This window comes from Magnolia sinica, chromosome 5 (assembly GCF_029962835.1).
Source record: "Magnolia sinica isolate HGM2019 chromosome 5, MsV1, whole genome shotgun sequence".
In the NCBI taxonomy this organism is placed as follows: domain Eukaryota; kingdom Viridiplantae; phylum Streptophyta; class Magnoliopsida; order Magnoliales; family Magnoliaceae; genus Magnolia; species Magnolia sinica.
This window is the reverse complement of record NC_080577.1, coordinates 47,898,647-47,970,735: the sequence shown is the minus strand read 5'-3', so window position 1 is coordinate 47,970,735 and position 72,089 is coordinate 47,898,647. Positions and strand designations below refer to the sequence as shown.

General features: G+C 42.8%; 1 protein-coding gene across 2 annotated transcripts; it reads left to right on the top strand.

Moving 5' to 3' along the window:
* The first annotated feature begins 33,921 nt into the window (after nucleotides 1–33,921).
* LOC131246031 (uncharacterized) lies at nucleotides 33,922–50,110 on the top strand. Of its 2 annotated transcripts, XM_058245893.1 has the most exons (6): nucleotides 33,922–34,111; nucleotides 37,715–37,786; nucleotides 37,903–38,069; nucleotides 38,174–38,285; nucleotides 47,804–48,037; nucleotides 49,815–50,110. In XM_058245893.1, exons 1-5 carry the CDS (start codon nucleotides 34,073–34,075, stop codon nucleotides 48,014–48,016), a joined length of 603 nt encoding a protein of 200 aa, XP_058101876.1. In that variant the 5' UTR covers nucleotides 33,922–34,072; the 3' UTR covers nucleotides 48,017–48,037; nucleotides 49,815–50,110. The 2 variants fall into 2 exon arrangements, with proteins under 2 accessions (XP_058101876.1, XP_058101874.1); XM_058245891.1 differs by lacking the exon at nucleotides 49,815–50,110 and having other exon boundaries at nucleotides 33,928–34,111; nucleotides 47,804–48,173.
* Nucleotides 50,111–72,089: the final 21,979 nt, after the last annotated feature.

The window sequence follows — 72,089 nt, the reverse complement described above, 5'->3', positions numbered from 1 at the left end:
ATTGATTCTAGTTGACTTGTTTGTCGCACCTCTATATCATTACGACGTCATTTTGGGCATGGATTGGCTTACGAAGATGCGAGCAGAGATTGATTATGAGGCTAGACTGGTGACAGCCCATGGACCTGAGGGCGAGACATTTACTTTCCCTGTTCAGGTTAGTTACCCTTCCCGATTTAGTTGTTATACTTCTCTGTTGGAGAGTATTGCTAGTTCGGCGCTTGAAAACAGGCCAGTGGTTCAGGATTTTGAGGATGTATTCGAGACGATTCCTGAATTACCCCCTCGGCGCAAGATTGATTTTACCATCGATCTCATTCCTGGTGCGACACCTATTTCATTACCCACCTATCGCATGTCTCCGAGTGAAATGGAGGGATTGAGGAAGCAGATTGATGGCTTATTAAATTTGGGCTTTATTCGACCTAGTGTGTCCCTTTGGGGAGCACCTGTTCTGTTTGCCAAGAAGAAGGATGGTTCCTTGCGATTATGTATAGATTATCGCAGGTTGAATCAGGTGACAGTGAAGAACAAGTATCCCTTGCCCAGGATCGATAATTTATTTGATTAGTTGAAGGGGGCACGACACTTTTTGAAGATAGATTTGCAGTCAGGGTATCATCAGTTGCGCATCAAGGATGAGGACGTGCAAAAGACCGCATTCAGAACTAGCTTCGGCCATTACAAGTTCCTTGTGATGTCGTTCGGTCTTACGAACGCACCAGCCGTATTTATGGATCTGATGAACAGGGTGTTCCAGCTGTTTTTGTTTCGATTCGTCATTGTCTTTATCGATGACATTTTGATATACTCTACGAGTCGGAGGGAGCATGAGGAGCACCTAAGAGCCGTCTTGGATGCTCTCAGGAAGAATCAGCTTTTTGAGCAGTACAAGAAATGTGACTTCTGGAAAGAGGAAGTCAAGTTCCTAGGACATGTGGTGTCCAAGGAAGGGATAGTAGTCGACCTCGCTAAGGTAGCTGCAGTTCAGGACTGGAAGCAGCCTAGTTCGGTTACTGAGGTGAGAAGCTTTCTGGGCCTAGTAGGCTATTATCGACGCTTCATATGAGATTTCTCAAAGATAGCCAGACCGTTATCTCAGTTGACATGGAAGGACTTGAAGTTTGCCTGGAATGAGAAGGCCGAAATAGCTTTTCAGGAGCTGAAGGACAAGTTGACATCCGCCCCTGTGCTAGTATTGACAGAGCAAGGGGTTAAGTATACGATATATACTGACGCCTCTCGCATTGGTCTGGGTTGTGTCCTTATGTAGAAGGACAGGGTGATTGCATATGCCTCGAGACAATTGAGGAAACACGAAGAGAATTACCCTACACACGACCTGGAGTTGGCAGCTGTCATTTTCGCACTAAAGCTCTGGAGACATTACCTCTACGGAGAGAAGTTCAAGCTCTTTTGCGACCACAAGAGCCTTAAGTATATATTCACTCAGAGTGACTTGAATATGAGACAACGTCGATGGATGGAAACCTTGAAGGACTTTAAGTTCGAGGTCTCCTACCATCCGGGCAAGGTACACCTTGTGGCAGACGCATTGAGTAGCAAGAAGACTATAGAGTTTGCGGCTCCGCTAAAGATAGCAGAATGGGACATGATGGAGTTTGTGCGAGACTTTGAGCATAAACTCACGGTGGAAGAGCCGTATAAGGTTATCGCACACATTCGAGTACAGCCCCTCATTGATCATAGGATCATTGCAGCTCAGGTAGATGATGAGCTACTGGCGAAGATAAGAGAGCGGGTTCGTACAGATGAGGACTCCGAGTGGAGTGTTGGTTCAGATGGGAGCCTACGATATCGTGACCGCCTATGTGTCCCAGACGTTCCTGACTTAAGACGGGAGGTTTTAGAGTCAGCCCATAATTTGAAGCTTGTGATGCATCCAAGTAGCACAAAGATGTATCAAGACATGAGGAGCACAAAGATGTATCAAGACATGAGGAGCACAAAGATGTATCAAGACATGAGGAGATCCTACTGGTGGGACAACATGAAGGTTCACATTGCTGAGTTCGTATCCCATTGTCTCACGTGCCAGTAGGTCAAGGCAGAGCATCGCCGACCTCCTGGACTGCTTCAGCCCATGCCCATAGATGAATAGAAGTGAGATTTTATCTCTATGGATTTTATTTCAGGGCTACTGAAAATGAGGAAGAGACATGACTCCATTTGGGTGATCATCGACCGATTGACAAAATCGACTCATTTCTTACCGATCAGAGTTACGAACTCTGTAGACGAGTTGGCTAGGTTGTACATCAAAAAGATTGTACGTCTGCACGGAGTTCTCTTGGAGATCGTGTCTAACAGAGACACGCGAGTCACATCTATCTTCTGGACTCGTATCCAGGAAGCGATGGGCGTGAAATTGAAGTTCAGCACCGCGTTTCATCCGCAAACAGACGAGCAGACGGAACGTGTGAATCAGATTTTGGAGGACATGCTGCGAGCTTGTGTTTTGAATTTCAAGGACAGTTGGGATGGCTGTCTCCCTTATGCAGAGTTCACATATAACAACAGCTTCTAGGTGGCTCCCTACGAGGCATTGTATGGTCGCCCGTGTAGAGCACCGCATTGCTGGGCAGAGGTTGGCGAGCGTAGTTTGATTGGCCCAGAGTTGGTTCAGGCAACTTCAGAGAAAATCGACATTATTAGACGTCAACTTCTGACAGCCCAGAGCAAGCAGAAGAGTTACGCTGATATAAGGCGGCGACCGCTTGGGTTCAAGGTTGGAGACCATGTATTTCTTAAGGTTTCCCCCATGAAGGGAGTCATGCGGTTTGGTAAGAAGGGGAAGCTCATGCCGAGATTTATTGGTCCATTTCAAATACTTGATCGAGTGGGGGCAGTAGCCTATCGCCTTGCTTTGCCCACACCACTCGCGAGCGTGCATAACTTATTTCATATATCCATGTTGAAGAAGTACGTTCCTGATCCTTCACATATTATCAGTTGGGAGCAGGTGCAGTTGAGCGAGGATGCCACCTATGTACTACAACCGGCATGTATCCTGGATAGGAAGGAGCAGGTACTGTGTAGCAAGGTCATCCCACTTGTGAAAGTACTGTGGACACAACACAATGAAGAAAAAGCTACTTGGGAGACTGAAGTTGAGGTTAGAAAGAACTACCCTCAGATCCTCGAGGAGTATGAAAATGTACAAATTTCGAGGACAAAATTTTTTCTTTAAGGGGGGTAGATTGTAACATCCCGAAAAATTCCTTACAAAGAACCGAGCACCACCTCAACTAGAATTCTCTTAGGACTCAATCCTTTAGAAATTAAACATGAATTAACTAGCGCTAGTAAGACCCAAAACCTCAACTAGAATTCTCTTAGGACTCGATTACTTGTAAAAATTAGCACCAACCACGTTAAATACGATCTGTAAGACCCAAAACCTGTAGAATCGTTAGCGCTACGTTACCCTGAAATCTAGGATTCAACGCTAAACCCAGTTGCTCTCGGGAGTACTTAGAAACTTTATATCGGACCTAGACCGTACGTCAAAAGTCCGACAGCGATAAACTTAGACAATTATGACCACCTTGTTGGGCTTGACAATCACCTCGAAAATCAAGTCCAGATGATGTCCTTAGACGATTTGTATGAGTCTGGAGTGAAGAGTGTGAGAAAGGTGAATTTATTTAGAAATTAAATATGAATTTAAGTAATTTGAGTCATGTCGCTTGCGCGTCGATTATAAGCATTCTGACCATTAGATTCTGACCCAAATTCACCCTCAGATCAAGGAAGATGGCCCACACATGTCGAAGTGCTTGTGGCCCTGATCGCATTTCGGTGACCGTTGAATTGAAATTGGTCCGCCATGAGCGATCTGGAAATCCGATCGGACTGAAAACTTAACTTGCTTATGATCCAATATTAGTGAGCTTAAGTCCGACCGCATTCAGAAAAAAGGACCTCTAGAAATGCTCCATTGAATCGAAATAGACCCGATTTGGTTATAACCTAAGTATACCTTGGCCCTGGGGCTAATTCCATCAATTTTAGGCCTATATAAAGACCTTAAACCCTCACTCTCAAATTCCATACGAATTTTTCAAACCCTAGCTAAGAGAGAGAGAGAGAGAGGAAAAGAGAGAAAAAGTGAGAGAGAAGTTGGTGAATCATCTTGGAATTCTTTTCAGTTACCCTGTGTACCTAATCCATCGCATCTGAATCGTTATTCCGGCGATTTTAATCTCATTTTTGGGTAAGTCAATTAAACCCTAACCTGTTTTGGAACTTAGAATAGTTTAAGTGTTGATGTAGCTAATCTAATTCATGCCTTAGGTTACCTATTCGCCGTTGACGAAGACTTATCATCTAAATCAAATCCGTTGCGCAATTTCTGGTTTAAGGTGCGGACTATATTCGTATAGGCTATGGTTTTCAAAGCTTTCAGTGTCAGTTAATGATTTATTACTGACGTGGGTGCCATTTCACATGCCAAATGCGATATCTGTTTCGTTTTACGTATATAGATAATTTATGTTGTAAGTAGTGTGATTCATGTGTTTGTTGAAATGTTTGTATGCATTTGGAATTTGGCATTGTGATTGCCATGATTAATTGTCATAGGAATATGATTGTTATTTATGCGACAACTCCTTATCAAAAGGATTTTCCCTACTATGTAATATGGCTGACATATGTGATGTATGTTGCCAAGTGTAGTCTAAGTGCTTGTGAAAATGCCTAAATAAGTTCGTATTTAGTAAGGTGTGAATTATGAGGGAGTTGAGATATAAAATCCCAACTACTTCCTTATATGTACTATTTCTTCCATGAATTTCTTAGTCTAACTATCCATGTTAACTATGTGTTTGATTTCCTTCATGCAAGTTGTAATTTTACCGCCTTACTTATGAATGGATCCTCGTTATCTTGCATTTTATAATATGTTTGCTATTATGGTTGAATGTGTATAGGGCCACATTATGGTCCAGGCAATCGGTAACAAGCTTTGAGTTCGTGGCTGAGGTCACTTTCGTCACGTAGGACGTGTTTGACGAACCCGAGTCGTATTAGGGTTGTCGGTAGTGGTTTGGCCACACGGAGTGTTTGCGCACTTCATGTTGTTCAACTTAACGTGTGCTAGTGCTAGTCGAGCTCGTCAAGTAACCCGATTATCCCGGTGGATGTTCACCATGTATGGATGCTACTGTTTGAATTTAGGGTACCAAACTTACTAGTGCAATCCCGTTAACCATGGTACCTCGATCCGCTAAGACTCATGAGCTGGGCATAGTGGTATGGGACACCGTGGTCAAGCTATCGGCCTACGCTGGGGTGACGAGCCTCCCCGTAGTGACCAGTGAGCTGTCGGCCTACATTGATTGGTGACGAGCTCTTTGTAGTGACCTCGAGCATACCTTGATACTGCATTGAGGCGACGAGCCTTATTGTAGCAATTAAGGTATGATTAGGCATGCATTGATTGGTGACGAGCCCTTTGCAGCAACCTAGAACCATGATATCATATGAGATTGTCTAGGACTGACGACCCTAGAATGGATCACTGTTTGGGAATTGATATAAGGAAGGTACCTTAGTTTCCCAATCTTGCTGTATGAAAAGGACTAATAACAACTTGGTAATCAAGTTTATGCACCGCATTGCATGTGCCTTGGCGTTGTGAAGCACTGTGGGAGGTTGTCATGCGTACCGTAAGATGAAGATGCTGAGGGAGTGTAGGCGAGGGCATGCATCATTTCTACATACATCCTTACATTAACAAGAGTAATTAGGATATGTTTGATTGTATTACTTTATCATTACTGCTTGATTGAATTGATAACATGTTAACTTTTACTGTATAATTCTACTGAGTTGATCACTCACTCCCACATTCTAGGACGGTGTTTAAACACCAACCAGACTCTGTCTTAGATGCAGATGATGATACGACCCACGAGGCAGAGCAGGAGTATGAGGATGACGAGGAGGCGTTTCCCTCTATGCAGTTCTCAGGCGGGTTCATGTGAGCCGTGTCCTGAGCTAAGGGGATTCAGGGTTATTGTTGTAGTGGTTTATTTCATTTTGATACATGTATTTTGAAGCAAACACTTGTAATTATGACCTGGCAGAGCATACATATCTCAGGGACTTATATATATATTTCTTCAGTCTTCCGCTTGCATATTTCACCTGTCCCTGGATTATGTTTGCAGTTTGGCTTAATCTACTTCATATTTTATGCACTAATACAGACAACATACATTCATCATTACATATGTTGCATAAGTGATGCTCAACCCTTGAATTTCAGGGCGTTACAATCTCAAAACAGAAAAAGAAGATATCCAAAGCTATCATAGCATCTATTGTAATTTGTGTCACAATAAATCATAGAAAACTAAAAATATTCCCTTAATATCAAACTAGAAATTAATGAAGTTCAATAAGAATATGAATCAAAGAAAAATAAACATCTAAACACGCTACAAGCTTCACCTCTTAGCCCTAGCTAAGAGGTTTAGCCAACAATAGATATGATTAAAACTATATCTCTTAAACAAATCATGAAAAATAAACTAAGGAAGAAGAAAAACTCTTTGGCGGCTGCTTCACCCTTGTGTATGCTCCTTAAGACCTTTCCAAATCCTAGAACATGCTTTGGAGCATCCTAGAGAGTCCTATTTACAGTTATGAAACTCTAACTTTAGCACCTAATTGGAAAAATCTAGAAACCACCTAGAATTTACGTACTCTACGCAGTTTTCCAAAATAGGCTCGAAGTTTAAACCACCTCAAATTTACGCACTCTGCGTGATTTTTCAAAATAGGCTTAGAGTTTCAGAATGTGCTTTTTTAGGATAATTTCAGGAATATGTTTGTTTTAAGGATAATTTTAGGATTCCTTTTCTTCGCTTCAAATCTTTAATTCTCTTCAATCCTCACTTGGTTATCTTGAATATTTGGCATGTGAATTCTTCATTAATAACTTCCAAATCTCTAAATCTTCATTTAGTAATCTTTTGAACATAAATCTTCTTTTTGGCATCAATTTCGCCTTAAGCTCTCGACATCACCTCGCACATGAAAACATGCATAATTAAATCAATTAAGCACTATATATTTATAAAACCAATGTATAAATAGGAGAAAATATGTAATATTTCACACTCAACATCCCGTCAAAATATGATGCCTCTAAACCCCATTCTTATCATTGAAGCATTTGATTGTTGGGGCATCGATTTCATGGGAGCATTCCCCCAATCCTTTGGGAATATTTACATTTTATTAGCAGTAGACTATGTCACTAAATGGGTCGAAGCGATCCCATGCCAGAATAATGATCATAATACGATCATTTGTTAAGAAGTTTGATTCAGAGGACATGTCCATGCTTGTTACTGATCCTATGTACTGGGATTGACCTCCTAGTCTGATGGAGGTGTAGTTATGTTTATTGCTTTCATATAATTTAAGATTAGGATAATTTAATTTTAATTTGTTTAGTCTTCGTGCTAACCCATTTACATGTTAAGAACTTTGGAAAAGCTTCAATTTTCCTTCTTCAGGTATTATTTTCCCATCACTTCCCATTTCTTTTTGTTGTCTGATGTGCATTGCATACTCATATCTTTTATATTGAGGACAATGTAGGTTTATAATTATGGGGTGTGGATTAGGTAAACTAATCAGTTTTTTCTTAGTTTTGAGTAAAAATTGTGAAAATTTTTAAATTTTCAAGTTAAAAACATGTTTGGGAAATGATAATTTGTGAAATTAAGAATGCTTTAAGTATGATGATAAGATGAAGATTGAACTTTGAATTGTTGGAGTTTGATCAACCGAGTAGACCATCGTCTAAATTCTTATATTTAATTGATTAAGAGGAAGTTTGAATATCATGTTAATCTAAGTCACAAGCCGCATTCAAATTACTTTCTGTGAATTATATTAGAATTTCTCATTATTAGTATGTGTATCATTGATAGATATTGAGAATTAAGTCTAGAGAATTTTATCCACCTTAAAAAGATAAAAAGAACCAATTAAAAAATAAAGAGATCGACAAAAAAGTCATGTATGATGAAAAGACTAGAAAGGAATGAAAAGTATGAAAAGAATGAATAAATAAAAGGGACCATCGATATAAAATCAAAAACTGGAAAAAGAAGGAAAAAGGTGATAAGTACAGAATTAGTACTTGATTATTCAATAAAACTTGACGTGATGAGCATAGCTGATATTATGAAATAGTAGTATGTTATGGAAAGTAAATAGAATTCACTAAGTACATTAGAAAATTTTGATATATGAACTTATACTCTTAAATGATTGATAAAGAAACTTTTTGATTGAATGCTCATGTAATTCGTCTCTAGGTTTTCAAAATTGCACTCTCGCTTCTTTAGACTGTACTCATTCATACTTGATTACATAAAATATTGTTTTCTAAAAGTGATTTGAACATTAAATATTGAAGATCACTTTATGCATGTTTTGCTCAAGGTTAGTAAAATGTTGGTTGGGGGGTGTCTTGAGTGTGAAAGATTGCATATTCCCCCTATTTATACCTTGGTTTTATAAACATGATAATGTCTGATCAATTTAATTATGCATGTTTTTATGTGCGAGTTGATTTCGAGAGCCTAAGGTGAAATTGATGCCAAAAGGAAGATTTATGATCAAAAGATTACTAAATGAATATTTGGATATTTGAAAGTCATTAATGAATAATTCACATGCTAAAGATTCAAGAAAATCAAGTGAGGAATGAAGAGAATCAAAGATTTGAAGTGAAGAAAAGGAATCCTAAAATTGTCCCTAAAAATAAATATATTCCTGAAATTGTGTTGAAAAAGCATATTCTCAAACTCTGAGTCTGTTTTGGAAAACTTTGCAAAGTTTGTAAATTTGAGGCGGTTTAAACTCCGAGTCTATTTTGGAAAATTACGCAGAGTGCGTAAATTTGAGGCGGTTTCTAGATTTTTGCAACTCAGTACGAAAGTTGGAGTTCCACAACTATAAATAGGACTCCCTAGGATGTTCTAAAGCATCTTCGAGGGTTTAAAAAGGTTTCAAGGAGCATACACAAGGGTAGAACAACCGCCAAAGAGTTTTGCTTCTTCCCTAGTTTAGTTTTCATATTTTGTTTAGGAGATTTGGTTTCAATTATGTCTATTGTTGGCTAAACCTAGCTATGACTAAGAGGTGAAGCTCGTAGCGTGTTTGGATGTTTATTTTTCTTTTATTCTTTTAATTATTGTACTTGATTGATTTCTAGTTTGATATTGAGGGAATATTTTTAGTTTTCTATGATTTATTATGACTCAAATTACAATAGATGTTGTAATAGCTTTGGATATCTTCTTTTTCTGTTTTGAAATAGTGAGATTAGTAAATCCTGTTCTTCACCATCGTCTCCTGGACATGAAGGGGTGATGGAATCCCTTCCATTCATCACAATTCTCTTCCATTGAGAATTAGGTCAATGAAAGTTCAGATTTGATTTAATTGCTTTATCTTCCAATTAGATAGGATAAGACTCCAATTCCAATTGTGTTCTTTGAATCAAGTAAGGTAGCATCTTGATAACTGCAAGTAGATCCTTGACAACCTAGTTCCCACCTTTAAATTCACAAGTTTTAATCAACTTTATTTACAATTATTCTTGTCATGCCCCAAACTCGGAAACCGAGCTCACAAAATTCCCGATCGCCGAATCCAGCGCCGACAACCTCCGTAGTACTGCGTTCTCAACTCCCGGCACCCATATACCAGGTTCCGGTCCTGGGATCCTACAAGGAGGATTTTTAACATGAATTTATTTCGTAACAAGCATAACCATAAGCATAACCTATGAACAATAACCAAGACACCATCACAAAATCCGTTATGATAAAAAAGCTTTAAGGTACAATGTGCATAAAGGGAAATGTAATATCGATAATCAAAAGCTCCAGAAGCTCTGCAACACGCTCCAATCTCAATACTACTATGGCATCTTAGTGTCACCTGCACGCATCAATCATGCATAAGCTTATAGAAAGCTTAAAGGGTGGTGAGAGTGTATGCGCAATATAAGCGTGCTTAGAAGGCAATATCAGAGTAATGCGGAATCATGCTGATAAGTCCATGAATACTAACAGTCGTACCAAGGCTATGCGATGTAAGGCATGAATGTTGTCAGCCATACCAAGGTTATGCAATACGAGATGCAACTCAAGCATACCAATCCTCAACTAAATCCACATATCAATGCAGCTCATCACTAGAGCATCAAATATCAGTACAGTTTTCACTCTGGATAATCACCGGGGTTTAGTATACTCCAAATGATATTACCCCTTTCCCAGGCGCGCAATCCAAGTGAGCGCAAGAAACCTCATTATCTACCTAGCCAATAGTCTGTCAATACCTATCCAGCACGTCGACAGCGAACTCATTTATAAGTTAGTCATACTCAGCCTAGCAATACCCCCTACCCTCGGGTGAGTAAGGCCACACCCCTTTCCAACCGACCACGACACAGTGGGAGACACGACCTCCTGGTATTTGGCTCTCGTGCGCTTATATATCCACTTAGTCTCGACGTTGGAGTCATCCTCTGATACCATCGGGTTTAAGGATTTTCACCCAGGGATATCTATAACACTCCGATGCTAGTAACAGTATTTTCGGTGTCCATTCCTTTCATCCACAATATGCCTGTAGAGGCTATGGCCCTGATGTCGCTAGGGCATACAGAAATCATATCACACAAATGGGAGATGCATAAATCATACTATCCAGTCATTCAACAATCCTGCGCGTACCACACGCTCATGTGGGGCAACTCTTCCTATCAAGGAGTCCCGTAATAATACACCCAATGGCAGTGCTATGATTAATCACTCCTCATATCAAGCATACAGATGATGCACATGAGCATAGATCGTGAAGCTATACTAAGCATGTTAAATGATTATGATGTACTCTCCTTGTATCAAGGATGGGCCTAGACGACCTACTCATATCAAGAATGAGCTTAACGATCATAGGGGCCCAACAATTTGGGTTAGCCCACTAAGGGGAGGTGAGAATGGGATAACAATGGGCCCTAGAGAGAATTATAATATGGATATTTAACCATCATTGCTCTTACAATGTGGACATCAAACCATCATTGCTTCCTAGGCATGGCCCATCCTAAACATTATTACATACATCGTGGTGGAATCACACATCACATCGGTCCTCATATACATCGCTTTGGGCCTCACATAAGGGTCTCACCTACATCACATTAGGCCTCACTTATGGGCCTCATATGCATCACATTGGGCCTCATACAAGGGCCTCACATACATCGCATTGGGCCACATTCCATGGGCCTCAAATATATCACAATGGGCCATGTCCATGGGCCTCTCATACATCACACGGGCCTTACTCGTGGGCGTCATATACATCAAATGAGCTTTCAACAATGGGCCGCATAGACGTCAAGTGGGCCGTATTTTATTGGCCACGCACATACATCATATTGGGCCCTATTCAAAGGCCTAATATACATCACTTTGGGCCTCAAACAAGGGCCCATGAGCTAGGCACAATGGATGGCTAGTGTATGTAACACATATAAAAGTGGGCCCCGAACAATCATAATGGGCCGCAAAAAATCACAATGGGCCCCACATAAAGGCCTTACACATCGAAATGGGCCATAAATACATCAAGGTGGGCCTCATCACATGGGCCGCACTAATGGGCCTCGAATCTACACCATTCATCTATTTTAGAGATCTTTTTAAAGCATTACCAAAAAATGAATCACATCGGAAGATCATCTGGACCATACCACAAATAACCGTGGAGATAATGATTTCCACCCTTAAAATCACTAGTGCCCACCATAACGTTTATTTTCCATAAAATCTATTCATACGGTCACAAAGACCTGATTTAAGTGGAAAAACAAATTTCATACTAATCTAAAACTCTGCACTCCCAAAAGGATTTCAATGGTAGGCGTTCAATCCTCCACTGTTTTCTACAGTGTGGTCCACTTGATAGATGGTGTGGATCAATGCATACATCATAGGGTGATCCACGAAGCACCGTCCAGATGGACGATGTGTATATACGGCTCACCATTGTGGGCCCCGCCCATCCAGAACGGATGGACAGACGGCTTTGATATAACACATACATCATGGTCAAGGGTCCCACGGACCTGCTGACGTCAATACACAGCTATGTAGCTAGTGAGGTGGCCATGCCCACCATCCAGATGGACGGTCTGGTCTACACCAGAGGTGGGTCCCACCAGATGGATAGACAATGTGGATTTACCCCACTTACAGTAACTACATAGCTATTGTGTGGTATGCCAGCCAATCTGCTTTCACGGCCAAGGTGGGTCCCACATGATCGGACCGTCAGAACTTGTTAACGTCAATACATCAGCTATATATTAGCTAGTGTGAGATACACCAGCCAATTTGATTTCAGAGAGGTGGGTCCCACGTGGGGCCCATCATATAATATATATATATATATATATATATATATATATATTATATTATATTATCATATATACGTATTTTATTATTATTTTTAATATCTGCTATCCAGCGTCCAGGCCTTGGACGCCCTGGATGTAATACATCAAGCTACGACCCACATGGCACCATCCAGATGGACGGTGCTAACATACAACACATGTATTTAAGGTGGGTCCACATGTGTGGCCCACCAACGACTTTAAATAAAGCTGATATTGTGTTTTTCCTTCATCAAGGCCTATCCAAACGCACAGGCAGTAGGGTGGGCCCCACAAGTGGGCTGTAGTGTGGTCCACTAAATGGACAGCATGGTTACAATATATAAATCATCGGGTGGGCCATCAACAATGAAAGATATATATACATATATATATAGAGAGAGAGAGATCGGTGTAGTGGAGGGACCCCACCACTATGGGCCCCTCTTTGATCACAACACATACATCAAAGTGGGTCCCATCATAAGTGGGTCCCCAAATGAAAATCAACAGTGAATCACCCACCGATATCACACCTTCTTTAGCTCCTTGGACTCCTTGGCTCCCAAGCTAGCTTTATAAGGGTTGATGATGAAGTTTTGATAGTTGGATGGAAAGATTTGGTGGTAGGATGATGGGTCCTCTCTTGGTTTCTTTTCTCTCCTTAGGATTTTTCTCTCATGGTTGCTTGGGAAATGGAGGGAGATAAGATGGAATGGGTGAGAGATGGGAGAGAGGAATGGATGTTGTAAGGAGAGATGACATGAAGGGTATGGGCTTGGTTGAATTTTGGATGAGAGAGGGATGGGTGAAGAGAGAGAGAGAGAGAGTTGACTTTGGGTAAGGCTTGTGTAAGAGAGGGATGGGTTGTGTACTTAACTTATGATTGATTGATTGATGTGATGGGCTGTAGAGATTCTCTTGGGATTCGTAATGTGAGGCGTTTCTTCAGAATATATGTGGGCCCACAACTCCTAACCTGGGTATCGCATTGGTGCGTGAGACACGGCATTGGAACCGCGGCGACGGCGCTGTCGCTTTAAGCCGAGTCGACATAGTAAACAGGACGCGACTTAGGGTTACCCGCAAATGCTGATTATAGGTCGTGGGTTGCTGGAATTCGACCGAGAGGACCGCGGAAGCCTACGAAACGATACATCTAGGATACGGGCCTTACAATTCTCATTTATTCTAGATTTAGATTTAGATCTTTTTCTAGTTCCAGTTATTTCAGAATATGTACAAGTTTAATCCCTGTAGATTCGACCTCGGTCTTACCGAGTTATTACTACATCGTGACCCTACACTTGTGGTTGTGAACAAACTATCAACCATTGGGTGATGAATGGCAGTCAAAACGTCTATAGAGGGTAGAGTTCCCTTACATCACCAATGTGAAGTAGAGAGAGTCTTAAAAGAACGTGTCGACAACACACACACATACAACGAGGAACCTGGTCATAACACTTATACAATTTAAGGTAATGGAAAAGGTGTTAAAGCAAGAAATATAATAGAAAAATGAGTTTTTCCTTGCAATACTACATAGGGTAATCAATTAATAAGGTGACAAGCGGTGAGAATACCATAACTCTAGTATCTTTTAGGAACATACATATGGATGAGGAAGGATTTGGCCACCTCCAACAGATGTTGATTTTTTTTTCTCTCAACCACACCATTTTATTATGAGGTGTAGGCATATGATGTCTGGTGTATAATATCATATGAAGCTAAGTATGTTTGAAAGGAGGTAGACATATATTCCAATGCATTATCATATTAAAAGATTGATATATTGGTGTTAAAATGATTTTGAATTTCATGATGAAATATTTAAAAAATATCAAGGGAATATTTAGATGTTTATTTTGCTTTAATTCTTTTTCTTATTGAACTTCATTGATTTCTAATTTGATATTAAGGGAATATTTTTAGTTTTCTATGATTTATTGTGACTCAAATTACAATAGATGTTGTGATAGCTTTGGATATCTTATTTTCCTGTTTTGAGATTGTGAGATTGCTAAATCCTATTGTTCACCATCATCTCTTAGGCATGGTTGGGTGATGGAATCCCTTCCAATCATCACAATTCTCCTCCATTGAGAATTAGGTCAATGAAAAGTTCATATTCGATTAAATTTGTTTTGTCTTCCAATTGGATAGGATAGGACTCCAATTCCAATTGTGTTCCTTGAATCAAGTAAGGTAGCATCTTGATAGCTATAAGTGGATCCTTGGCACCCTAGTTCCCTCCTTTAAATTCATAAGTTTTAATCAACATTATTCACCATTACTCTCAATTATTCAGATTTCAATTTAGATCTTTTTCTAGTTCTAGTTCTAGTTATTTTTAGAATACGTACAAGTTTAGTCCTTGTGGATTCGACCTCGGTCTTACCGAGTTATTACTACATCGCGACCCTACACTTGGGGTTGTGAACACGTATCGTGGTGCGATTTTGCATTTTTTCTTAAAACACACCATACCTTTCATAGGGGAGACTTTTAGGAACACATTGTCCCCTTCGAAGAATTCAAGGTTATGTCATCGTATGTCTGTGTAGCTTTTCTATCTACTTTGTGCGGCTTGAAGATGCTTCCTTATTAAGTCGATTTTCTCGGAAGTAACTTAGATGATTTTGGGTCCTAAGGTACCTTTTTCTCCTACTTCTGCCCAACAGTGCGGGGTTCAACATGGGCATCCATATAAGGCCTCGAATAGGGCCATTCCGATACTTGCTTGAAAGTTATTATTATAGGCAAATTCGACAAGATGGAGGTAATCATCCCAACTACCCTTGAAGTCCAGGATGTAGGTTCTCAGCATGTCTTTAAATACTTGATTCGCTCTTTCCATTTATCTGTCCGTCTGGGGGTGGAAAGCAGTGCTATGATTCAAGGATGTCCCTAGTGCGGTTTGTAGTTTGGTCCAAAGATTTGAGGTGAAGCGAGAGTCTCTGTCTGATATGATTGTGGTTGGAATTCCATGAAGTCGTACCATGTGCTTTATGTAAATCTCTGCTAATTCATTCATCGAAGCGATGATCCTCATTGAAATGAAGTGGGCGGATTTAGTTAGTTGGTCCACTACTACCCATATTAAATCATGATTTCTTCTTATCTTAGGGAGTCCTACTATGAAGTCCATGGATATAGAGTCCTATTTCCACTGGGGTATTTAGAGGGGTTGTAATAGCCCTGCCAGTCTCTGATGTTCTACTTTTACTTGTTGGCAGGTGAGGCATTTAGCCACATAGGCAATTATTTCTCATTTCATGTTGTTTCACCAATAATGACGTTTTATGTCCTAATATATCTTAGTACTCCTAAGATGGATGGTTAATTTGGACCGGTGAGCTCCATTCAGCACGACTTGTTTTAACTTAAGTTTGTTTGGTACGCATATCCTACTGTGACATCTGATTCCACTATCTGAACCCACGTGTCATCGAGGATCTTTGTTCTCTTAGGCTTTCAAATAACGTTCATGTAGTTCTTCTTCCTATTCTTGTGCTTTGATGATCAGGCATAGTGGTGATGGTTCCACGGATAGGTTTCCAAGGAGTATATTGTCTTCACCTAGGTTTAGCTGGATATTAAAGTCCTTTATGAAGTCCATCATTTCTCATTCTTCTAGTGCGATTGCGCCTGCTGAGGTGTGAGATTTCTTAAAACTGAGTGCATTAACCACTACGTTCGCCTTTCCTGGGTGATATTGTATTTCAAATTTGTAGTCCTTGAGGTTTCCATCCATCGGCATTGTTGCATGTTCAAGTCTTTCTGGTCAAATAAGTACTTGAGGCTTTTGTGATCTGTGTTAAGGTTGAATTGTTCACCATATAGGTAATGTCTCCACATTTTGAGAGCAAACATTACAGCCGCCAATTCTAAATCGTGCATCGGATAATTCTATTCGTGGACTTTTAACTGTCGCGATGCATATGCTATTACTTTATTATTCTGCACGAGTACACAACCCAATCCTTCATGTGAGGCGTCCGTGTATACTGTAAATTCCACTCCTTCGAGTAGCATGAGCACAGGCAAAGAGGTTATTCTATCTTTAAGTTCCTAAAAAGCTTTTTTAGCCTTTTCATTCCATTGGAAACATGTATTCTTCTTTATTATGTTGGTTGGCGGCCGCGCTATCTTAAAGAACTCTTTGATAAAGCATCGATAGTATCCTATTAATCTTAGAAAGCTTCTGACTTCGATAACAGTATCGGGCCTGGCCCATTGAAGCACGGCTTCGACCTTAGCTAGGTCGACTGCTATTCCTTAGCGGTTTACTACATGCCTTAGAAACTTTACTTCTTCCTTCCAGAATTCACATTTTAAGAGTTTGGAAAACAGTTGATTCTTCTTCAGTAGGTCCAAGACCATCTGTAAGACCCTAACCCAAGTGTACACGGCGTTCTTTAGGGTCATGTGGTCCTACCAGTCGAATTTTAGTGACCCGTGACCTACAGTTAGCATTTGTGGTCATCCCCAAGTTCGGTCATGTCAACCCGACTCGGATCGACTCGAAACCTATGTCATCTTGTCCGTATCAGCGCCATGATTCCAACGCCGCGTCCTGTGCATGAATCGGACGTGTACGTAATGAGTTATGGGTAATGTTCGATTTAGGCCTTTGATGTGTGATGGTGGATCCCACTTCACATGTTTTCCTAGGTGCTTATGTAAGGATGATATCACCTTATAGTAGGTTTGCTAAAAAGCCTACTAGCCTATCACCCTAAGACTTACTAAAGCCTAGCACTTTGTTATTGTCACCATAGGCCATCATGATTTCTCTAACCAAGGAGAGAGAGGCAATGATTGCCTCCCTACAACTCCCTCCCTCTCTCTCTTTCTTCTCGTTCTCTCTACCTCTCCCTCTCATCTCCCTTTGCTAGGACATCTCACCTCCCCTAAAAATTCCAACCCTCTCACCTCCCAACACCTCCTAATCCACCCATCATCAACCAATCTCAACAATTGAACCATGATCCTTGAAGCTTCTTGATGCCAGTAGTGTAGCTTTGGAGTTGTTTTGATAGGTGAGTGTGTTGCATTGTTTAAATTTTAGATTTCTTCTTCTTCCTCTTGATTCTTCATTCTCCTTCCATTGATGGAGCTTGTGAGACTCATCAAGTGATGATGGTGGCCCCAAGACTCCATGAATATAGCTTGAAGCCTATCCTACATTGCATGCATGTGCATGCAAGGGACCATTCTCCATGGATCCCTTCATGCTCCTTTCTTCCCTAGATCAGGGATCTTTGGGTCATCTAGACCCTTGATCCTTGGTAGAGATTAGATCTCCACCATATATCTCAATAGATAGCCTTGATCATGTAAATTATAAATCTTATGGTAATGAAATATCTATGTATGTGTGTGATGAAGGGAAGGGCCTCATTGAGGCGGAGACCCTTCTCTTGTGGCCATTTTCTTCTCCTTTTCTTGTTAGAAGTTTTTGATCATGAGTGTGCGGCCCACCTTGTAGACCGACAACATCCAAACAGTCCATAGAGGAAGGACATTTTCACAGTCCATCCCTTGGACATGTGGCCCCTAAAATCGCCAAAATGGGGTGTATGTGAGGATGATTTGGATGATGGGATGGTTTAGATGTTTGTGGGGCCCACTTGGGTGGACCACACCATGATTTTCTGGGGTTAAATCCCTATTTAAATAACGTTTGCAATTTATTTTTATCAGACATATGTTGCTGTCCAGACTGTCTGGACAGATTTTGGGCCATCTTGGGGCTTGATTTTTGGTCATTTGGTGGGGATGTTGATACCATCTAATGTGATTCTTGAAGGTGTATGTCCCACCTATAAGCCTACAAAATTTTAGCCCCAACTGACCCCATTTAAACCTCCAAAAGAGTGAGCCAGCATGGGTGTTTAACCAGATTTCTACTGTAATTTCCAGCAATACAGGCTATTGTAACCCATAATTTAAAAATATTTTCTCTGATGGTGGGTCACCTTTCTGGGTTCCACCTTGTTCTAAACTTGATAAGGGACCTTGGCCCCCAATTCAGAATTCTTGGAGACCCTGGTCCCACTCTATCAGGGAGCCCAAATTGAATTTTTCTACATTACTGTATTTTTGTGTTTGTGGAGATAATTGGGCGCAACCCATTTGGGCTTTTGTGTATATCTGTGGGGCCCACCTTGTGATGATCTAGAGGCCACAAGGGGCCATTTTTTATGGGGCCAACCAACTAGACCAGCCATCCATGATGGACGTTCAACCGGTGGAAGTCCACCATGGGCTGGCCGTCCTTGGCCAGGCCCACCATGATGTATGTCTTTCATCCACGCCGTCCCTCCATATTTGTGGGGCCCATGTGGGTTGGGTCCACCCTAGGTGGACGTCCCATGTGGGGCCCACTTGGGACATGGGAGCCCACCTTGTTGCATGAGTATAGGGCCCAGACCATCCACACCTTAGACTGCCCAGGCCTGGGACACCCTTGCCCTTTTGGGGCTGCTGCTGGGCCTGCAGTCCAGCAGCAGGCCCACCTTTCTGAGTGCCAAATCCCTATCTCCAAATTGGTGGGGCCCCTATGATGTATTGATAGACACTATGGGAGTAACTCCCAAGTATTTTGACATGTTCCTGGGCCTCAGTAAGCCTAGAAGATTTGGTGGACTAAAAGTCTAGCCATGACCATTTAAATACACAATGTATGGCTGAATTTTTATTGGAATTGGGGGCCCACCACATTGATAAATTGAGTACTTGTTCCTCACCTATACCTAAGTATAATTATTTAGGCTTAATTAATGCATGTTTTGGGCCACCTCTGATAACCATCTGTGGGACCTAATGCATACCAGATTTTAGAGCTTCCTAGTGGGCCCAGGTCGGGCTGGAATGTCTCACCTTGGCCAGCCAAATGATGGGCTCACCTTCCACCATTTACTGGACTTATGGGCTGAGGAAAAGGTGGATTTGGGCCCTTGAATGCCCACTTAAATTACTAGTTATTGGGCTGATGTAATGGGGCCCATTCCACCCAACAAAAAAACTTGTTTTGGGCCATGTATTTGTATACATGGGCTACCCACTAAGTCCATCTAAATGCTTGGACTCTATGGCCCTTAGGACTTGGGCTTTGGGCCTTGGTTCCTCTTCTTGGGCCATGATTGTTAGAGGTAGTATTGGGCCTACTTCCTTATGCCTTTTATAGGACGTATGTGCATATGGTTTGGATATGGGCCTTAGGCCTTATGTTTATGTGGTTTGCAGATTAGATGCCTTGGAGCAATGGTGGTTGAAAGTCCCCATTTGGACCCCTCTAGGTCCATTAGTTGCTTAGTGTGGTTGAATGCCCACCTTAGTCCTTTGCTAGACCCGTTTCCATATTATCTAGGCCCTAGCTTTGTATGCTTAGTCTCGTGAGCTACCCCAAGTGAATGGGCCCCCACTAGAGGATTGTATTCCTTATGAGAAATTGGTTAAGTACTTAAACCCTTCATGGTTAGGTAGAGATTACATCTTCTCATTCACCTCATTGACACCCTTATTCATCTTTGTGGCCCACTCTCATACGCATCATATGCATGCTTGGTTGAGGTATAATTGGCTATGGTTGTGCCATTGTGTAGGACATGTTGGTATCTCCCCGAGGGATGGAGTTTACCCTCTTAAGCACGGTAGATGCTTGGGATTGATGTGTGGTTAATTGTGTGATTCATGCACCTGGCATTGCATAGTATGTGGATATTCGCCCTTGCTTCATCAGGGTCGTAGCCTCCACAGAGATATTGTGGATGGTCGTGTGTAGACACTGGAAATGATTCTTGAGCGTTTGGGGTGCATAGGATATCCCTAGGTGAAAGCCCCTAAACTTTCATGGTACCGAGGGGAAGCCTCAACGCCGAGATCGAGTGGAAAACATGAGCGCACAAGTGCCTTTATATCTTGAGGCCGCGTCTCCGACTGCAATGTGGCCGGTTGGGATAGGGTGTGGCCTTACCTGCCTGAGAGAGAGGGCAATAACTAGGCTGAGTTTAACCAGCTCATGAATGGGTCTGCTACCGTTGAGCCTCGTTGGTTCTTGGCTGTCCACAGGCGGGTAGTGAGGTGTCCTATGCTTGTTTGATTGTGCAAGTCTTGCAGAGCGGCAGTCATCCTGCAGTGTACTTGACCCCGATGGATTCCTTATGATGGAACTGTACTTAATATGTGGATTGGATATGAGGACTGACATTACTTTGCATTGCATTTGCATCGACTATATAAGCCTTATATTCATCGCCTTGGTATGGCGCCCGGTACTCATGTATTGCATTGCATAGCCTTGGTACGGCTTACTGCATTCATAGCTTAGCCTCGGTACAGCTGGAGGCAATGGTATTGTTCATTGGCTCCTTCTGCATTCTCCTTATTCTTCTGAACACCATTGTCACACACTTACACTATCCTCTAAGCCTTTTATAAGCTTATGCACGATTGATGCGTGCAGGAGATCCTAGGTCAGTGCAGTAGTGGAGGAGCTGTGTATTGGATTGGCACGAGCTGAGGACCTGTTGCAGACCTTTCCTTCCCTTTTTTTCTATATTATGTATTTCCTTTTGAGCCTTGTACCTGTAAAGTTTAAATTCTTAGTAGATTTTGCAGTGTGTTCTTTGTTTATTTTTTGAGATTTACTTGTTATGATCTTGGGTATGCTTAATTGGATTGGAATTGTGATATGGAAATCCTCCTTGTAGGATCCCAGGATCGGAACCTGAGCCAAGAACCGAGAATGAGGTAGTATGGAGGTTGTTGCGGCCGGAACTGGCTATCGGGTTCCTTGCGGGTCCGGTCACCGAGTCTAGGGCGTGACACCATCCGTAGGCGGACTTCATGTTCTTCCTTACTTCGTGAGTAGATTAAGATGTCATCGATGAAAACTATAATGAATTGGTCTGGGTACAGTTTAAAAATGTGTTTCATGAGATCCATAAGGACAGCTGGCGCATTTATGAGACCAAAGGGCATTACCAAAAATTTGTAATGTTTGTACCTTGTCCTGAATGCAGTCTTGTATATATCCTCATCTTTGATTCTTAACTGGTGATACCCCGATCTCAGATCAATTTTTGAAAAGAATTGAGCTCCCTTAAGTTGGTCGAATAGGTCATCGATGCAGGGAAGAGGATACTTGTTCTTTATTGTTGCTTGATTCAGGTGGCGGTAGTCGATACACAACTGTAGGGATCCATCCTTCTTTTTTACGAACAACACTGCTGCACCCCAAGGAGACACGCTTGGCCGGATAAATCCTTGACCTAATAGTTCTTTTATCTATTTCTTTAGTTCTTTCCACTTAACTAGTGTCATTTGGAAAGCGGGTAGTGCTATCGGGGAGGTTCCTGGTATTAAGTCAATACCAAAGTCCACCTCCCTCCTGAGAGGCAATCCTAGTATTTCTTGAAACACTTTAGGGAATCCCCTTGACTACTAAAATTTGCTCCATAGAGATCTCTTCTAAGCCCATTACCCATACCAAGGGCTCCCTTTTCTTTCTACCTTGTATTGTAAGGGGGGGGGGGGGGGTAATGTGAGAGTGATTCTTCTAGCTCTACTTTCTATAATCACCTTGGTTTCATCAAGCCAATCCATTCCAAGGATGACGTCAAATCCATTCATATTCATTTTCACTAAGTTGGCCAAAAACCTTATGTTTGCTATAGTGATGGGGTAGTTTTCACAATATTTGTTCAGTTCTATTATCTTACCCAAGGGTGAAGCCATCGTGATGGGTCCTTTCATGCATTTTAACTCTAGGCCCAAACGTTATACTATGGAAGTTGAGATGAATGATAAAGTAGTCCCGCAATCAAATAAGAGGATAACTGGTACATCTCTGATAAAGGTCATACCTTCTATTAGGCTAGAGGCACCGTCTGAGTCTTTTGGTGACATCATGGCGTACAGGCAGTCTTGTGTTTTCTGAGATGTAATCGAGGCGGATTGTTGCACTTGGGGTGGAATGGGGCGGCCCACATCTCTCATTTTCTTGAAGCAGTTTTTCATGTCGTGGCCCATCTACTTGCAATAGTTACAGTTTGGGAGGTTGTCCCCTTGTTTCCTTTTATCCGGGATGGTGTTCTGTTGTAGGATGGTTCTGGGCCTTTTGTTCGGTATTTGTGGTGAGCTAGAGTTCATCCTGAGTCTCTTCCCTACCTCGTGGTGTTGTTGTCAAGCTCGTGATCTTCGATCATCATCGTTTTCGGCACGGGTGACCTTATCCACTATGAAGGCGTATGTGGGTAGATCTAGACAACATATCTTAGAGTAGATTAAGGGCCTTAGGCCATCCTTAAACCATTTGATTCTAAAATCTTCGTCCTCAATTAGTTTTGACGCGTATCGTGACAACTCAGTGAACTTGACCTCGTACTGCGCGACCGTCATTTCGCCTTAGTCAAGTTTCAAGAATTCAGACATCTTTTCATCTCTGTGTGACTTCAACGGCGCTAGAATACCCTAAAATAAGGATAGAAATGAGATACAACAACACCAAGTCTAGTCTAAGCTCTAACACAGGTTAGGGTTAGGTTAACTTACCCCAAAGGAACTCGGAATCGTCAGAAGAACGATTCAAAGTGAAGGTTCGAAGATGAAGAAGAACAAGGAAGAATCAAGATGATTCACCAACTTATCTCTCTCACTCTCTCTCTCTTTTCCACTCTCTTTCCAAGCTAGGGTTAGAGAAAATTCGTATGGAAATGAGAGCTAGGGTTTAAGGACTATAAATAGGCCTTAAAATGATGGAAATAACCCCAGGGTCAAGGTATACTTAGGTTATAACCAAAGTAAGCCTTTCTCGATCCAACGAAGCACTTCTGGTGGGCCTATAACCACGAAAGGTCGGACTTAAGCTCCTTGACCATGGATCTAGGTCAAGCAGAGTTTTCATACCGACCGGCTCTTCAGATCAGCCGTGGCGGACCACACTCAATTCAACGGTCACGGAAACTCGATCAGGTCCACAAGCACTAGGATATGCCTGGGCCAACCATCCTGATCAGAGGGTGAAATTGGGTCAGAATCCAACGGTCAGAATGCTTAAAATCGTCGCGCAAGCGACACGACTCAGATTTCAAAAAAAGCCTAATAAATTCCAACCGTTCTCACACTCTTCACTCCGAGCTCAAGCAAATCGACCCAGAACATCAGATCGACTTGATTTTCGAGGTGAAGATCAAGCCCAACTCGGTGACCGTAACAGCCTAAGATCATCGCCATCGGACTTTCGACGCGCGGTCCAGGTCCGATCCAGATCTTCCAAAAATTCTCCAGAACAACTGGATTTAGCGATGGATCCCAGATTTCAGAGTAACGTAGCGCTCACTACTCTACACATTTTGAGCCATGCAGATACAATTTAAAGTGATTGATGCGGATTTCACAAGCAATCGAGTAAAGCGCTAATTACCCCAAAACAACTACTTAAGGAAAGATTAGCACAAAAATTCCAAGGTCGTTACAACTGTGCAGGTCTTACAAAGCGGCAGTCATCCTGCAGTGTACTTGACCCCGGTGGATTCCTTATGATGGAACTGTACTTGATATGTGGATTGGATATGAGGACTGACATTACTTCGCATTGCATTTGCATCGGCTGTATAAGCCTTGTATTGCATCGCCTTGGTATGGCGCCCAGTACTCATGTATTACATTGCATAGCCTTGGTACGGCTTACTGTATTCATAACTTAGCCTCGGTACAGCTGGAGGTATTGGTATTGTTTATTGGCTCATTTTGCATTCTCCTTATTCTTCTGAATATCATTGTCACACACTTACACTATCCTCTAAGCTTTCTATAAGCTTATGCATGATTGATGTGTGTAGGAGATCCTGGGTCAGTGCAGTAGCGGAGGAACTGTGTATTGGATTGGCGTGAGCTAAGGACCTGTTGCAGACCTTTCCTTTCCTTTTTTCTATATTATATATTTCCTTTTGAGCCTTGTACCTGTAAAGTTTAAATTCTTATTGGATTTTGTAGTGTGTTCCTTGTTTATTTTATGAGATTTACTTGTTATGATCTTAGGTTTGCTTAATTGGATTGGAATTGTGATATTGAAATCTTCCTTGTAGGATCCCAGGATCAGAACCTGAGCCAGGAACCGAGAATGAGGTACTACGGAGGTTGTTGCGGCCGGAACCGGCTATCGGGTTCCTTGTGGGTCCGGTCACCGAGTCTGGGGCGTGACACCATCCGTAGACGGACTTCATGTTCTTCCTTACTTCGTGAGTAGATTAACATGTCATCGATGAAAACTATAATGAATTGGTCTAGGTACAGTTTAAAAATGTGGTTCATGAGATCCATAAAGACAGCTGGCGCATTTATGAGACCAAAGGGCATTACCAAAAATTCGTAATGTTTGTACCTTGTCCTGAATACGGTCTTGTATATATCCTCATCTTTTATTCTTAACTGGTGGTACCCCGATCTCAGATCAATTTTTGAAAAGAATTGAGCTCCCTTAAGTTGGTCGAATAGGTCATCGATGCAGGGAAGAGGATACTTGTTCTTTATCGTTGCTTGATTCAGGCGATGGCAGTCGATACACAACTGTAGGGATCCATCCTTCTTTTTGACGAACAACACTGGTGCACCCCAAGGAGACACGCTTAGCCGGATAAATCCTTGACCCAGTAGTTATTCTATCTATTTCTTGAGTTCTGCCAACTCAACTAGTGCCATTTGGAAAGCAGGTAGTGCTATCAGGGAGGTTCCTAGTATTACGTTAATACCAAAGTCCACCTCCCTCTTGGGAGGCAATCCTGGTATCTCTTGAAACACTTCAGGGAATCCCTTGACTACTGTAATTTGATCCACATAGATCTCTTTTAAGCCCATTACTCTACCAAGGGCCCCCTTTTCTTTTTACCTTGTATTGTAATTTGGGGGGGTAATGTGAGAGTGATTCTTCTGGCTCTACTTTCTATAATTACCCTAGTTTCATCAACCCAATCTATTCCAAGGATGATGTCGAATCCCTTCATGTTCATTTTTAAAAACTTTATGTTTTCCATAGTGATGGGGCAGTTTTTACAATATTTGGTTAGTTTTATTATCTTACCCAAGGGTAAAGCCACTGTGATGGGTCCTTTCATGCATTTTAACTCTAGGTCCAAACGTTCTACTATGGAAGTTAAGATGAATGATAAAGTAGCCCCACAATCAAATAAGAGGATAACTAGTACATCTCTGATAAAGGTCATACCTTCTATTAGGCTAGAGGCAGTGTCTGAGTCTTTTGGTGACATCATGGCGTACAGGCGGTCTTGTGTTTTTTGAGATGTAATCGAGGCGGATTGTTACACCTGGGGCGGAATGGGGCGGCCCTCATCTCTCATTTTCTTGAAGCAGTTTTTCATATCATGGCCCATCTTCTTGCAATAGTTGCAGTTTGAGAGGTTGTCCCCCTATTTCCTTTGATCTGGGATGGTGTTCTGTTGTAGGACGGTTCTGGGCCTTTTGTTCTCTATTTTTGGTGAGCTAGAGTTCATCCTGAGTCTCTTCCCTACCTCGTGGTGTTGTAGTCAAGCTCGTGATCTTCGATCATCATCGTTTTCGGCACGGGTGGCCTTATCCACTATGACTGCGTATGTGGGTATGTCTAGACAACATATCTTAGAGTAGATTAAGGGCCTTAGGCCATCCTTAAACCATTTGATTCTGAAATCTTCATCCTCAATTAGTTTCGACGCGTATCGTGACAACTCAGTGAACTTGGCCTCGCACTGCACGACCGTCATTTCGCCTTAGTCAAGTTTTAAGAATTCAGACATCTTTTCATCTCTGTGTGACTTTGGAAAGTATTTCTCAAAAAACTTCTCCTAAAATTCTTCCCAGGCCTAGGTATGATTCTCAGGTACAGTTCTTTCTGTTGCTTCCTACAATTAACGGCCTCTCCTTCGAATTTGAATGTGGCTAAGGAAACCTTGAGGTGTTATGGGCATGTCATGGTCTTTAATGTCTTCTTAGTTTGCTTCACCCAATGTTCGACTGCCACCGGGTCGAGGGTGCCTAAGAACTCGGGGGGTCGTAGCTTTAGAAATTTTTCCAACATGAAGGACTCATCATGGTACTCCGCATGAGGTGGAGCTAGAGGGGTGACACGAGTAGGCGGTGTTAGAGGCACCGTGGTTCTTGGAAGAGTACTGTAAACCTGTTGTTGTAGATTATCCACGGTCTATTAGGTCCTCTGCATGAATGTCTCTATCCGTCCGAGTATGGAATAGAACGGTGTCCATGCTTAGGTATCAGGGGGTGCCTGTCCTGAGGGTGGCCCTGGGAGTGCGACCTCTCGGTGGGTTGCTGACAGAGATGGCGTTGATTCTCCTATAATTGCTTCCTGAGGTGCACCATTCTTAGTTGTGCGTTCCGGGGGTACGGAGTTTGCTCGAGTAACCTTCCTCTTGGGAGCCATACCCCCTGCAGACAGGGTTGTCTAGTTAGAGTGTGCCTATTCCCTTGGGAAAATCCCTAGTATGATGAGTATAGGTTCTTCAGGCAGTTATGCACTCCCAGAATTTTAATTTCTAATCCATATGTCCAATCTATTTGAAATTTGGATCCTAAGTCCCTGACTTATTCTTGACACTCTAGGAAAATTTACGAGGTAAGATTCCACTGTTTGGTGTTTGTTTTATCCTTATGAGGTGTATAAAAGTTTGTTGTCCAGCAACAATTTCTACTAAATTTTGTTACTGTCAGATTTTTTTAATGTAATTTTCTATTAACCTAATCGAGACAAAATTTTAGAGGGAGGTTGATGGAGACCCAAGTGATCTATTGGAAAATTTTTAAAATTTTCTGATGTGTCTTCTTTCTACAACTAGTAGAGATTTCACAATATGTCAGAATTTCATTGAAATAGTCAGAAATTTTGGGAAAATTAGAAAATTCTCTATTCCTATATGGGAAACTTGTTCTTCTTGGTTGTGACCCTATTTAAGGATGACTTTTAGTTCAAAATAAGTTTATTTAAAATTTTGGGGATTTATTATGGGGGTACCTAGGTTCATAGTTTCTAAATTTTACGTCTAACTTAATATTTCTAATGGGTGACCTGAATATGGGTTTCTAATTCCTCAGCTCCCTAGTTCCTTTGGGAATTCAATTGAGTGTATGTATCTAATTCATTATATGTCCTAATCAAGTAAAGCTTGTGGTGGTCCACTCCCTCAGGCCCGATTAATCTCATTCTCATGCTCTGATACCAACTGTTATGTCCCGAATTTTCATGACCAGAGTTTATACTCATGCTCGAGGAAATTGGGTGTTAATAATGTAAGAACTTGGATGCCTCAAGGTCTCGCCTTGATTTTCCTTTCGTCTAGGTCACATCCAGTTTCATTTATAAAGGTAATCATCCATAAGAATAAAACTAACTGCATCTATCATTCCATAATAAGTGAATTAATAATATTTGTCAAATGCTCTCTTAATGGGAGCTTATTACAATATTCTAAGTTGCATAGTAGAAGTATAAATAAAATAAATCATAAACTATTTTCCTATTCTATTCAGCAAAATCTTCTATCGGGAACTGATCTTCTAGATCCTCAACCTGTACGTCACTTGCTTCATCTGTAAGGTTGGAGAGGGTCAACGCCCTACTCATAGTGATGGTCATCCTTTAAGATTAACAATAATTCAAGAAGTTTATAAAAGCAATGTAAATGTTCTGATACGTCACTCACTCCACTACTATAAGAGGTATCAGTATGCACAACTAATATATATATATATATATATGTGTGTGTGTGTGTGTATATGAATGCATGCCTAGCAAAGTGCGTGTGGTTCATCATATGTACTGATTATCACAATGTGGAATATAATTCATAGCAAACCCGACTCGACCCGCATCCCATAACTATGGATATTCGCCGGCATGTCCAACGATACCGTGGATTTACTTGAATACCTCGAGGTGGCACAACATATGAGTCGGATGAATTACGTGACATGATTTGTTCATGGAGCGACTATTTGCAACATCCAATCTCGGAAGTGATGTAACACGCATTGCGAATTACTTACATCGATTTGTGCACCATTACCAAAAACCCATTGAATTACGCAACGACCAAGAGGGTCTCTACCTAGAGCGCATTACATCTATCATATAATAATTGAATCACTAGTTGTGATACCTTCAACACATCACTTGCATCAAAAGAATGTAAACTGAATTGTGGGGGTTTTGGAATATGAAAACATATGCTCAAGCCATAAAGGTAAGTAGCACAAGGCTAACAAAATAAAGAAGAGAGTAGCAATGGGTAACTCAACAAAGAGGAGAGTAGAAATGGTCAACTCAACAAAGAGGGGAGTAGCAATAGCTAACTCAATAAAGGGGAGAGTGGCAATGGCCAACTCAATGATAAGGAGAGGGGCAATGGCCAACTCAATAAAGAGAAGAGTAGTAAGGGCTAACTCAACAAATTGGTAAAGGCAAGGGCAAGGCTTGTATCCATCGCCCTACATAAATAAAGATACGCATAATTAAGCTCAGGCCTTATCTATCATTCCCAAAGAATAAATAATCATTGGTGGTAAATAGAACAATTGCAAAAGGAGAATCATATTCACATGATAATAGGGCATATAAAAGGCGGAATAAAATATATCAACTTAAATCAAGGTAAGCTTTTAAAGTAATCCTTCACCTCGGGTGGTGGTGTAGTCTCTTATTAAGTTAAATGATCAGAGGCGTAAGATCAAGTTCTACTATAATCCACCTGGTTTGAATTAATTTAGATGTCAGATTAGAGTTAAGGAAAACTCGACCTAAACCATCCCTAAGCTGATAAGTTTCCAACTTATCGTGTTTAGGCCCTTCTTATTATTGACTTGATTTGGTTTTAATGTAAACGGAATTCCATTGTTGAGGGATAGATTAAATTTAGAAAGGGATGAGAAGGATAGAAAAAAAAGAAAGTTACAAGTCTAACCATGCCTCAGCGATAGCTCGGTGTGCAAATATCCTCAGCCTTCACGTCTTCTTCTTCTCTCTCCCGCCCGTGCCTCTCTTTCCTTTTCTTTCTTGCTGCCTCTCTTCCTTCCCTTCCAGCTGGAATCCTTCTCTCTCTGTTTTCTTTCTTTCTTTCTCTCTTTCTTGTTTCCCTTTCTCTCTTCTTGATGTGCCTCCTCCAAGCGCCGGACAAAGGTCATTTTTATAGTGATATGAGTCTTCTAGACTCTTCCTGCGGAAGCCCCTTTTCATAGACGAGCATATTCTTTTACGCAGTCCTTGTTTTTCTGTGCAACGAGAATCAGAACAGTGTGGTGGCCCACAGTTCTCCTCCAATCTCTTCTGTCAACGTGGAAGGAGTCGAAATCCATATCTCTATGGTTTGGACGGTATGGATTGGCGAAAGGTTTGAGATGGTGATTGGCAGAAGGAGGATTTCTTACGCGGTTTGTGGGCCTATCCTGGTTTGGATGTTGGGCATTGTGTTTGATGATGAACCCATGAGTTCAAGTATTGGAGGCAGTGAAGGTGTTACAGGTTCATTGGCCCCAAATGTGCTTCAGGTAACCTTTTGACTCATGTTTTTAAAGTTGGGTTAATCACTTAAATTTAGGTCACATCGGTATATTTACCAAATCAGGTGTCTCACGGAGCATGCCAAAAACTATTACCTCTCGAATTCAGAATTCGGTCACGTGTGATATGGGCGGGCATGCCAGAATCGACTGTGCGGCTCGATTCTAATCAAACAACCTTGACCCCAAGCGCCAAGATAGCAAAATACATCAGAAATGACCATATATGACCAAGATCTGATAAGACCAGTTGCCTATTCAACCACTCGTAAGATGTTGTTTAAGATGATCAAGCGATTATCGGAGGCTAGGGTTTGTCCTCTGAGAATGAGTTGCACCTTGCCTTCCATATGAAAAGACTTTCATATTCAAACGTAAACAAAAAGGAAACACTTATAGTCGACTACAGGGAGTAACTACAAAGCAACTTTTTGAAAGAAGAATTGCTTGTATTTCGATGGAAATCGTCCAACGTATGAACGTAGACTTGAATTACAACTAATGATTATAACTATTGGATTACTGTTACTCTTAATGTGAGATTAGGCTACTGGTTATGCTAAGGAACACAAAAGACAGATTATGTTAAGGAACATAAAGGATAATTGATAGATTTGATTTGTTTGATTGGGTTAGTATGAAACACTTTGCTTCGTTGAACTCATTTGTTATTTATAGATATTATTAACATAACCATCTAGATGCTTCTTTCCATGTCCGATCAGTAACAACAACTACTTCAGCACTACTTCAACCTTTCGAACTCTTCTTGGACAACTGTCTTAGCAATTGCCTCAACACCGCTTTTCTCTTGACTACGTTCCATCTTTCGTTCCTTGGCCACATTGACGTATATTATCCAACCAGTGCTAGCTGTTACCTCCAGAAAACATGCATTATATATCCTTGCAGATCTTAAGCATGCTATATACTTCTCGTACAATGATGCATGTCCTTTCCTAATAGGTTCTCCTAGGAACAGTAAAAAATAGGGCACAATAATACTTAGTTTTCCCTTTATCACATTGTCAACAAGTTGGATGGCATATAACATCACATTGAGCACGGAAAGGTTTCAAACTGCTCATCTTTTTCACTTTACAAATCTCTCCATCGATCTTGTTCCCTACGACTTCCTAGCAACCCAAGATGGGTTAGGGTCCATTGGGTTGGGTCCTGGCCATGGGTTGATCCTATCTCATGCGTGACCTGCCCAAGTTGAGATGGGGTTGCATACTAACAAAGTGTTGTGTGCACCCCACCATGATGTACAATTTTGATCCATTTTGTTAGCTCATTTTATGGCTTGAGCCCAAAAATAAGGTAGATCCAGATCTCAGGTGAAACACGCCACGAAAACAGTGGTGCCTAAACCCAACCATTAAAAACTTAATAAGACCCAACGCAATGTTTATTTGCTATCTAATTTAATTTGTTACCCAATGCCATGTTTATTTGCTATCTAATTTGTTGATTAGGTCATAAAACCTGAACAATGGAAACAAATATCAGCTTGATCCAAAACTTCAGTGCGCTATAAGTTTTTAATGATGAGAGTGGCCCCAATAATTTTTTAATGGTGGGCGTTTAACCATGATTGTTTTTAGTGGTGTGGTACATCTGTGATTTGGATGTCTATTTTTAGATTTGAATCTGCCTCATTTTTTTTAGTTTGCTTCCAAAAGTGAGCTGGCAAAATGGATGAATGGCCTGGATAAAACACATACTTACAATTGGAGCTCACAGAGTTTTTCCAGCATTGAGGGACGTTGGACTGCTTACTGAGTAACTCGGTAACTCAGTAGCCAGCGTACTAAGTAAACACATTGTAGAGCCCACCGTGACGTATTTGTTGTATCCACTGAGTCCATTATTTTTTCAGCTCATGTTAAGAAATGAGCCTAAAATCGAAGCATATACTAAGCTCAAGTGGATCACACCACAAGAAACATTTGGAATTGAATGCTTGTCGTTGGAAACCTTTTGGTGTAATTTTTCCATTTTTCTTTTTAATGTGTTTTTTATTATATATATATATATATATATATATATATATATATATATATATATATATATATATATATATATATATATATATATATATATATTTTTCTCTTCATCCATGTCTGTGTGACTTTTAGGGCTATACACGAATCGGGCTAGCCCGGTTAACTCGCACGACTAGGCCCGAAAAAGCTCGACTCGGCTTGACCCGGAACTAAGTTTGGGTTGGGACGACTATTTTCTTCGGCCTGTAACTGAGTTTGGGCCGAGTTCGGATAGGTCCCAGTTTGGCCCGAAACCTGACTCGACCTAGCCCGACTCGGTCAAGTGGTGTGTGTGTGTGTGTGTGTGTGTGTGTGTGTGTATTTCAAAACCTGAAACCCGACTGGACCTGGCCCGACTTAGTCAAGTGGTGTGTGTGTGTGTGTGTGTGTGTGTGTGTGTGTGTGTGTGTATAGAGGGAAAAGGTACTATGCGCTCGACCTCACGAGTCCGTCCCATGAGGTCGAGCTGTGTGGGTCCCACCGTGATGCGTTTCGAACATCTAACCCATTAGTCAGATGCACCATTCCATCGTGGGCCTAGGTCTCAAAAATCAAGTCAATCCATGACTTGTGTGGGCCACACCACATACAGAAGTGGGGAGGGGCTGTGCACCATTAAAACATTCATAATCAGTTTTTAGGGCCCACCGAGATGTGGTTTGCAAATCCAGCCTATCCATTATGTGTGTCACACTTGCATGAGGGTTCAGACCAAGTTTCAGCAGCATTCAAAACTCAGGTATGCTTTTATATGTTTTAACGGTGTTTCACATGATTTTAGATGGTATGGCCCACCTGAGTTCCATATACGGCTGATTTTTGGGATATCCCATAATTTAGAGAGTACCCATTAAATGCACGGTGTTGATGGTCGACACAAATCACGGTGGGGCGCACAAAGCTCAACCTCACGGGAGCTAATCATGAGGTCGAGCGCATAGTACCTTTTCCCATATATATATTTATATATATATATATATATATATATATATATATATATATATATATATATATATAGATATATTCAAACAATAATAAATTAAGAAATATAAAATAACACATTTGGGATAGTTCACTGTCCATCTTTGAAGTGACAGTGACTCATCCACCTTACAGACGTATAATTTGAACGGCATAGGTTCATTCAAATACAAAAAGGAATTATAATGTCCTGACTAGTTAGATTTTATGTGGAGTCTATAGTTCAACTATGTAAACCGTTGAGCGAGGACCTTGTAATGGGATACGGATTACCTGCCAAAGTCTTTCCCATGAACTTGTTATAAGGTCTGAAATTGGCCCGAACTCACCCATTTGCTAATCGGGCCGAGTTCAGGCTGGACATGTTAGCCCGATGACCGGGCTGGGCCAGGTTCAGGCTGGGTTTAGTGGGTGACTGGGCCAGGCCGGGTTGAGCCTAGTTCGACTCGGATAGTTTTGTGGACACCCTAACGTTCTGAAAAGATTGGAAGAAATAAAAATCATTGTGGCCCAAGGAAGGTTTCAACGGTTGACTGTTTCTCCTCGTGTGGTTTACTTAGAGCTTTCAATGCACTACGAATGTGATCATAATTTAAAATGAACTGAAAAAAATGGATGGACGGCGTGGATAAGACACATACATCAAGGTGGGCCCCGCATAGTTTGCTCAATCCGCAGTCCGCGTCCCGAATCGATGATCAAGCTGTCCGTTTGCAGGGTTTTTCTGGCGTTTGAGATTGCAGAACCGATGGACAGTGTGGATAAATTATTACAAGAGGCCCACTGTCACGGCCTCACCTAATTGGGCCCGATTCAAAAGCAAGAAAAAAGAAGCTTGTAACCCTAGCAAACAGAGAGAGGCGCACAGCAATTGCAGAGAGAGAGAGAGAGAGCTGATTGCAGGTAGGTTGTTGGTGCATTTCTTCCCCTTCCCGGCCCCCAACGGAAGAACCCCAACGGAAGAATGTCGACTGCCGCTCCTGCTTTTAGCGGGAACTTGAAGGTCTGCTTCTCTCTCCCTCTCTAAATTTTCTCCTTTTGCTTCGTCCCTTTTATTTTGAATTTACTTCTATTTATATTTGAAAATAAATCACATTTTTGTTGGAAATCTCCATTTTCACCCTTCATTTCACTTTCAAAGAGTGATGATCAAGTGTGGATCAACCACACTGGATTGGACCCCACAACCGGCCGATCAAGTGTGGATCCCACTGCTGGTTTCACCTTTTGATCAGGATTGGACGGTGATGATTGGACGGCCAGCTCACAGCTTTAGCGGCCTTCTTTATTGTGCTTGATTTTGCTCGGTTATTATTATTATTATTATTTTCTTTTGAAAGGTTGATTTTGGTCGGTTATGCCCGAGTAATCCTGACAATGTCAAGATGGAACCTACTTCACCCAACAAGAGTGTAATTCTACTGTGCTTGTGAGATAGCTTACCAGATGTTTGTACATTTTACTGAATCATTGAAGTGGGTCCTTTTAGCATTTCGAATTACAAATTATGTCACACGTTGTATGATTTTTTCTTTTTTCTTTTTTCTTTTCGGATTTACTTAAAATATCGAAAAATCTGAAAATGATAATAAATTAGGAAAATTTTAAAACTCAACCATCATCCATTTCCCATCAATATGCACCAAGAAAAGTAATAAATGTCATGATATGGGCAATTGAGAACTTGTATACGTTGCACATATTGTGATAGTATTAAAGGATTCTTGTCTTTCCTTTATGTTTTGTCTTCCAAGAAATTTACCTTAAAGAATATATGAGAGTCCTTCAATAATTTTATGTTTCTTGAGTGTAGAATCAACGTTGGAAAAATTGGCATTCGATTCTGTTGACCAAAGAAAATTTTATTGCTTTGTTTTAGGTTTTTGAATATTGGAATCTCCAACTCTCTCTTCTCTGTCAAAGGAAAAAAGGGATTTTTAATAGGGGAGGGCCTTTTATATGTTTTAAAAGCAAAAGCATAAAGAACAAGAATAAAAAAAAATGTATAAACAAAATGAAAAGATCGATTTTTATGTAGTTTTGGGCTCTGTTTGCACAATCGATAAATTATTGCACAAATCATATGACTTGATGCAATAATCGTACCATTCATACGATTCTGTTGCAATAAATTGGGATTTGCATTTGAACCTACAAGGTGTTAATGCAAACTCCGAAAGTGGAAGCAAATAGATAAAAGAAAAGAAGAAAGAGATTATGGGGAAGGACCTAACAATCCTCTAGTTGAATGCTAGAGACCACAAATGCAAGACTATGAGTAAGCTTAATAGTCTTCTAGTCTTAAACTAGAGATCACTTCCCCCTTCAACAACTACCATAGGGAAAATAAGAAATTTTTATAAAAGAGAATATCATTCAAGTATCTTATTCCATAGGCCTAAGCTTTTTTATAACGAATTCTTACAATCTACAATAAAATATGTGGAATCTAAAAATAGAATTCCTAGCTAGCAAGGATCTGAAAAGTAAGAAACTACCTAAATAAGAAAGCACTTAAATAAGAAAGTACTTAAATAAAAAATTGTAAGATTACTTCGTGCCTAATATAAAGATATCAAAGGAAATTTCCTAATATAAAGATTTAAAAGAAAAGAAAAGTAAAGATATTTCCTAATGTAGAGATTTGAAAGAAAAAGAAAGTAGGGATTCCCTGAAAAGGGAAAGTGGGCCCTTTCTTGTGCATACGTGCCGAGCGTGCATGCGTGGGATGTGGGGCGATTGCATCAATCGTACTCTATGGTTAGCAATTTCATATTGCAAATATTTTGACAACACTACCTTTTAGATTCTTTAAAGAGGAATGCTAAGCAAGCTGCAATGCATGTGATGATTGGTTGATCGTCCTCCCAGGACCGTTATTGAGTTGCCATATCCCTAAATTGCCCCTACACATTATTATGACTATGGGCCATATCAAGTGTTTTGATCTCCTAGTGGGGAGTAAGCCTCCAAAACTTTGATATTTTTTCTTATTGCAATAACCAAGCTATATGGAATCTATAATAAGCAAAAATTCCTATTAACCCTAAACCTCACTCTTACCATACAAAACCTTCTCAAGTAGCTATGTTCCTAACCCAACTCGACCACATTAATTACCACATGTGAATAGTTGGATTGAGACAACTAAATTCATTCCTTCGAAAAAAAAAGTGTTCGAAAATCTCTCAGATGGTGGATTTCACAAGTTACAAAATCCTTCTAACTAGCAAATCGCACTTCAAGACTCCCGCTCCTGCTTCCTGGCTATTTATACATGCGAACATTCTGAAATATATGGTTCTTCACCCCCACACCCTAATTTATTGCTACTTTAATTCACACTTTATGCATCGATTACACATGGATGCTCGATCAACTGTCAACATGATTAGATGTAGGCATCCATGTTTATAAAAAGGGCTAGACTATGGGATGTGTTCCTCATCTGTATTAAAATGGGGGGGGGGGGGGGAAGTTGTTCTTCTTCTTTCCTTTTCCTTGGTCTAGGGTGTGGGCTCTCCTTTATAATTTTGGGCTGCATACCCTTGGTGGGTAATAAATTCTAGGTTGCACGCAGAGATCCCCTCATCTACTATCAAGAATAAACAAACTGCCTCAGCTCGAAAAAAAAAAGAGGTGATTATGATATTATTTCTGTGTAATTTTCGGGCTTATATGCATACTGTATTTAGCAATGTAATGAAAAGGGTAGGTAACTCTCAGGAATGTTCCAAATGGGAGTTTGCCTGACCTACAAAACATTAGGACTATCCTTTATCGTCATCATCATTGTCATCGTCGTTGTCATCATTGTCATCATCATCATCATGCACTTCAGTAAGAGAAAACTTATTGAGAGCCTTGAGTTTTGCTTGTTTTTCATTCTATGTCCATTATATGTAACTCGAGTAGCCACAGACAATTTTTCCTAAGTAATTAGTCATAAGAGAGTTGAGAACTCGGACATTTAAAAGGACATTTGAAGGGATATGGAACATATTCAAGGGATTTAGTTTTTCGGCAAAGGCCCGTGCTTATCAACCTATGGCTCAGATTTGCCTACTCCCCATCATGACTGGTGACTATTTTTGCCATTTTGATTTTTTCATGCAAGTAGCCCTCAAGATCTCTCCCTCCTTGCATCTTGCCCTTATCCACCACTATGTGTGTAAGCTGCAACCTCTCTCCTCCCTCTATTTCTTTCTCTGTGTCTAGCTGCACTCTCTTTCTCTCTCTGCATGCAAGTCGCACCCACTTTCTCTCTCTACGTGCTGCCCACATCCTTCCCTACAGATCTCTCTCTCTCTCTCTCTCTCTCTCTCTCTCTCTCAAAACCATCCTCTCTCCATGTGTGTTGCATGTGCCATTGCCCACTAGTTTTAATAACTGAATATTTTGTGGTTTATTCATGATTTTTCTTATACAATCATGCAATTTTGTAATTTCTCTTCTTCTTTTGAAAAGAGTGAGTTTTGCTGCTATGCTTTTACATATCTCAAGTTCAAAGATATCATGGATTTGTCTGATCCGATCTGATTGAATTTATTGACTCGATTTTCATTGAAGAACGCCCTCCTTATCTTTCTATGCGTGTTTTATGTAGAAAGCGCTTGCTGGCCTTCGACGAATCAATTTGGAGGGTCTAAGATGGCGTGTATTTGATGCAAAAGGCCAGGTTAAGATGCATTCTCTTTGCTGAGCTTGTACCTTTTCTTTCTTGAAATTTACAATTAAATCATTTGCGGAAAACAATAAGTTGACCTCGCTTACACTGGCACTGTTTTTTAATAGATCCTGGGAAGATTGGCATCTCAAATATCTACTGTAATTCAAGGCAAGGATAAACCAACATACACCCCATACCGTGAAGATGGTGATATGTGCATTGTGCTCAATGCGAAAGATGTCTGTGTCACAGGGAGAAAGCTAACTAATAAGTTTTATCGTTGGCATACTGGGCAAGTGACGACACTCATTTTCTGCTTTTTGCTGATTGAAACTGTTCAGTCGTTATGCTTCTTAGTATTTCTTTGACTTGATGTTGAATTATATTAGCTTATAGGTATATTGGCCACCTTAAGGAGAGGAGTTTAAAGGATCAGTTAGCAAAAGATCCAACAGAAGTCATCCGCAAAGCTGTTCTACGCATGCTTCCGCGAAACAAACTGCGTGATGTAAGCTGTATTTCTGTTTCTTTGTTTGTACCTAATTCTAGAATTGGCATACTGTGTGGCACCCAGTAGGCTGTCTTTGGTTCTTCATACTTTGTTTTCAATAGGGCTGTAAATAGGCCGGGCCGTGCCTTGGCATAATCAAAGTTTTGAATAGGGCCACCCTAATTATCCATATGTTTTGAACTTGCGTATGTTCATACAGTATTCAATCCTGCTAGTTTAACTTTAAACTATATAGGGATCCTTTTTTTTTTTTTTCAGTTGGCCACTTTGGCCTTTGCAATTTCTCATCCTTAGCTCATGCAATCTCTCCACTATTTTAATTTTTCTTGTTGGCTGACTCAACATTTTAATTTATTTAATGAGCGTGGTATTTTGATAATAGTTTGTGTTTATGTTAGCTTCACATTTATTGTGGTAGAGGCCTCTAGGGTTCTCATTTCTTGTACGGAGTAATTATCAAATTACCTTGGTGTATGAAGCTTTCTCCCAAGATGTTGGATGAGTCATACTAGCATTGAACGAATGCCCATTTGTGCTTGTTAATGTCAGAAGTTTTTCGACTAGAAAGAATAGAAATTTGAGCTTTTTAAATTTTCTTTCTTGGGATCATTTGGTCTCTTGCCAAGTTGCCATTCCTATACTCATACATTGATTTGAAGCCTGGTTTATTGGCTTGCAGGTTTTTATTTTTATGTGGTTTGAGCCTTATGTATCTTTAAGTGCTCAATCTACCAATTTTGTATTGGGCTTATTTAGATTTATACATATTCTCTTCACCAAGTTCTATCATCAAATTGCATATCTTGTCTATATTTTTATATTATGTAAAACATATCTAAAGTGCATTAAAGATCCTCTATGTGTGAATGGCGAGACGCATATGATTGGAGGTGTGTGAGAAAATCTTTCTAAAATTGGTGAGCTTGGCTAGACGATGGAGGAAGCTTGAGACAGGGGAATCAAGTAGACAAGGGGAGGAAGCTGGAGCTTGGAAGAGAGGAGGCAAGGATGTACATATAGTGTGCGGCTGGGGAAGAGGAGCTGAGAGAGGTAGGGGAAATGGCTTGAGGGTACAACGATCGAGAATTGGGTTTGGGAGGGAGAGAACAAAGAGGGGAAAGGGGTCGCAGAAGAAGTTCGGGGAAGGAATGGGGGCTTTCAAAGATGGGTGAGGGAGCGGGAGGGGAATGGGATAACAACTGGCTCAGGTGCTGGAGCAGGTGCCTTCGAGGGGGTGGTTGGGGCAAAGGCTTTCTTGGTGCCAATATGTCCTTGATAGAGGGTTAGATCGAACCTCTAAAGGAGGACACATATCACACCTTCTTGCTGGACTTTTTATATTCGATGGGGAGAGGCTCAATTCTCTCATGTGTGAGTCTCCTCGGGTCAACCATGTGAATCCACTTGCTATTTCGACGCGTGTGGAGAAGCACTTAACCTTTCACATGTGAGGAATTCACTCCTCTTGAGTCCTTTCCAGAGACCCTGATTCATTGGTGCTGGTCGTGTTCAAGGAAAATGCTGGAGTTGAAGTTGGAGCAGTGACAAACCAGGTTGCCTCCACTCCAATGCTATGTTTGGCAAGGGCGGGTATCAGGTGGTTTCTCCCTTCAGAGGTGGCGGTGGATCTGCTATGCATGTTGGAGGAGGATGTTTATGGTTGTATGCCGATGGAGGCTGTAAGGTCAGGGAACTAAATGGTGGTGGTGCAACAAGACGGGGATAATGAGGAAGCAACAATAATGTTGTTTCAGTAGATGTCATTTGAAGAAGCAGCTCTAGTGGAAGTGTTTGATGTCTCCCCTATTTAAATATTTGACAGTGAAGGGGTAGCAGAGAAAGTTATGTCTGGTTCAACAATTGGAAATTTCAAGGTGCTCTTGGAAGGTTAGGAAGGTGAACATATTTCAATGGCTAGGGGCATGAAGTGGGTCAGAGATGCTTCAACGTGACCATATTTTCGTTTGAAAATAATGACAGAAGGATCACTCATAGCATGTGAGAGTTTTCAAAGTGGGTGGATTGCGATGAAATGGTGGACTTTGTTAATGGGGGATGTAAGATTTACATGGTCCAATTGCCAAGAAAGGGCTATAATGACTAGAATTAATAGGTTCTTGGTTTCAGTAGAGTAGGTTGATAAGTTTCCATTTGCACGTCAATGGGGCTTTCAAAGCCAACTTCAGACCATTGTCCAATTTTGTTGGAGATGGATGAGGAGGAGAATTGGGGCCCTAGACCTTTCTAGTTTGATTTTATGTGGTTAGAGGTGGAGGGTTTCTTGGATTTGGTTAGGAAGTGGTGGAGCTCCTTGGCGCTTGAAGGTAATGCGAGGTTTAGACTGTCAGAAGGTAACACTGCTAAAAGAAAATTTTGAGGTATGGAAGGAGGTTTGGGAGAGCTGAGATAATATTCTCAATTGAACTCCGGCTATAGACATTAAAGAAGAGGTAATCTCTGAAGAGGAAATACGGAGCGCATAAACCTAACCAAAGAGCATGCCAACTGCCTTAAGGAGGAGGAGATCAAATGGAGGTGGAAGTCTAGAGCAGTTTGGCTTTAGGAGAGTGATAAAAATACAAAATTCCTCGATAGCGTTGTGAGTGCTCAAGCCAAGAACAATGAGATTGATAGTGTTATGGTGGAGGGTAGAGGAGGAGCAAGTTTGTGAGGTTGTTGTCCATTATTATAAGGACTAGCTTATTGGGGAAGTTTGAAAGAGGCTGCGGTTAAACAATCTAAAATTCGCTCAGGTTTCGGATGCATATGTTGTGCTTTTGGAGAGGTTGTTTTCTGAAGATGAAGTGCAGTCAGCAGTGGATTCTTTCAGTAGGGATGAGGCCCCAGGCCCAAATGGGTTCCTAATCACCTTCTTCCAAATTTTTTAGGATGTCAATGTCGTCAAATCAGATGTGATGGGATTTATGTTGGAAATCGATTAGAGGGATTGTCTATTATCAAATTTAGATGCCTACTTGATTGTTAAAATTCTAAAGGTGGATGGCGCAAACTGCTTAAAAGATTTCAAGCCTATGAGCTTGATTGGAGGTCTGTACAAGATCCTAGCTAAGACACTTGCATCTAGATTCAAGCTGGTTCTAGTAAGGGTCATATCCAATGTTTAAGGGGTGTTTATGGCGGGTAGACAAATCATAGATAGTGCCCTTATTGCACATAATGCAAGACGCTCGGTACAAATACGAAAGAAAATGTATTATCACCAAATTGGATATAGAGAAGGCCTATGATCACGTGGATTGGGCATTTTTGGAATACATGCTAAGGAGGCTAGGGCATGGGTAAAGGTGGAGAAAATGAATGCAGTAGTGTGTTCGATTGGCGACTTTTTTAGTGTTAGTCGATGAATCTCCTGAAGGGTTCTTTAAGGCGACGAGGGGTTTGCGACAGGGTGATTGTTCTCCTTGTTTTTGTTTGTGGTTGTGGTGGAGGCCCTTAGTAGAATATTGGATAATGGTTAAGCGGATAACTTGATTCACGGCTTTGGGGTGGCGGATTTGGGGTTCCAAATGTCTCTTCTTTAGTTTGCAGACAACATGATCCTATTTTAGGAAGCAGATTAGTTATGGTGGACAATTTGAGGAAAGTAGTTAGGTGGTTTGAAGCAGTCTTCGGCCTGAAAATCAATATTTTTAAGTGAGCTATTGGGGGAACTTGCTAAAAGAAGAGGCTGAGGATTTTGCTTGAGTCTTTGGATGCAATGCCAGGTCCTTTCCCCCTTCATTTCTGGGTCTTTTGCTTTACATTGGTAAGTCAATTAAGCACCTCTGGGTTAGGGTCATTGAGAGAATGGAGATGAAGCTCTGCAGGTGGAAGTCACGGTATTTGTCTTTAGGGGGTTGGATTACCCTAATCAAAGCAGCCTTTTCCAGTATGTTTCTTTACTTTATGTTGCTTTTCAAGTGTCCTAAGTTGGTGTTGCATGAGATCGAAAGGTTGCGGCGGGAGTTTTTGTGGAGGGACATGAGAAGCGGAAATTCCATCTTCTTAAATGGGATGCGTTGTACAAGCCGTATGATGAAGGGTGTGCGGGGATTAAGGAGGTGTAAGGTGTTAACCTAGCCTTACTAGGCAAATGGTTAAGGACATTTGGGATGGAGGAAGGAAGTTTTTGGCGTGAGGTGGTTGTGGGAAAGTATGGTTGTCAAGAGGGAGGGTGGAGGTTTTAAAAAAAAATCCTCTCTTTATATGGGGTTAGGATCATGGAAGGCAGTCTCAAATACGGTTGGGAGGCTTTGGGAGGGGGTTTGCTTCTCGATTAGGAACGGGGAGACGATTTGCTTTTGGGAGGATGTGCAGATTAGGAAAAGCTCGTGGTCGGATTTCCCCAACCTAGCTAGCTTGCCCCCAGAGGCTAATATTCTAGTAGCAAGCTGCTTCTCTTATTGTGGTGGGGTGGTTATTTGGACGCCACCATGCTGAAGGTATTTGTGAGATGAGGAAGTGGAGTTGGTGAGGCAGCTGGGAAAGCTTAAAGGCTGCCATCTAGTCTTTAGGGGAAAAGCACTCCTTGGTGTAGAAAAATGACAAGCCAGGAAGGTTCATAGTTGGATCCTTAAACAACATGATTTGGAAGTGTCCGAGGGATGATCGGGAAGTTCACATACATGACCAAGGTGTGGTCTTATGGGGCCTCTCCTAGAGTGGTGGCATTTGCGTGGCTTGTGGGGAAGAAGGTTCTCAACATTGATAATTTGCAAAAAAGGTCAATGGTGCTTCCTAACAAATGTGTCGTGTATGGACATCGAAGAATCAATTAACCACTTGTTCATTCATTGCCCTTTCGATCGGAAGGTTTGGGACAGTTTCCTTGGTTTCTTTATAGTGGAGTAGGTTTTCTCTAGGTCTATAGAAGACCACCTTATGGCTTGGCACGCCGAAGGTGTAGGGAAGGGTGGGTGAGCGGTTTGGTGGTTGGTTTGCTTGGCTGTCCTTTGGGGGCTATGGACTGCATGGTTCTGAATGTTGGTATCGGTCGGTGTATTGGCCTGACGGAAAAATGATATGATACAATGTCGCATATCGATATTGGGGCCATATTGGTTAGAATTTTATTTTTTTTTAGAGCAAAAAAATATGGAAAAATGTTTGAAAAATAAGAAAAATGAGATGTCCAAGATTGTTAGGATGGTTAGGATCATTGGATTGAGGTGAATTTTGAGAGAGATGGGTAATTAAAGCACACGATTGATGGTCAAATCACTGATCGGACCATTTCTAGTATGATCAATGTGGACCATCCATTTTTCCAATACTAGTAAGATGGTTAGCTGAAGTGATTTTGAGAAGGATGGGCAATCGAGGTGGGCTTCACATGATTGCCAGTCCAAATAATGATTGTACTGGAATAGTATAATTAACATAGACCATTCATTTTCCACTTCATCAATAGCATGGCTAGGATTGTTTGATCAAAGCAAATTTTGAGAGGGATGGCCAATCAATGGTGGGACCACATGGTGGACAGTCCATATGAATTTTCATCTTACATATGTGGCCTATTTATGAATGCACCATTTAAGTGGGCCGCTCATGTTCATGTTGAGCCGATATGTGCAACTTTTAACACGTGAATCCACTAATTTAATCTCTTTTAGCATCTTAAGAAGAGTTCCACAATTTCATCATCCAAACACAAAATATATGATTCCATTCAACTTTAGATTTCTCATCCAAACATTATTAACCCGACTTTAGTTTTTGGAAGTGTTCTTATTGTAACTGTACTTCCAAGGATCTTGGCTTCCCCTTGGTCCAATTTATGAGCATTCAAACAACCACTTTTTCCTAAATAAGACATCTAGGATTATATAGCTAAGGATGGTGTTAGAAGTGTTTATACCAAATTTCGTACGGATCAAATGGACGGTGTCAATGTTGCTACATGGCAAAGAAGATATTTGAGAAGGCAAATAACATGAGGCTAGGGATCTGCTCGTCTCGGGACATTTTTGGTATTATAGCTCTCTCGGATAAAGATGGATGGTTGTCCCAGTCACGTCAGCTTCTAAGTGCACATTCAAAGACAAGATCATAGTCGATAAAGTGTAATCGCTTTTTTCCCAGCTGGTTTCACATGATGGAGCCACGTGGATGGACGATTATTCTCTCATCTTTCTCCCCGAAGCCTATAAATACCAGAAGCAAATCTGAGAGGAAGATCTGTAACTCAACAACAAACACAACTATCAATCTAGCACAACATTGTGTATCTAGGCTTAGTTTCTCCTTGCTTAGTAGCAGCGGACCTTTAGAGTAGAATTAGGTTCAGTCTGTCTCTGTGTATCTGTAGGACCGACTTAGGTGGTAGCTAGTAGTTGTAATTCCCTTCCATATGTGCTTGTGTGCCAGATTTGAAAGAAGACATAGTTTAGGAACTCGTCTGCCTATGCTTATATGCTGGGCCGACCATAGATTGTAATTCTCGGCATTGCCTCAGCTTCGCTCATCAGCATGTTGCTTTTGGAAGCATCCATCTGCTCTTAGCTGGCATGCAATTCCTCATTGTGGTAATACATTCGCATCTTTCCCAACCGCGTCCATCTCTTTTCCTTGTTCATTTTGACCATACAACTGCTGCACCTTTGCAAGTCCTTGGATTTCCAAGGCAAAAAAGAGTTCATTTGGAGGAAGAGTCCCAACATCCGCCAATCGCTTGAGTAATGAGCGCACGACAATTGGCCGAATAGACGAACAGTTGAGCCACGACCGAGCTATGCTCTATCTTGACGCCAAGGGTCAGTGGTCATGGTTTGAATCGGACCCAATCGGTTCTGGCATGCTCGCAACCCTCGCATATGTTCTGCACAGCCGAATTCAAGGACCAACAAGAAGGGTGTTTTTTTAAAAAAAATAAAAATAAAAATTATTATTTAGAAATCATTATCACCACCACCACCACCATTTAAGCCTTGTCCCAACCAAGTGTGGTTGACCATCTATTTGTATTGGGAATTCATTCCCTCTTGTCTTGGTGTTATTTATTTATTGATAAAGTATTGTTACCCATGTGTAAAAAAAGAAAAAAAATTAAAAATCATGTAGACGCTATTTGCTCTCACATGCTAAGGGTATATATATATATATATATATATATATATATATATATATATTATAAGTATTCAGAATTGAAGCTTCCCCTCTCTACTTTAGGGTCATGATTTGTGCATCTAAAATGCAATCAAGTATGACTTCTGCTAACACATGAGCTCAAATGAACTACCACAATTTGTGACCTAAAAATGAACCAATACCCAAAGCTAAGTTTATGTTAACTTATCATCATGTCAATTGGAGCAAGGCAGTGTCATTTTTTTAAGATGATTTTTTTTTTTATACAATATTGAAGATACTTTGAAATCCTGAAAGCTCAACAATATGACATGACATGACTCGAAGACTCAGGCAGGTCTTTATGGAGTCGTGAATATCAAGAGCTCAACAATATGCTATTGAGTATTTAATGTTTGTGTTCACTGTTCACAAGTCTTTAATATTTCAAAAAAAAAAAGTCTTTAATGTTTTAAAAGATAGCTCGGACAAGGATGAGGATGATGGTTATGATAGTATTTACGAGACTTTGCAAGTTGAGTCAAGCTTTGGCTAGTCTTGATGAGTGTTAACCTGACAGGGTTGGGGTCAGATTGATTCCCCCCTCCTAGTTTATGAACTATGAAATTGAATGGTTCTGCTACTTTTCATGAAATTGTTATATAGACTAAGACACTCTTGCGAAAGGATATTGATATTGTACATTGCCTCAACATTGATACAGGTCAGAAGTGAGGTTTAGTTTGTTTAAAGAGAAGTTGGTAGTTTAGTGTCCTGATTTACTAATGAAATTACATAAAAGTCCAGACATTTCTAGTGCCACCCATTCTATGTTGCATATGTTGTCCAGGTCCCTAATCAGGGTTGGTGCCTGTTGTGCTGCTGTATCTTGCTTCAAAGTATATTCACAGATCAATTGGTACTAACTTTCATTTGCAAAGCATTTCATTGTTGTGAGTAAACACCCTTCGGAAGAACCAATGAGGTCGTCCTGCTAAGACAACATAATAAAGGGGTTGAAAACTTGAAAACCGTTTGAGACTTGGTGAAGCCTGAGTCCAAGTTGACATGAAACTCAATTTGAGTTTTTCAGGCCTCAAAATCATGTAGATTTTTTTTAAAAAAATTTAATTATATATATTTTTTGACTAACCAATTGAGTTTTGCAAATACCATGTTGAGTTATATATATATATATATTTGAGGACTTGTTAAAATTCTAAAACGGCAATGAACTTGGTGGAGTGCTCAGAAGTCAGAAATGACAGTTTTATGGAGAGAAGATGGTTATTACCAGATACCGCTTCTTAAGCATGAGACTTTCATGCTCTTGTTTAGAATTATTCATAGCCCTTCAAAAAAATAAAAAATAAAAAATAGCATGAGACTTTCATCAATTTTGTTTGGAACAAACATGTGGAGACATAAGATGCAAGATCTTTGCCAGAATTTCGGAAGAAATTTTGCTAATCCCATGTGTAGATTTGAGCCATTACAGTGTAACCATGTGCAGGATCAGGTATGGCTGTCAATGGGCTGAACTGGCCTGTCAGACTTTCAGGCCCAGATCACTTGGTTTGGGCTGTTTCAATGCTTCTAGGCCCATCTCACTTCATGTTGGGTGGTTCCATTGGACTTCCAGGCGCAGTTCACTTTAGGCTGGGCTGTTCTGTTGCGCTACCAGGCCCAGCTCACTTCAAGCTGGGCTTCAGCTGGAATGCTATGCGTAAGGGTTGGGCCCAGGCCCAAAATTTAAGCCTGTTTAATGACCTGGCCGGGCATAGGTTTTGTTTAAGAGCCATTCAGCCTTCCCCAAGCCTGGCCTGGCCCTGCCTGTTTAAGGTTTCAAGTGCATTTTCTGTCATATATCATGCATGATCGGGCAAGTTAACGAGCAGCCCAGATCTTGCGCAAAATTGGGCAGCCAGGCTCAGGCTCAGGCCGTGCATAATCATCACAGGCTGGGCTCTTCTTCATTTTTTATTTTATTTTATTTTATTTTTTTAAAATCTTGGCCATGGGTTTCATTTTGCTGGCTGGACTCGGGTCTTTTTGTTTTGGTCCGTCATGGGCCCAGGTCAGGCTCAGGCCTATGATTTACTTCACAGGCCAGGCTTGGACAGACCTCAGCCTGGCCCATTGATAGCCCTAGATCCAAGCATCCATTGGGTGGTTACCGATGTGTATTTGCCTGGCCCAAGAATCAGTTCAGTTCATTCACCAGGCGCATGTGGCTGTTGAATGTTGGTATGTCGTTTTCTGATACAGGCCAACCCAATGGTAGACCATCCTGTTTTTGGCTGGAATGGACGGCTTGGATTCCATGCATATATATCATGTTGGCATTGGAAACTTATAGAAGAGCTGGGATTTACAACATGCGGAATTAACAAACTTCTATTGGTACATGTGGGTTGTGGTACTAGCATCTTTTCTTGTGGGTGCAGGACCGAGACCGAAAGCTGAGGATATTTACAGGCAGTGAGCATCCTTTCAGTGACCGATCAGTGGAACCGTATGTGATGCCTCCACGCAACGTACGGGAGATGCGACCCCGAGCAAGACGTGCACTCATTCGAGCTCAGAAGAAGGCAGAACAGGGTGCTAATAACACAAACAGGAAAAAGAGGGGCAAAGAGACAAGCGAAATGAGCGCATGAGAAAACAATTCATTGCATTTTGTGAGTGGTGACTGACCCCCCCAAAATCCTTCTTCATGTCTTTTTGGTTTTCTTATCAACTTTCTGAATAGTATGATGGGTTGGCTTATTCAAAATGAAAATTAGTATATGAAAATACATGTGGTTGATTCTCTTATGCTTGTAGTTTGTAAACCATAGATCGAGGGGTAGGGCTGTCAGTGGGCCATGCCCTGAGCGAACAACTTAAAATTTTAACGAGGCCCAGCCCAACTAGTACAACAAACCGGACCTGGCTGTGCCAATCCAACCCAGTCTGCTGACAGCCTTATTATCTATGTCATATATGGTATACATTCATGCCAATCCAAACTGTCAAATTTGTGGTCCCCATTTGGGATGCTCGGAGCCCAAAATTCTAGGGCATGTTTGATTTTTTAAAGTAAATGTAAATGCATTGCAAATGGGTAATCATTATTTCCTTTGGTAATTAACGCATTGTTCCCTGGGGTTGATTTTGAGTCCTTTTTTGAACGCTAAAATCGAGGATGCTGCCAAATATATGTGGGGCCCACTGTGATGTATGTGAATTATCCACACTGTCCATCCGTTATGCTAACTGAATTTAGGGCATGAGCCAAAAAATGAGGCAGATTCAAAGTCCAAGTGGACCACACCACAGAAAAAGGGAATTGAACACCCACTGTTAAAAACTTCTTGGGGCCACTGTTTACTTTGGTTTGGGCCACTTGAATGTTGGATCTGCCTCATTTTTCGGTTCATGCTCAAAATGTTCTGGACAAACAGATGGATGACGTGGATTTGTCATATACATCACGGTGGGGCCCACAAATTTAAGCCAATCCATTTAGACCATTTTTCAAAGCAGGAATAAGCTTATTTTCAAATTGGGCGAAATTGTTATAATTGGTTATTTACAAGTATTTACAGTGGATTTGAAAATCAAACAAGCCCCTAATGTTTGGACCAATGGTTGTCCAATTGATGCCATCAGATGACTGGTCATACTCAACTGGCAAACTTAGATTGTTTGTTAAGATCATCCAATGATTATCTCCTTAGCTTATGCACCTGCAATAGGGGCCATAACTTTGAACAAGTGTCACTTGTACGCGGATGATGATGATTGTCACAATTCAGTAGTACCCTGTCACATTGGAGTCAGTAGTTGCTCATATGCACTACCATAGACATGGGAGGTTCTTGATCCATACCATCCAAATTGTTGGCTCCAATTTTGAGTTGATGATGGTCCAAAAGTCACCAGAAGAACCTAATAGTGAATGGAGCCCGTTGAAATTGGCTTGTTCCCCTTTTTATTCATCAATTGAGGGCCAGCAATTGGATGTTGATGGTTGGCTGATCATAATCAATTTTGGGTGGTCCCCGTGTTGTGGAAGGCCACAATTTGGATGGTGTTGATTGAAATTCATGTATAATTCATTGCACCTTTCTCTGGTATCATATACATCCACTATTTGGACGGTGTAGAATGAGTGCATGTATGTGCAGCTGTACACCTGAGTTTGATCAACCATACTTTGCTAGGTTATCAAGTCATGTTAAAGAAATTGATGTTTGCTGAGGGTTGCTCCTAACAAATTAAAATGTCATGTATTTTACATTTGATTTACTCCCATCATGTAAGGCAGCAACATGTTGAGTGGAAAATGGAGAAATAGTAAAATGATAACGAGAGGGAGGAAAAAAATATCAAGAACTTTGTGTTGAATCTGCAGGTTACATGTTGCTTTTTTTTAATTCTTTGTGGTGGTAAGCACATGTTGCATTTTTTCAGTGGAAAAATGGAGAATTTGAGCACATGCAGAATAAAGAAAGGCGACGATACTTCTGTTGAACCTATTTTCATGTGGCTGATGAAATTAGCGTTGAAGTTCACCCCAGTGATTGTGTGGAATAGGGTTGGCCATAGAGGTACATGGGTGGTCATGATGTAGACGTGTTGTTATCATGTTAGCAATCTCAGCAGGATAGCGTTATTTGTTTTGAATCATATGGGAGCTCATCATGGAGCTGATATGACTACTACTAAAGGGCATATGTAAGAAATGACAAAATACTAATCATTATTCACTGATGGTATTAGGGACTGATTAGGGTTGGCCCTGCCTGCTTTTTGGTTGAAGTCTTGAGAGAAGCGCAGCGGCAACAGATTCAGGTGCCAGATTAGGGAAGTGTCTTTTAAAAAAGCTAGCTAGCATTTACGGCTAGTGAAAAGCCACATGGTTCCAAAGAACAGTTGGAATGAAGGACTGTGCAATTGAAGGGCAGGCCAAGGGCCACGTTCTGGGCTTGGGCATGAGTTCTATTAATAGCTTCAGCATTCATGAAGGCCTGATGGCCCAACCAGACCCAATATATTAAACACAATCAGTTTGGGTTGGGTCAGGAATTGGACAGTTGCTTAGCTTGTGGTTTGGAGTGGGGCTAAGAACAGGTATTTGCCCCAGACAAGTTGATGAGTCTGTTTAGACCCCCTTTTAGAATTAAATGTTAAAGGCTTGGTTTTGTTCTGAACATTAACCTCCTTCAATTAGCCATTTTTCACAGCCAAACCCAAAGCCCTGGCCTACCTCCTGTTTAGGGTTTCAAGTGGCACACTTAATAAACAACCCATATCTTGCAAATAAATGATGGCCTGGCTCAGGCTTGAGCCTCGAAAAATCTCACAATCGGGCTCTCAGGCCTGTTTGTTTTGGTCCGTCATTGCCTAGGCACGGGGCTTTGACAGACCTCGACCTGGCTCATTGACAGTCCTAGATTCAAGCACCCGTTGCGTGCTCACCATTGTGTATGCGCCTGGCCGAAGAATCAGGTCCCTCCAATCACCATGAGGAAGTGATAAAATAGACTTACATTAAGGAAAATGGATGGGCTCCCAAATATCTCGTCGTCGTTTGCAACGGTGAAATTCTTCTCTCACGAGAGTAGCCTTTCCTTTTCTTCCATGAGAGATGAGAGTGAAAATACATCGATTTTCTCTTTTCCACTGTTGAGGTCAAAATCTGGACCACCCTCTACTCAATGCTACGAACCTCGAACGGACCTTGGTCCTGCACAAAAAGGTGAGCAAAGGAGACCTTGACTTAAACAAGGTACCCTCTGATGTCTAAGTTAGGCTGGGGAATCTGGGTCTAATTTGCGTAATGTAAAGAGAGGGTACGAGATATTGCATTCTTGTTACAATGGGGTCCCCTAGTATTTAAACCTGTGGGTCGGGTGGATCGTGTCCATCAATCTCGGCATGATCTACTCAATCAAGTGGATATTGCAATCGTACTCCACAATCTTTGGATCGTGTAACGCATCGTGTCTTAATGGAGCGTATCTCCTGGCATGATCTTCGGCCACGTCCACATTCGAACCGGTTTCCCAGCTCGGTACTCGGAGTACCTTCATCCAAGTTTGGACTTCGTCCTATCTGAGTCCGCGGCTGAGCACTAGTAGTTAGGATTCATAGTCGAGTCATTGGGGTTGGAGTCTATTGAATGAAGACGAGGACGAGGACGAGAGCTCGACTCGGCCAATCTTTTTTTGATGAGGATGAGGACGAGGACGAGAGCTCAACTCGGCTGACCTTCTTCGGATGAGGACGAGGACGAGAGCTCGACTTGGCCAACCTTCTTCAGATGAGGATGAGGACGAGGACGAGAGCTCAACTCGGCCGACCTTCTTCAGATGAGGATGAGAATGAGGACGAGAGCTCAACTCGGCCAACCGTCTTCGGATGAGGACGAGAGATCATCTTGGCCGGCCTAGAGTCGTAGTTTAGAGGTCCGCTCGTGCCCGATGTGATGTTCTCCTTCCGAGGCCCTATTAATTGGTTTGGATGACTTGGGCCGACCCTGGTTGACCTTGCTAAGATTTTCCCATAACCGAAGCCCCCTACTCTCTTACTCCGAGTTCGGACTTAGAGAGTAAATGCCTGGGGAAACGGGATGACGCCTCCACATCTCTGCTCATGATGACGGTTGGGATGATTTGAGCACAATCACTGCGGCGATTACGCTTCGGGTTACGCGTGCAGTACGGCGGCTACGACTCTTCGGATTTCGACCTCTGAATGAAGGAAATGTGGCGACGGTTACGATTTGTAATTGGCCGAGCAGAGGAAACAATGCCACGAGCTCATAGAGAGGCGAGAGGCCGCCTGCGCCACAAATAGCTTTTAATGTCGATGAGACACGGACTCGAGCTTATCAACTCCCTCCACGTGTCCCCTGGTGACAGTGCCGAGCCACCTCGGCTTTGGGGACAGCTGTCTGTAATGATGACGCTGAGTGATGGGAGGGTTATATAAACCCCTCTCACTCTCATTTACATTCTCCTTCTCTTGCATTCTAACTCTCTCGCTTCATATTCCCTTGCTCTTTTCGAATCGCCTCTGCCGGAAAGTGATTTTTCCTCGCTGGATAAAGGGTTTCTGATAGCCGGAGAAGGGATTTCAGTCGGAGGAAGCTGCCAGAGTAGAGAGATTTTCTGCCGGAGCGAATCGCCTTTAGCGCAGTGAGTCCTCCAACATTTAGACTTTTTCTTTTACTATGTCAAGCAACTCTGATGAAGTTGAGGAGGTCCGAGGAGTAGAGGCCAACTCCGAACCGGGGACCACCGACTCAGGGCTCGGGGACTCTAAAGGTCCATTTGAGGTCATACCGCTTAACCCCTCAGCCCAGAGAACTGGGGGTCCAAGGATTGAAAACCGAGGCAAGAGGCTGAAGAGGGCACTTAGAGATCCTGCGGGACGATCGAAGGCAGGCCCATCGGGAGGCAGACCAAAGCCATTGCTCCCCGGGAGCTCGGTTCTGGTTGAGTTCGAGATGGCCCAGATTCGCGAAGACTACCAGATTCCAGATTCGGTGCACATCCTAGATCCTTCACCCACTAATCAAGCGGGTCTTCCTGCTGAGAGGGAGATTGCTATATTCACTGGCACCCTTCAATGCGGGCTTGAACTTCCCATCCATCAATTTGTGCACGAGCTTACTGCACAACTGAAAGTGGCCCCTGGCCAGGTGGCCTTGAATGCCTGGCGAATCTTAGTCTCCACATTCATCATCTGGCACTGGGTGAAGAATCAGAGGTTGACACTGGATGAGTTCTTGTATTTGTACATGGATAAGTACGACAGGAACGAGCCGTCCTGGTATTACTTCTCTACCAGACCCTCATGTATCCCGGGTTTGGTAACCCGACTCCCCACTTCCAACAAAGATTGGAAGGGGAAGTGGTTTTGGGCCTTAGGAGAGTGGGAGGCCCCGACCTCTGAGCTAGGCAGACTGCGGGCCCGGGTCTGTACCAAGTTTGCCAACCCAGGTCGAACACTTTTCATTCTGTCGCACACTGTATGTCTGACTTGTCTTTTTGTGTTCTGACTGGTGCTTTGCTTCTGCTTGTAGCCCAACCGAAAGAGGCTCCTAATCTCAATCATCTCCAACAGAACCAAGTAGCCAGAGCCAGAACACATTTGGTTTGAACTCATCAACGAGGAGAACCTAGTGTCGTCTGGTTTTAGCAGACTCCAGTCTACTCCCTTTGCTCTAGGTAAGCGGGGTAAGGGTCCTCGGAGATTTTTCGTAGTTCTTTTGTAGATTTCGCTTAGGTTGATTTTGTTTCTTTTTAGGTAGGAATGGAAGCAGGTAGCTTGAAAAGGAGGAGGCTGGTGGTGTCGTGCCCTTCGATGAGCGTGGTCCTCACTAATGAGCCGAGGACCAAGGTAACGCCAAAGAAGAGGAATACTTCCGAAGCCGAGCCTGCGTCAACTGAAGCTGCACTCGCCCTAGCCAAAGCCGTGCTTGTCCCAGCCTCGGCCCCTACCCCTGAAGCGAAAGATCGGAGGCCCTTGTCGGAGCCGAGCTTATCACCATCTCGACTTCAACTCCAGAGGGGCAAGCCTCTGAGGTTCCACTCTCATTCCTTACTGGCCCCCCTGGGATAGGGGGAGAAGTTGTCGAGGAGACTTCTAATGCTGACGCCCCCGCCCGTTCCACAGCCCGCCTCACTACTGCTAAGGTCAACTTTTTGGCCGGCAGAACCGACACCCTGGTCGGATACACTACCATGCCCGAGGCCGCAGCTCCGGCCTCCGAGGCCAGCGGAGTTGGACGAGCTGCCGAGCCCACTCTAAAGATCTTCCCTCCTAGTTACCACATGGCTTTGCTGAATGATTGAGCGGCCAAGCATGTACCAAAGTCAAGCATAGCCAGCACCCTCTCCAGCAACTACACCAAGTTCATGAATGACTACGCAGCGGTCTACTACTAGTCGCTACCGATGATGGTGGAGGTTAAGGAAAGGTTGAAGGAGATGGACCGACTCGAGGCAGAGAAGGCCGAGCTCGAGATAGAGAAGGCTGAGCTTGGAAGGCTTCTGGAGACTTCAGCTACCGAACGGGAGTAGTTGAAGAGGCCTGTGGATGAGGGCCGAACGAGGGAGCTAATGCTCCAGGGTGAGGTCAATCAACTCCAAGCTTGCTTGGATGTGGCCGACCCCGAAGTCGTGTGCCTGTGGGAGGTCCTTGAACGCCTGGAAGCCTCTATTGAACGCATGGAGGGGGAGAGCGCGCAGCTTGTGGAAGACCTCAAGAGGGAGGAGCGTAAAGCTATCGATGGGCTTATCCTGCAGAGGATAGTCCTCGAGGCTTGGGCTACTATGGAGCTGGAGAAGTAGTGAGGGGAGCTCGAGACTCAAGCGGCCTTACAAGCTGCCGTGACAGTGGTAGCTTACAAGGAGTTGTCGAAGAGGGCCGGAGAGTTAGATAAACTATATCTCTTCGGCTACAACACCGCCTTCGACACCTGCCTTGCTAAGGTCCGAAAGCTCCACCCGGGCATCGACCTCGATGCTCTTGCCGTTGACGAGGCCGAGGACTCTAAACCAATAGTAGTTGAGGAGCTCAAGAATGTCCCATGTTGTTGAAGCTGTAAGACCCGTATCCTAGTCCGTACTGTTTTCAAGACTCCCGCGGTCATCCCTGTCGAATTAGGGCAACCCTCGACTTGTAATCGGCATTTGCACGTGACCCTAAGTTGCATCCTGTATATCTATGTCCACTCGACCCGAGACCTGTACCCTAGCGAACGCGCCATCGCCGCGGTTCCAACGTCGCGTCTTGTGCATTGATGCGATACCTAGGCCAGGAGTTATGGGCCCGCGTTTATTTCGAAGAAAACCACGTGCATTTGTAAAACTCAAGAGAATCTCTACAAAATATTAAATCAATCCCATCAATAATCAAGTACAACACCCATATCTCTCTCACCCAAAAGTCAACCCTCATGTCATCTCTCCTTACACCACTATACCTCTCATCCCATCCCTCTTTCACACCCATCCCTCTCTCCTTACATCTCCCATCTTTCACTCATTCTCTACCATTTTTCCTAGTAACTAAGAGTGAAAAAGACTAAGGAGAGGAAAGCCAAGTGTGGCCCACTTCCTACCCCCTCATCTCTCATCCTAGCCCTTCAATCATCATCATCCTCCATCCAAGGGAGAGCTTAAGAACCAAGGATTCCAAGGGACTAAGAAGATACGGTGGGTGTTTATATGATTAGATTTATATTTTTTTATGATGGGCCAAGTGGGGCCTACCGATTGATGGTATGGATCCCATTTGGGACCCATCTTGATGTATGTATGGTAATCCTAGAGAGGCCCATAGTGGCTGGGTCCCTCCATCATCACGCTCTCTCTCTCTCTCTCTCTCTCTCTCTCTCTCTCTCTCTCTTTCCCGTCTTGTGGCCCACCATGATGTATTTTTTTATCCATGCCGTCCACCACGTGGACCACGTCGTTGTCCATCCAGGGGCCCACCTTATGGCCCGTTTTCGGGTGGGCCTGGACGAAGGAAAACACAAATGTCAAATGATCCAAAACGAATGGGCCATATCCACGTAGAACCCACTTGATGGAAAGCAGATTGGCTGGTCTACCGCACACCAGCTACATAACTGATGTATTTACGTCAGCAAGCGTGGGGCCCACATGATATATGTGTTATATCCCAACCGTACATCTGTGGGGCCCCCTCATGATATATATGTTTTATCCCTGCTATCCAGTTGGGTTGGACGGTGGGGCCCACTGGAATGTATGTGTGGCACCCACACGTGGGGTCAACAATGATCTAGACCGTCCGTCCACGCACTGGACGAGCAGCCATAGCTGATGTAGTGACGTCACTAAGTTCTATGGGACTCCACTATGATGTATGCTCTTCATCTATACCGTCCATTGTTGTTGGACACACCCTGATGTATTTGTTTCAGCCATGCCGTCCACCCATTTTCCTGGTGGGTGGGACCCACCCACACGTGCTACATGTGTGGGATGCGGCCCACCTTGATGAATGCATTCTCTATCCCCACCATCCATTTGATTAGGATAGTGAGATGACACCGTGATGTATGTGCTTTAAGCCACGCCATCCATCTGTCTTAGACGTGAGACCTAGCCACACATGTCACACGTGTGGGGGTGGGCCCCACCTTAGATGTATGTATTCTAGATTCACACCGTCCATTGGTAGGGACAGTGGATGCCGCGCCAGTAGCACCTAGCTACAGAGACGTCAACAACGTTCTATGTGGGCCCGATCATGCAGTAAGTGTTAAATCCAGACCGTCCATTTGATGATGTCAGCAAGCCGGGCCTGATCATGAGGAGTGTGTTATATACACACTGTCCATCGATTTTAAATCCAGACCGTCCATCTGTGCACCTACTGATAGCTGTTGTGTTGACTTCAGTAAGTTCCATGGCTCTGATCATGAGGTATATGTTATATCCTAATCATCCATCCAGCTGGGACGTGGCCCCCACTTCTGATATATGTGCCTTGCATCCGCATCGTCCAGTGATCTGGACAGTGGAAATCCACCTTAATGTATGTACCATGCCGTTCGGCATTACAGCGTGTTGGCGGGTGAGGCCCACCTTGATATATGTATTTTATATACACACCGTCCATCTGGACGGTGCTGTATGGGCCGACCATGATGTATGTGCTTTGCAGCAATGCCGTCTATCTATTTTGTGGGACGGTGAGCCCCTTGATGTATGCGTTCTATATCCAGCCGTCCATTTGTTTTATCGTGGGATGGGTGGGGCCCACTTGGAGGTATGTGTTGTATGCACCGCCCATCCATGCGGGGCCAGCCATGATGTATGGGTCTTATCCACACCGTCTGTCACTCTGGACGGGTGGGGCCCACCTTGTGATGTGTTATGTATTCACACCGTCCATTCATGTGGCCCCCACGTGATGTATGTGTTTGATCCTAGCTGTCCATCTAGTGGGGCCCATTTGGAATGTGCAGGGCCCACCCCAGTATGATGTATTTATGGCCCATTTGATGAGGCCCAATATGATGTATATGAGGCCCATTTGATGAGGCCCATATGAGGTATTTGTGGCCAATATGATGTATATGAGGTCCATTTGACGCGGCCCAATGTGATGTACTTAAGGCCTATGGGATGAGGCCCATTGTGATGTGATGAGGCCCATGTGATGCATCCCATTGATGTATATTGAGCCCATGTGATGAGGCCCATTATGATATATATGTGGCCCATGAGTGGGGCCTGATGTGTTGTATATGAGGCCCATATGATAAGGCCTGATGTGTTGTATATGAAACCCATGTGATGCGGCCCAGGGTGATGTATATGAGGTCCATTGTGACATGAGATGAGGCCCATTATGATGTATATTAGGCCCATGTGATGCAGCCCATTGTGATGTGTATTAGGCCCATGAGATGCGGCCCATTGAGATTGTATGTGGCCCATTATGATTGTATGTGGCCCTTTGTGATTGTATGAGGCCCTTTTCCCCATTGTAAGTTAGATTCTATGTTGGGCTGTACTCTAGGTGCAATGGTGGTTAAATCTCCATGTTGCAAACCTCCCTAGAGCCCATTATCAAGTCCATTTCCATCTTCTCTTATTGGGCTATCCCAAACCATTGGGCCCACCTTGATATTAGTGATACCCTTTGGATTACCCAAACCGTTGGGCCCCCATTGATGATGGTACCTTACACCATGCCTTATAGAATTACCCACACCTTGGAGCCCACCTTGTGTATATATTGGGCCCCATAGGGAAGTCCATTTTATTGTACGGTAGAGAGGGTAAGCAAGCCCACTTATTGTACTTAGACTTGGCTCTGGCCTCAGTGGGGGATATTGTGACGCTCTATCACTGTTCTACATGTGGGCGGGCACACGTGGGCGGACACTAATGTGGGCGGGGCCTAAGGGCCTGGGCGAGCTACCAGTGATTGGCAGGCTACTGTGCACACAGTGAAGGCAGAACTTTATCCCACATTGGAAGCATCGTCCGATGTTGTAGTGACTATAAGTTGGATTCCTTCCTTAACTGTCGTGATGCATTTTAAATCAGTGAGCTTCGGCCAAGCAATCTATATTACCCCTTGTTGTACACGGAAGGATATGTAGTATCAGGTTTGGTGTATCCACTGTTTAGAGCCTATCTTGATATTTGGACTAGATCCGCCGTCCTTCTGTGGACCCCATCATTCGTATGCATGTTATGAGGGATGATTGATTAAAGCATGTGCCATTAGGCTGAGATGTTTATGGGACTCCTTGTAAGACGGAGTTGCCTCACATGAGCGCTTTACTATGTCTTCACATTGCACAACTGATCTGCATTGCTTCCTCAGTATATGATATTGGCTTATTATGTTTTTGCATCGCATAGCCTGGATAAGGCTGATGGTATTTATGGACTTGCCAACATGTTTTCGCATTACTCTGATATTGCATTCTGAGCATGCTTATATTGCTCATACACTTATACCACCCTTTAAGCTTTCTATAAGCTTAAGCACGATAGATGCATGTAGGTGGCGTTAGGTCGCAGCAGCGTTGAGCTTGGAGCGTGCAGCGGTCTTCTGGAGCTTTGATTTTCGATATATATATATATATATATATATATATATATATATATATATATATATATATATATATACCTTTCAGCACTGTATTCAATTGTTTATTTTAGTGGATATGTGATGATGATGTTGCCTTTGTGATTTGGGTAAACTTATGGTTATGCTTTTTACAAGATAAATGTACGTTGAAAATCCTCCTTGTAGGATCCTAGGATCGGAATCTGGCGTATGATTGTTAGGAGCTCGGCACTGGATTCAGCTATCAAAAATTTTGTGAGCCTAGTTTTTGAGTTTGGGGCGTGAGCTCGAAAATCAGGCTCACAAAATTCCCGATCGTCGAATCTGGTGCCGATAGCCTCCGTAGTACCCCATTCTCAGCTCCTAGCCCCCATATGCCAGATTTCGATCCTCAAATCCTACAAGGAGGATTTTTTAACGTACATTTATCTTGTAAAAAGCATAACCAGAAGTTTACCCAAATCACAAAGGCAACATCATCATCACATATCCACTAATATAAACAGTTGAATACAGTGCTAAAAGGGAAATATACATATATCAAAAATCAAAGCTCCAGATGACCACTGCACGCTCAAAGCTCAACGTTGCTGTGACCTAACGCCACCTACACCCATCTATCGTGCGTAAACTTATAGAAAGCTTAAAGGGTGGTGTAAGTGTGTGAGCAATATAAGCGTGCTCAGAATGCAATATCAGAGTAATGCAGAAACATGCTGGAAAGTCCATAAATACCATCAGCCTTATCCAGGCTATGCGATGCAAAATCATAATAAGCCAATATCATATACTGAGGAAGTAATGTAGATGAGCTTTGCAATGCGGCGACATAGTACAACACTCATGTGGGGCAACTCCATCTCACAAGGAGTCCCATAAACATCTCAGTCCAATGGCACATGCTTTAATCAATTATCCCTCACAACATGCATACAAATGATGGGGTCCACAGAAGGACAGCAGATCTAGTCCAAATTTCAAGATAAGATCTAAACAGTGGATACACCAAACCTGATACTGCATATCCTTTCGTCTATAGTAAGGGGTGATATAGACTGCTTTGTTGAAGCTCACTGATTTAAAATGCGTCACGACAGTTACGGAAGGAATCCAACATATAGCGACCACAACATTGGACGATGCTTCTAATGTGGGAGAAAGTTTCACCTTCACTGTGGGTACAGTAGCCTGCCAACCACTGGTAGCTCACCCAGGCCCGTTAGGCCCCGCCCACATCAGTGCCCACCCACGTGTGCCTGCCCACATGTGACCACATAGTGACGGGACGTCAGAATATCCCCCACCGAGGGCAGAGCCGTCCTCAGCTTTGATACCACTTGTAAGGCCCACCTCCATAGCACATGATATTGTCCACTTTGCCGAATCTCACGGCTTTAAAACGCGTCATTTCTGTTAAGGGAGGAACCCAACTTATAGCCACCACAACTTCGGACAACTTTGCCGATGTGGGATAAAGTTTCACCTTCACTGTGGGTACAGTAGCCTGCCAACCAATGGTATCTCGCCCAGGCCCGTCAAGCCCCGCCCACATCAGCGTCCGCCCATGTGTGCCCACCCACATGTGACCACACAGTGACGGGGCATCACAGAAGCCACCCCTGACGCTCAGCCCCCCAACTCGGCGGCTGGTCCCTCTGCTCGGAGGGAGTGAGATACTTTATATATATATATATATATATATATATATATACACACACACCTTACTTGGGATGATTATGGATGATAATTTTTTGGGTGAATGATGATTTTTTAACCCTTGGTCGAGGGCATAATTTAATGTGTTGATTGCTGCAGCATGATGATTTGTTGATGTTGATAGTTGACCCCTTGAGGGGTCAACTCTCCATGAATGGCATGCAACACTTAATCGTTTTGTAGATTTTTAATATATGATGAGCCGACCCCTCCTTTAAGGGATTAGCTTACCTACAGGTTTCGTCTTTGCATATGAGAGGTGACCCTTTTGTATCTTTTCATGGATTAATGAGCCGACCCCTTCTTTAAGGGATCGGTCCGTTGAGTTCACCTCTGCTTAGGAGAGGTGACTCTTTTATTGTAAATAAACTGAACGGGTAGACCATGTAGAAGGAAAGATGCTTTTATTCAGAGCCATAATAGGCTAGTAGCTCCGAGTCGTACATTCATTGAGGGCCTTGAATGGCCAGTAATTATTCATGGATAGTAGATCTTCAAATGCTTTGCATTCTAGGGGTGAGGGAGCTGATGCCCTTCGAGATCTTCCATGTGGTAGGAGTTTGGCTTCGTTGATCTGACCACGCAATAAGACCCTTCCCAGTTCGGGCCAAGCGTCCCAACCCCCGATTCTACTGTATTCTGGAAGATGCAGCAGAGAACCAGGTCCCCTGGCTGAAATCGCCTCGTCTTAACCTTGAAATTGTAGAATCGCGTCACTTGCTGATGTCGAGCTATGACTCATAGTCTGGCGGCGTCCCTGGCCTCTTTGAGCAAGTCAAGGCTTACTGCAATTTGCTTGACATTCTGGCCCTCCTGGTAGTTTCTGATTTGAGCTGTGGGGAGGCCGATCTCGACTGGGACAATTTCCTCCGAGCCGTAAGATAGTGAAAACGGGGTCTCCTTGGTAGACGACTGAGTTGTAGTCTTGTAGGCCCAAAGGACAAACGGGAGCTCCTCGGCCTAGTTACCTTTGACTTTTTCTAACTTCGTCTTGAGGTGGTGCTTAATAACCTTATTCACGGCTTCTGCCTACTCATTAGACTATGGATGGCGGGGCGAAGAGTATGTATTTGAGAAGCCGAGCCCCTTACACATGCCTCGAAATTTGTCGTTATCAAACTGCTTCCCGTTGTCAGAGACAATAGTGTGCGGGATTCTGAACCGACAGATAATATTTTTCCAGACGAAGTCGGTCACCTTCTACTTTGTAATCTTCACCACAAGCTCAGCCTTAGCCCATTAGGTGAAGTAGTCGACCGCCACGATAGCGAATTTAACCTGTCCCTTTCCAGTGGGAAGAGGCCCGATGATGTCGATCCCCCACTTAGCAAACGGCATGGCCTGCTCATAGGGGTCATCTTTTCCACAGGCTTCCTCAGCACGGCAGTGAACCTCTGACATTTGTCACACCTCTAGACATTGTTCTTGGAGTCTTCTCGAATGGTTGGCCAAAAGTACCCCCGACAAAGTATCTTTAGAGCTAAGGCACGGCCACCGAAATGATTTCCATAGATTCCCTCATGAGTCTCTCGGATCACGTAGTCTGCTTCGTCGAGTTGGAGACAACGGAGGTAGGGTTGTGAATGCCCCTTCTTATATAGGATCTCGTCCAAGACTGTATCGTGCGGCTCTGACCTTCAAACGTCGGGCCTCTAGTCTCTCTTGGGGCCCTCACCAGATGTGATGTAGTTGTAGATCGGGTCCATCCAACTCGAAGTGGTCTCCACTGGATTGACCATTTCTTGATTAGCCCAGTCGATGCTCGGACCATCTAAAATTCCACGGGAATGATCCTGGGAATCTTTCCTTCCGCGGCCAAGGCTAGCTTTATGAGGGCGTCAGCCCAAGAGTTCTCCGTCCTTGAAATCTGATTGATGATGTGGCTACAGAACTTCTCTATCAACTTTCGAGCCTCGGCAAGATAAGCCACCATTCTAGTCTCCTTAGCCTCGTACTCGGTGGAGATGTGGTTCACAACGAGTCGAGAATCGCATCGTACCTCGAGAGATTGAATCCCCAAACTAGCTGCCAATATGAGTCTGGCCAGTAAGGCCTCGTACTCTACTTCATTGTTGGAGTCTTTGAAGTCGAGTCTGATAGCGTATTGGATGGAGTTTGAATCGAGTGCGACCAGGACAATCCTTGCCCTGGCGTGCTTGGAATTAGACGACCCATCCACATAAAGAATCCATCTGTGCTCTCCGTCTGATTCCGCGTCCCGGATAAGCGGGAGAGCTGGCAGGCCGCGGGAACTGCCTCCGTGCCCGCGTCTGTCACCTCTACTTTCGGAGTAGTGAATTCTGCTATGAAATTGGCCATAGCTTGACACTTGATCGCATTTCTCGGACGATATTGGATGTCGAACTCTCCGAGTTCTATCACCCACTTGGTCAGTCGACCTGACACCTCGGGCTTTTAAAGGACTTGCCTGAGGGGGGAGTCAGTTTGGACAACAATAGTATGCACCTAGAAGTATGGGCGCAACCTCCACGCCGAGAAGACTAAGCTGAGTGCTAATTTCTCCATACTCGGGTACCTGATCTCAGCGGGTACCGTTGCTTTGCTCACATAGTAAACGGGGTGCTGCCTACCCCCCACGTTCCTAAAAAGTGTAGAGCTGACGGCCGAGGTAGAGACCGCCAGGTATAGGAATAGGGGCTCACCCTCTTCCGGCTTGGATAACAGGGGTGGTGAGCCCAAGTACTGTTTCAGCTGCTGGAATGCTTGTTCGCACTTCGGGGTCCACTCGGCCTTCTTATGACCCTTCAACTATTGGAAGAAGGGGAGGCACTTATCCATGGCTCGGGATTTGAATCGTCGAGTGCCGCCACCCGACCGGTGAGGCATTGGATTTCCTTTTTGGTTCGAGGTGAACCCATGTCAAGCAGTGCCTTAATCTTCTCGGGATTTACCTCGATGCCCCTCTGGCTGACTTGAAACCCAAGGAATTTGCCGGAGCTAACTTTGAAGGCGCACTTGGCGGGGTTAAACTTCATACGGTACTCTCGAAGAATCGAGAAAGTTTCATTAAGGTCCGTAATGTGGTCGGACGCCTTGACGCTCTTCACTAGCATGTCTTCAACATAAACCTCCATTGTCCGATCAATTTGCTTGGAAAACATCTGGTTAATAAGCCTCTGATATATTGCCCCGACGTTCATCAGGCTAAAGGGCATGACCTGGTAATAGTAGAGACCTTTATCTGTGACGAAGGTCGTCATCTGTTTGTCTGGAGGATGCATTGCGATCTAATTGTACTTGGAGTAGGCATTCATGAAGGATAACAGTTCGTGTCCGGCTATGTTATCCACCAGCTGATCGATCCAAGGCAGGGGGAAGCTGTCCTTGGGGCAAGCCTTGTTTAGGTCTGAGTAGTTTACATAGACCTGCCACTTCCCGTTGGCTTTCTTCACAAGGACCATGTTTGCGATCCAGTTTGGATAATGCACTTCCTCGATGAATCCGACGCTGAGGAGCTTGGACACTTTATCTATTATGGCTGAGTACCTTTCGGGGTTGAACGTCCTCCTCTTCTACTTCACCGTCTATGATCTGGGTCCACATTCAGCTTGTGGACCATAACCTTGGGAGAGATGCCCGGCATGTCTTCGTGCGACCAGGCGAAGATGTCCTTGTGCTGCAGTAAGACAGCCAACATCTGAGACCACTGCTTGGAATTCAGTGATGATCTGAGCAGAACCGTCCTGCTCGGGTCGGCTTCTTCAAGTGGGACAATCACTAAGCCTCTGTGGAGAAATCTTCTGTAGGAGCTCTGGAGTCGAGGACGCTGATGGTGAGGGCCTGCTTTATCGAACCCTTTCTCACCGCCACAGAGTAACATCTCTAGGCTTCTCGCTGATCTCCTCGGAGATATCCAATTCCTCCCTTGGCAGGGGAACTTCATCATGAGGTGATAAGTGGAAACGACCGCCCTCATTACATTAAGGGAAGGTCGACCCAATATAACATTGTGCATCGACAGTACGTTCACAACGAGGAAGTCGACCAGAAGTGTAACTTAATGTTGCCCTTCTCCTGCTATCATGGGGAGGGAGATGACTCTCTCAGAGATCACCTTATCTCCAGCAAAGCTGTGCAGGGGGGTCTTCACAGGTTAGAGGCGTGACCTGTTGATCCCCATTCTCTCAAACGCCTCGGAGTAGATGATATCGGTCAAGCTTCCGGATCGACAAGGATGCGGTAAACCTTGTGGTTAGCTATAGTCATAGCTACTACCAGGGCATCATCATGTGGATGTTGAATTTCGCGCGCATTGTCTTCTATGAAGGTCAAACTGTAAGGGCTCACTCGGAGTTCTTTCCTTGGCCTGTCGGTCAGGTGGACATAATGCTCGAGGTCCGAGCTCTGAGAGTAGGCTTTGCGAGCCTTATTCGAGTCACCTCCACCAAATGAACCGCCATAAATGGTGCGGATCTCGACAGGCTCTTTCGTAGTCTTGCTTAGCTGCTCTTCTATCTGAGCTGACTTCTCTTCCTTAGCGTATCGTTGCAGATGACCCTTACGGATGAGGGTCTCGATCTCGTCTTTGAGATCCACACAGTCGCTCGTATTGTGACTGTGGTCACGATGGAAATGGAAGTACTTGTGCTTGTCTCGCTATCTTATGTCGGCCTTCATGCAAACTGGCCACTGCCGGAGTTTTTGATCCCTGATGTCTAACAGGATCTGTTTCGGAGATGTGTTGAGGGGGGTGTAGAAGTGGAACTTGCTCTCAGGCCTCCTGCTTGGTCGGTGATCATTTGGCTTCTTGCTGGATGACTGAGGCTCTTCGTTCTTTGGTCTCTTCTCCTTGGACGATTGCTCGGCAACTTGGACATTCTTGCGGGAGTTAGAGAACTCCTCGGCATTGGTGTATTTCTGAGCTTGGCTAAAGTAGTCAGTGGATTATTCCCAATTGAGAAGACGAACTTCTCTTCCTTGAGTCCGTTGAACATGGCAGAAAGTGCCATCTTGTCGTTGTAGCTGTCCACTAACAGCGCCTCTTCATTGAAGCGGGCGATGAAATCCTTCAATGACTCCTTGTTCCCCTGCTTGAGGGTGAACAAGTGAGTAGTCAGCTTCTGACTCTTCTTACCGAGATGAACTGGGTAAGGAATAATCCATTGAGCTCCGCAAAGGAGCCGATCGACTTTGGCTTGAGCTGTCGATACCAACTCCGCGGGTTATCGAGAAAGCCTTGCACATCATTGCGTCTATGGCTGACTGGATCTGCATCCACGAATGATAAGACTCTACATGTTCTGACGGGTCTCAAAACCCAGAGTATTATATGACTGGAGGCATCCTGAACCTCTATGACATCACCTTATCCATGGTTTCTGAGGTGAAGGGAGGCTCGGTCTCTTCCATCATTGCCTGGACTGTAGTCGGGATGGACGCGGGCTGCTGATGCTTCTGCAATGTCTTGATTTGGTCGCAAAGTTCCTTAAGCTGAGCCTCCCAAGGATTCTAATTCTCAGCTACTGTCTCTTGGGGGGCCTCCGCCACCTCGGGCGCTTTACCCTGTCTTCTCCTCTCCGGCAGATGCTGGAGGTCAGTGGGGGCCAGAGCTGAAGTTGCGGACACATAGGATGGCTCCGCATCCCGAGCAGGTTCCGGGACTCGGGCAGACTGATTCTGGGACACTGCATTCTGCATAGGGTTGGCGTAGGGTTGAGAGCTCATGCGGACTATGCCTGGGACCCCCTGACCTGAGAACTAACTTGCTACGGTCGTTCCTCAGGTGTCGGGGTGGCTTCCACCATGTTAAGAGGTGGCTGCTGGTTTTGTTACACTTTCATTTGACTAATTTTGTCCTTCAACATATGGATTTTGTTTTGTAATGCCTTGTACTTTCCTCCTCAGCTCCGAGTCTGCTGGGATGGGCCTATCGGAGCAAGTTCGGTATGTAACAGTGACGAAGACTGATGTTGTCCGCTAGGTTCTTTTCTTCTTTTTTTTGCATACGCACGCACAACCCCCGCACACTCACGCATAGTGGGATTTCACCACCTATAGATACTCGAACCCTTGACCGAGTGTTGAAACTCCCGAGAGTCTACCACCCGAGCAAGAGCAAGGATCCTTGTCCACTAGGTTTGGGCTCCACTATTGTAACCTTCTTCTTTCCTCTCGCTATTTCTGATAAAACCTTCTAGTTTTTTGTTTGGGCCATCCCATAGACAGCGCTAAAAAATGTTGAGGTCAACCACCCTTCACTTAATGCTATGAACCTCGAACGGACCCTGGTCATGCACAGAAAGGTGAGCAAAGGAGACCCTAACTTAAATAGGGAACCTCTTGATGCCTAAGTCAGGCTAGGGAATCTAGGTCTAATTTGTATAATGTAGAGAGAGGGTGCGAGATATTGCATCCCGGTTGCAATGGGGTCCCCTGGTATTTATACCTGTGGGTCGGTCAGATCATGTCCTTCAATCTCGGCATGATCTACTCAATCAAGCAAATATTGCAATCGTGGAGATACTCCACAATCTTTGGATCGTGTAGCACATCATATCTTAATGGAGCGTATCTCTAGGCGTGATCTTCGGCCACGTCCACATTCGGACTGGTTTCCCAGCTCGGTACTCGGAGTACCTTCATCTAGGCTCGGACTTCGTCCTATCTGAGTCCGCAGCTGAGCACTAGTAGTCAAGATTCATAGCCAAGTCATTGGGTTGGAGTCTGTTGAATGAAGACGAGGACAAGGACAAGAGCTCAACTGGGCCAACTTTCTTCGAATGAGGATGAGGACAAGGACGAGAGCTCAACTCGGCCGACCTTCTTCGGATGAGGACGAGGACGAGAGCTCGACTCGGCCAACCTTCTTCAGATTAAGATGAGGACGAGGACGAGAGCTCAACTTGGCTGACCTTCTTCGGATGAGGATGAGAGCTTAACTCAGCTGATTTTCTTCGGATGAGGATGAGGACAAGGACGAGAGCTCAACTTGGCTAACCTTCTTCGGATGAGGACGAGAGCTCATCTTAGCCGGCCTAGAGTTGTAGTTTAGAGGTCTGGTCATGCCCGACGTGATGTTCTCCTTCCGAGGCCCTATTAATTGGTTCAGATGGCTTAGGCCGACCCTGGTTGACCCTGCTCAGATTTCCCCATAACATCCACTTTTGACAGAATGTTTGTGAATTTGGATTTTATTTTTTTCCCCTTTTCTTTTCTTCCAGGGTTATTTGGGGTGGGAGATTTGGGTTAAGGATTTGTGAAATCCATGGATTTTAACTCACCTGTTTATTTTTTGTTAGGGATTTGTCAAATTCGTAGATTACAGGTTGTAAAGTCTGTTTGACTTTAAGTTGCAAATGATTTACTTCAGGTTGTTTGGATAGTTTGTAAATGGTTTATATCGTATTCACACCTTAGATAGTTTAGAAAAATAATTCATTAAATAACATTTAAATGACATTTAAGAGTGAATTTTGAAGTGTTTATTGGCTTAAGCTAATCTCACTAAAATTTAGGGTTGATCCTCGTATAGAACCAAACAGTAGGTGAGCTATAGAAGTGAGCCCACTGTCACCCCGAAATTAGGAGTATAAATACAGCGACCTTAATAATAGGGTTCAAGATGTGAATTAAAATTTGAATATAGATTCTTTGAGATTCTATTCCTTACATCGCATATTTAAACTAATTTCAAATAAAATTCATTAACTATAATTTAATTTAAACTTAATATTCAAGAGTTGAGACTAAGTTCACTGACTTCGCTGCTAATATAAAACTTTGTTAATGTCTTATTACATTGAATTTCATAAAATAAAATAAATTGACCTAATCTACGGCTGACGCTTCTAGTAGAATGTGACCATTTAGGTACTCTGCTTCGGTCGTGTCTTTTTCTTCCTAAAAACTTGAAGAACTGTGGTGATTTTGGTGAGCTAAAAGACCAGTGAGATCATGTCCAATCCCATTGGAGTTTTATGAAAATTTTCAATACAATCTCCCTTAACATTGAATAAAGTGTGTGTGGGGATTTCATGAAATAATATTATAGGTAATGTTTTTCGCAAATTAGCATAATTTAATGATGATAAACATGATGTCATGTATGCACATGTTCAATGTATGATAAAATTAAAAATGGATGTCCACGATCTTGCACGCCTCTAGACATTATGAACCTATCACAAATCAATCATGCTCACCTAAGCGATACGGCAAGACGTGTACAAACAGAACTCGTTGCTTGTAGACATTGGGAACTTGTCGCAAATCAACCATGGTCATTTAACCGGTACAACAAGGCAGTAAATCAACTATGTACGCCATTGAGCAAATAAATCATGCACCATCGAGCAAATAAATCATGCACCATCGTTCTAACCAAATAAATCATCCATACTCAACAACCAAATCTTGTTGCCTCTAGACATTAGGAGCTTGTCACAAATAAACCATTGCCACCTAATCGGTACAACGAAGTGGCGAATCAACCATGTACGCCAGTAGGCAAATCAACCTTGCACTACCATTCTATCATCCAATTCAAAATAAATGAGAACAATACAATAACATGAATGTTACGGAGATGGAAGCATAATCCAAGCATATAATACATTCTCAAATTTCATCCAAGTGCACCATATATATAATGTCTAAAGTTAAAGGGTTTCATGTGTAGGTTTTGTGATTGTTAACATATGAAGAACCTATAATGGTAACGTTGTACAGTTCAAAATTTTTCTTTACATCAGTTCATGATTTTCTAGAACCATGATAAGGTCGAACTAGTCCTAGCCGATAATAAACCTTTCTTAGCCACCTCGAACGCCAATGAAGCTTATTATTATGGGGAGGAGGTAGGACCAATTTAGTTTATTGGGAGAAATAAATTCGACCCACCAACTGGAATATCAGTGAAGAAGAATCCACAAAGTGTTGTGCAAGCCATCACCGAAGTAATGTGATCACGTGACACCTTGCCAAGGGACAATATTCCTTATCGGCTGGTCCCTCATTGCACTATCGAAGACATTCCATGATCAACACACCAAGAAAAGGGCAACACTAGGCTGATTTCATGGCCAGAACACGAAGGCTCGAAGAAAGCCTATAAGAGATGGGCGATGGTTGCTTGGTAAACTTGGCTGACGTGGATGTTTCGGCCGAAGACGAGGGCATCGAGCTTGAAGAGGTTCCTGATAAGATGGAAGATTCTCGACCCCAAGTTCAAGATCCGTTGGTCGAAATCAACTTAGGGATCGAGCAAGATTTGAAGCCTACATTCATCAACGACTTGTTTAAGCCTCATGAGAAGGAACAATTGAGAAGCCTACTAAATGAATTTGTGGACTATTTTGCATGGGATTATCACGATATTCTGGAGCTCAATCGGGGTTTAGTTGAGTACAAGTTACCGATAAAAGAAGGATATCGGTCGCACAAGCAGCCACCCAAGCGAATGACAACCGAAGTGACCCATAAGATAAAGAAAAAAATTGAACGGCTGTTGAAAGCTGTTTTTATTTGGCCTATCAAATATGCCAAATGGATGTCAAATGTTATTCCGGTAATAAAAAAGAATAGCAAGTTGAGAATTTGTATTGATTTCAAAATTTTAAATTTAGCGACACCGAAAGATGAATACCCAATGTTGGTTGCCGATCAACTAATCGATTGGGTTATTGAGCATTGAATTGTGTCTTTCATGGATGGTTATTCCGGATACAATCAGATTTACATTGCAATGGATGACGTGTCGAAGACGGCATTCAGATGCCCGGGTCCATTAGGAACCTATTGTTGGGTAGTAATGCCTTTTGAACTTAAAAATGCAGAAATTACATATCAGAGGGCAATGAATGCCATCTTCCATGATATGATCGGCCGATTCATGAAAGTTTGTGTAGATGATGTAGTCATCAAATCAGCCGACGTGGAAGATCATGTGGCCCAACTGCACAAATCATTTGAGCGGATGAGGCTCCACAAGTTAAAAATGAACCCCTTAAAGTGTGCTTTCGGGGTCTTGGCCGGCAATTTTCTGGGATTCCTAGTGCATCAAAGAGGGATTGATGTCGATCAAAATAAGGCTCGAGTGATCATTAACGCCCGTCCACCTGAGAATAAATTGAAGCTACAAAAATTCTTGGGGTAAGTCAATTTTATGGGAAGATTTATATATAACTACACAGGAAAGACTAACATTCTCTCTCCACTAATAAAGTTGAAGCAAGGGTTCAATTTTGTTTGGGAGGCGGAACACCAGTTAGCCTTCGATAGAATCAAGGAATATATAATGAGGTCACTAGTTCTAATGCCACCGATCGAAGGTCGAGCACTCAAGTTATACGCCGCGACCTCTATAGAGTCAGTGGGGACTCTCCTAGCCTAGGATGACGATATGTGGAAGGAGCGCGCGGTCTATTATATAAACCGGACACTACTTGATGCCAAGAGGTGGTACTCCACTATAGAAAAGTTGTGCTTGTCATTGTATTTTGCGGCCATTAAGTTAAGATATTATTTGTTGGTCGAAAGAGTGAATGTAATAACGGTGACCAATTTGGTGAAATACATGTTGAATCGACCGATCTTGAATGACCAAATTGGCAAATAGGTGTTAGCCTTGTTTGAATTTGACCTTTGTTACATTGCCCAAAAAGCAATGAAGGGTTGGGCCATAGCCAATTTTTTGGCTGACCACCCCTCTGATATGGAAGATCAAATTCCTCTAAAAATTTTGGATCTATATTGTGTACAATTAACACTATGGAAATTGATCTTTGATGGGTCAAGAACACATAATGCATCAGGGGTTGGTGTAATCCTAATTGCTCCAAATGGAAACATGCAAGAATTTGTATTTCAAATGAAATTCAAATGCACCAATAACCAGGTCGAGTATGAAGCCATGATAATCGGCCTAGATTTATTGGTAGAATTGGGTGCAAGGACTGTGACAGTAATTGGCGATTCACAATTTGTGATCAATCAAATGGCATGGTTTTTCAAATGCACCAGTGTAGCCTTGTTGCCGTATTATGCCTTAACGACCCAAATGTTGGACCGGTTTGAAGAAGTAGAGTTAGTACATGTGACTAGGGAGTATAACATGGATGCCAATGAAATGGTGCAGCTAGTTGTAGGGCTCGATGCCCATAGAGGACCAGCCGAGCAAACGATTGTCATCCAAAGAAAGCCTTTGTCTTCTGTCTTCGAAAGAGTAGATATTATGGAAATATGCCAAATAAATTTTGGGGAGGAAGATTAGAGGGCTCCTCTCATGGGTTATCTGCAGAGCCCACGTACCAAGATCGACGAGAATGTAAGGAGATCGGCCACCAATTATGTCATGATCGCTAGCGAATTATATCGCAAAGGGGCCGATGGAGTTTTGCTCTGATGCTTGTCTAATAAAGAAGCTCTACTAGCAATGAG

What these genes read in the sequence shown, in the direction of transcription:
- LOC131246031 (XM_058245893.1), top strand. Translation starts at nt 34,073, where the DNA reads ATGTCGACTGCCGCTCCTGCTTTTAGCGGGAACTTGAAG. An exon ending in CTTTTAGCGGGAACTTGAAG is followed by an intron (nt 34,112 to 37,714) that starts GTCTGCTTCTCT and finishes TGTTTTATGTAG; the next exon opens with AAAGCGCTTGCTGGCCTTCG. An exon ending in TATTTGATGCAAAAGGCCAG is followed by an intron (nt 37,787 to 37,902) that starts GTTAAGATGCAT and finishes GTTTTTTAATAG; the next exon opens with ATCCTGGGAAGATTGGCATC.